We start from the raw sequence: 71,315 nt of genomic DNA on the forward strand, positions 1-71,315 counted from the left end.
GCTGTGCCAGGGACTGGGTAAATGACGTAAATGCATGAGAAACGCGACTACAGTACTACTGTATTGGTACATTTTGCTCTTGATCATGCGCATGCAGATGCATTCATGCACTGATGCAGTACTACCGAGATGAGTAAAATAATTAGGGCTCAAACGGTTACGGTTTTACCCCTGACGGTTAACTGCTAAGCTAACGGTCGGTTAAAGGGAAACTGAACGCCAAAAATAAGTATGGCTTATCCGAAGGAGAATTGGGCACTGATTCCGATGAGCTATGTCTCGAGCCGATCAGAGAAGAGGAACCGTGTCAAATTTCATAAATAACACCTTCCATATTTGGAAATTGGGCTTGATGACGTGCGTACTGCTTAGCTGTCACCATGCTGTGCATGCTCAGCAGTGTAATTGAATGGAAGAAAACAATTACTTTGGTGTTTTGCAGCTCTATTTCGTTCCCTGACGGTAACCAAATCTAGATGTAGGAATCTGTTGAGCAGGAGAGTGACACATGTCTTCCCTAAGGCTGTTCAGCCTGCAGTGGTGTTGAAGAAAACACGAATATCACCCCAAGATCGATTGTAGCGAATTGGAAAAATCATGGTGAATTTGCTTCCACTCCAAGGCAATATCGAGGTATGAAGGGTGCTTGTACTGCCTTCCAAAGTGCAGCGGAGATGAACATGGCTTTGCATAGCTGTTGCTCTACGACAACTTACCTACTCTTGCTGGTTCCGTAGTGGCATATTGCAAATTTCGTGGACGAACAACTCGAGTCACTAGTGGCTAGTGAGCAACACTAACAGGTGAGCTTTTCAATTTGACAAAAATTGTTTTTGTTTGAGAACTGACGGTGGCAGTCATTTGACTCAGTAGGTGTCTCTGCTGCTTCTTTCCCTTCATTGGTAGGGTTGTGCTTGATAGTACAAGTGCTTGAAGTAAAATAAAATAAATAGAACATGTGGAACATAAATCTAATCAAGCATCAGTACATGTATTGCGAATTTCAACTTGAAAGCGCATGAAATTACAATGATCACAAAGTTTATGGAATCAGGAGGACTCCCTGTGTTCAACGAACACAATACTCACATTCTATTTTGCGCGCACACATGTACACATGTGCGTGCACCTCCACCCCATCCCACAGACACACGCATGCAGCGCGCACATCCATACACATGTGCGTGACCCCCCCCCCCCCCCCACACACACACACACACACTCCTACCCATGCACATATGCGTCTACCCCCCCCCCCCCACACACACACACGTGTGCACAGACGGATACACAAACACACACACACACAAACACACACACACACACACACACACAAGATACTTGTAAGTGTACATGGTCTTCCTGGTGGAGATGCTGGGCCAGCACAATGGAAAATACCTCCATCAAGATGCTTGATCAAGTGTTGTGATAATGGCACTGTTTGTTTGTTTTTACAAAGACGTGTGGGAAGGATTACAATGCGTTATAATTCATAATTGTTCTTTGCCTTGTACTGTGCAGACCAGAATGCTTCGCCATCAACTCCTGGCTTTCCATCGGCATGGTGTTCAGCTGCAGCGGCATCTGGTCCGGGGAGTACAAGTTGCTGGATGGCTGGACTGACACAGGATGGGTTTGCGTTGGCAATGCAATACGGCAGTCATCCGACATTGTGAGCTACAAGTTTATGTAATTTATATTGTCGCTCCTCCAGCAACGTCAAGGCTCTGCATGTAAACACAGGAGATTACCATAATAATTATACTACTCAGGGGATAATAATTATAATTTTGGATTATCAATTTCTTGACATTTATGAGTTCCTGTCTAAACCATGTCGTGATATTGATTGCTATCTGCTCACAAAGTACCTCGTATTGTAACAATACTCTGCTTAATCACTACCGTCTGCCAATTATTAGATTCGCACAATATTCACAACATATGCAACACGATGCTGTCTATTGACACTACTTCGAACTGAAATGCTCACTACTCGTCTCCCGTTTTCAACTCCCTCTACCTTATGAATACTCTACTTTACTGGTTTCGTTTCTACCCTTTCCATTGCTGCCAGCTCCCAGTCTTTTTCAGTGCACAGCACCATATTGAAATTTTTGTGATTTGATGTACACATATGTACTTTGAAATTGAAATTCGAATTACGTGATCCGATTTTTGTTCCACATGTTCTATTTATTTCGACTTCAAGCACAACCCTATCGATGAAGGGAAAGAAGCCGCAGAGAGACACCTACTGAGTCTAATGACTGCCACCGTCTGTTCTCAAACAAGAACAATTTTTGTCAAATTGAAAAATCTCACCTGTTAGTGTTGCTCACTAGCCACTAGTGACTCGAATTGTTCGTCCACGAAATTTGCAATATACCACTACGGTACCAGCAAGAGTAGGTAAGTTGGCGTAGAACAACAGCTATGCAAAGCCATGTTCATCTCCGCTGCACTTTGGAAGGCAGTACAAGCACCCTTCATACCTCGACATTGCCTTGGAGTGGAAGCAAATTCACCATGAGATTTTCAATTCGCTACAATCGATCTTGGGGTGATATTCGTGTCTTCTTCATCACCACTGCAGGCTGGACAGCCTTCGGGAAGACATGTGTCACTCTCCTGCTCAACAGATTCCTACATCTAGATTTGATTACCGTCAGGGAACGAAATAGAACTGCAAAACACCAAAGTAATTGCTTTCTTCCATTCAATTACACTGCTGAGCATGCACAGCATGGTGACAGCTAAGCAGTACGCACGTCATCAAGCCCAATTTCCAAATATGGAAGGTGTTATTTATGAAATTTGACACGATTCCTCTTCTCTGATCGGCTCGAGACATAGCTCATCGGAATCAGTGCCCAATTCTCCTTCGGATAAGCCATACTTATTTTTGGCGTTCAGTTTCCCTTTAACCGGTTATAACCTACAAGCCACGGCAATACTGCGGACTCTTTTTTAACCCTATATTTGACTACACTCATTCAAAAAATGTACCCTATTCAGTACAACGCACACTTGTACATTCTCTTGCATGCTCATTCATACATACTCTCACACCAAGAGACCAGATATGACCGAGTTGACAGTACGCGTGCGACAGCCCGCGAAAGTGCACACTTTGCAACGACCTGATACTTGAAAAATTGACTGAAAAGTTACTGCGTAACCGTTATCTTTATCGGTTAAGGAGGTTCGCGACGGTTAGCGCCATGTTGGATTTCCGAATTTTTTTCTGAAAAATAATGCCTTTCGGAGTGGAAAAATGGGACGCGATCATGCACAGAAAATAGTTTGACCATGACTTCGCAGCGCGTGCTCGAGTCGAGACAAGATTTGAGGAAGAAGCTCAGCCACTGCTACTAGTGGACTTGCGGATTTGTTTTGACATTGGCGGTTTTTGGATAGCTCGGTTCTCCTGCCGACGTGTCGTGGAGATGAAGACGCGGGAGAGTAATCCGTCACCCACGACGCGGCCCGGATTCTGCGTACTGGACGGTGCAAGAAGCCGAGGAGGGCCTAGGGGGACGCTTCGCAAACTCAAACGATCGATCGAGTTCCTGAAAAACGGAAAGTGCGATCTCCATCACTAACGCCACTGGATTCGACTCCCGCGAAGAGGTCGTTCAGTGCCCCTCTTCACGGTCGACGAATCGTTCATCTCAGGTATCTGGCTGTGGGATTGTCTGCGTGCCAGAATCCTGGATGTGGCAAACCTCTGGCGCTCATTGATTGCGTTGAAGAGAAGAGGTACGACCTGGGCAGCGTACTTGTCATTCCGTGTCAGCAGTGTGGGATGGAGAATTATTTTATAGATACAGATAGCCCTGTAACTGCTCAACACCCTGGCCCCCGTGCTTCCACACGCAACACCAAAGCTGCTTTGGGTAAGTGCGTTTTTCAATCTCATAAGATTTATTCATGATATCATTTTTGCGAGTCATTGCCATCCTATGGCTATGGAAATGTATGAGCACACTGTATGCGCGGCGGCCGCGAGCGTCTGTGTGTTTGCATAGACCTGCATGTTTGTGCATGTGTGCACCATACGCATGTATGAACATGCACATGCATATGCGCTCATGTGGACGTGCCCTCGCACACGTACTATACACACGTGCATGACCGCTCCCAGGGCATGTTGGTGTGACATGTGTATGCGGGCATCTCCACTCATGCACATGAGTGTGCACATCCATGTGGGTGGGTACGCACACGTGCGTGAATGTATGTGTGTGTACGCGCGCGTGTGTTCTATTGCGTGTGAGAGCATGCATGTGTGTGTGTTTGTGTGTGTGTGTGTGTGTGTGTGTGTGTGTGTGTGTGTGTGTGTGTGTGTGTATGTGTGCACGGATGTGTGTGTCGATGGTGTGCATTTTGTGATTGGTGAACACTCTGATCCCTAAACCGCGATACCGGAGCTCCCAAGCTACAGCCTCAGATTGATTTATAGTTCATCGTTGGGAATGAGTTCGCTGCTCATGATGCTGTTGCGGATGTTGCGGCCCTACCTGAAATTGTCGAAGCTCGCCCTGATGCCAGTATCCTGTAGCACTCTGTCACTTTTGCATCAGCATGTTCGGCGATGGAGTTTGCAGAACATCAGCAAAAGCGGCTGGCCACCCTTCAACCGTTGGTCCAAGCAACGTGCTTCTCTAAATCAGTTGCAGTGCGGGCAGCTGCCAGTGGGTTGGTGATGAAGCACTTTGTCTTGTCCTACAAACGAAGTGGTGAGCCAGCCATTTCCAGACTGATGAAGGAGCAAGTCGGAGGTAAGAAGCGGGTGACAGTCTCAAGGAAGATTATATTAGTGGTGGCTGAACACCTAGCGAAGAACCAGCAGCAACCCAACTGTAAGGAACGCCCTGTGGCACAGTGCTTCACTTGTTTGTGCGCACCGTAAAATACCATCATTTTTGCCAGTGTGGGGACACGTTCTAGCTCGCATAGTTGAAGAACAAGAGGACTCAATGTTGTCTGATTCGTTCCAACATGTCAGCTTTCATTGTAGTTTGATATGGGGCAGTGCTAAGCGCTATCATAGCTACATGTACATGTATCACAACCAAGTGCCAACAGGAGAGTAATCATGGAGAAAAGTACCTATCGATAATGCATGCACCCAGGGTTTTCCGGCAAATTTACTAGTTCAGCTATTCCATCCTTGTATTGTTCTGAACATCAAGGGCTCTAGTGAGTTTATGCAACACCTAACAGCCAAAAATCCAATAAGTTATGACCAAAGCAGCAGCAGAGAAGTACAAGCAATATAGATACGTGAATTTACCAATTTTAGGCAAATTTTGACAGTTTTTTGGATTTTTCTCAAGAATATGCACGGTGACCCCTATTTTCGCCACGGTAAACCTGTTCCAACCCACTTATAGAACGTGTTTGAAGTATCCACATATGGGGCAAACTCAAAAATAAGCTGCAAAAAATATTCAAAGTTTCATTTTTTGCGTCTTTTTGTTCTTCTCCAGGAAATGACGACCTGGATCCCATCGTCAACCAAAGTGTACATTTTTCGGTGTTCATATCATCTTAGTCAATACCTCGAACAGTCTGTAAAATTTTATGTCATATTTTCTGTCCTAACTGATGTTATGGACGATTTCTCATCAATTTTGGGATTTTGTGTCATTTTGTGTCATCAAGGAAAATTGTGTTTTTGGCAAGACCTATTCGGGCAATTGAAAAACTGATGTTACTAAGCGAAAATATAAGGCTGTACCTATTCAAACCTGATGTCAGATTGGGCTGATGTTGAAATTAAATTTTTGGGCCTAACTGTCCCGAACCCCCTTAACCGTTAATTCTTCGTAACCGGTCTGCAACCGGTTAATCGGACTAATCGTTTGAGCCCAAAAATAATACCGGTAGTTATGGATATGAATGAATGTTTGGCCTGTGCCAGGCTGTGGGGAATGGACTGCATGCATGTGGGGGAAAGAGGTGTGCTGTAGTACAATGTAAATGCGGGTCTACATGCTAACATTGTCTTGGTTTTTTTTACTCTTGTCTTGAGCATGCTGTTGAATTTTGCTGTAAGGTCTCATCAGCGCCAATAGCCGGGGGGTGGGGGGGGGGGGGGAGTATGCAGTAGACCACTGTTATCTGTAGAGTCTAGACAGCATGCATGGCATACAATCATGGGTAGTACTAGTATCTGTGGAGTGCAGAGTACGTGACTGCAGCCCTCCTCTTCACTTCAGTCTTCCCCCTTGAGTTTTTTTCTGAATACCGACGAGTGATGTACTGGCAATGGCAATGGCACTCACATTGTGACAAGTAATAGTCTCCACGAATGTCGTTTTATAGTTGAATGGAAGCTTGCAGTGCTACTGCCTACTGGACCCTGTTTATGTACCTGTCCTGTGTAGGGCCGGCTCCTCGGTGTTTACCCAACTGTCACATGCACACGTGTGGCCGGGCACCGTATTCTTATCCCCCCCCCCCCCCCTTTTATTTATTTTATCAATCTACATGCATATCAGTGTAGATGATCGATGAGTGCCATTGTCAGCCTCTCTCAGTTCGAGTGGCAACCGATGGGACATCAGACTTCAGAGAAAGAACGCTTATCACAACTGCACTGGCAAGGAGGTGCTTTGGGGCTCAACCGTTCCTATCTCCATGCACAGTCAGAAAACTGCCACTTTGCCATTGAAACATTCCTGACCAAATCTGGTCATACGGTTATTATGTATTTATGATGACTGTCATCATGACATGGGTGTGCAGTACAACGCTATCTTTCCTTATTGATACATACGGTAAGCAGTTTAAAATATTCATCTATCCCATTGCTTTTGTTTTCGCTCACCGCTGAGCTCGTTACATGATACTTGCTTGTCCGGAACACCCCTTGACATAGGCACTCCATCCAGCCTTCGGGTTATCCGTAATTATCAATAAAATAAAAAGATGATTACTTTCTTCTCTCTCTCATACACACACGCGCGCACGCGTGCCCTGTCTCTCTCTCTCACTCTCTCTCTCTCTCTCCAATCATGGCCGGGATATTATCTTGAGTTTGTCGTTGCTTAGACCACGTGACCAGCATGTCTAAGCCGGTAAAGCAACTAACCAGTTGGCGTTCTATGCATGGGCTTCTAAGTAAAGACTTATTAAGTTCTATCCCAACCGAAGACTGCAGACTGCATGGCCACGGGACTGTAGAACTGTGGTCGCTTGGAGCATGTGTGCGAGAGCTTGGGCAAGTAACAAGTTAGTTGCCAGTGCGCTACACTGTATTTGGATGCAGTGGTCCGGGCAGCAGTTGGCACACCGGCAGTGCACTGACGGAAAACTCACCACTGTCCGATACAATACATAATTTACTGCACGGTGATGATGTTCCAAGCAGCAAACGGGGCTTTGAATAACAAGAAACAATTAAAAACGATCGCCTCCACACTACAACACGTGTTTACAGTCCTGCGATGGAGGGCCTACGCACCTGTCAGCTCCCGCAACAACAGGAATGACTGGACACTGGTTTCAAAGGCTGTTTCGCTGAACAGCAGCCCAACTGAAGATTGTGAGAGGATGCATGCGCCAGACACTACAATACGTCATGTAGACTACTGTCTAGTAGTAGTAGTACTACAATACAAGTCACGCAGTTGTGATGATAGGCCGTCATCGATAGACTCGCGTCATGCGCTATGTCGCTCTCTTTTAGCTTTACGGCCACAGGTACTTCCAAGAGTGCATGAACTCTTGGTACTTCATTGAAATCTTTTTGAAATACACACTGTACTTGTAGGAACAACAAAGAGCCTGCTGCCGCTGTATGCTGTAGCAGTGATGTGTTTATCAATGTGTGCATGACTTGTGTACTTCAAGTCTTGTGAAGTACACCATGACTAGGCAGGAGTCGGTGCCAAGGGGGTTACAGCTCCCACGTCCACCCAATAAGCTGGGATGTTCTTTGTTTACCACATAAGGCCCGGCCCTTGCGTCTTTGAGCTCTCACCTATTTCAGCCTCTAGTTGTTTTGCAACGCTGAATATATTTTACACGCGAGCAAGCACGTAGATTCGCCATTGCAGCTGCACCGGAAAATGGGTGCGATTGTTCCATGTTTCATGACACGGGTAGGGCCTAGGGGTAGGCACTACAGTGTAGTTTTTGCTGGGCTTGCAATACCGTATTTTGCACAAGCACATAATCATGACAGCTGCCATTGCCTGGTGTTGCTAGATTTACAGCAACCCTCTACTTCTAGATCTGAGCTCTTTTGCGCTCAACGGTCATGTGTGTCGATAGCACCACTCTAAACTTGGCATAATGTATCGCGCTGGGCGAGGTCCCTCAGCTGACACTTTGCTTTGCCTGAAACAACCGTGCCGCGAGTTCTTGTCGCCAAGCAAAAACTCAAACACTGAGTGCCATTGAATCCGCGACTCTACGGAGGCTTTGTAAGACCATACACGGCTGCAGAATGCAGACTACGAGCAGAAATATAGGGAAGGCTTTTCTTGATACAGCTAGACTCTCTGCCATGCACTCAGTGACAATGATTCTACACTACAGTAGCTCAGTACTAGTACTAGTACTAGTAGGTGCTAGGTGCTGAGAGGCAGCACACCACCATGACAACTAACTTGTCGCATACCCTGCCGCCTGTCAAGCTCTCCATTCAAGGCCTGATCACTATTGGGACTAATATGGTGTGGCTGACATTGGCCAGGATTTCACATAAATCTGTGAAGGTGGCCGTACGTGCCAGTGCGTCCCGCAGGCGTAGGGAATGGCAAAAACGGTAATGGCTTCTAGTGCCGTAGTCTAAGTAACGGCATGCGTGTGTCAGGCGACTTGTGTGCGTGTGTGTGCGTGTGTGTGTGTGTGTGTGTGTGAATGTGTGCGTGTGTCTGCATGCATGCTGCGCGATTCTCTACGTGAAGTACTGACACCATACTCAGACACTCTGTTATCGTTCAGCCTTATCTATCGCACCATGTATGGCAAAGCGTGCATACATGTATGTGGAGATAGAGGCATTCCGGAGCATCTTACCATGCAAAAGTATGAGTGGGACACGGGGAGGCGAACGTTGAACACAAACAGCAACCACTGCTTAGCGCTGCTCTAGTCTAGAGGCATCGTGTTGGCAACTGAACGCCGCATCCAGGAGTGCTATAAAAGCGCTTGACTTTCTCATACGGCAGCACAACATTTCCTGTCTGTAACGACAACATTATTCTTTCGCTCTACTTAGTTTTAAAAAGTACCTGTGTGAACTAATACAGTTATTACTTTGCTGGGAGTATTGTGCATTGACCAAGCAAGATGGCAGGGTGTCGGCCTAAGTTGCGTGTCCTACTCTTCCTTACCTGCGTTGTAGTACTCACAGTGACCATGTCCACATCGCCAGCACAGGCAGAGGATGCCACTCTGATTATCCCAGGCGATCCGAGCGCCGCCGCCCCCTACTGTGACCTCGTGGAGGCTGTTCTGGCAAAGTTCTCTCTCGCTAATATCTTTCCGGATGATAATGGCTTTTTGCGACGCGTGGCATATGCAGAATCGGCTGGAACAATTTCCCCCACGGTCGGTCAAGGAGGTCACGGACCATGGGCTGCCAAGAGGTTTATGCTGAACATCACCCAGACAACGGATAACACATCGAGTGATTTCCAAGCAGTCGACCCTCTTCGTCAAGCCATTCTGAGCAGCACCGCGTTTCGAAATGGAGTTGGTGGCTTTCTCGACTGGCAGCAGGTTCCGTTCGAGCTTTTGCAGATTCCTCTTCTGTCAGCACTGGCAGTACGCCTGTATCTACACATCCTCATCTCGCGAGACGCCAGCCTTTCCGCCGTGCCTCTTCGCTTGGATTCACAGGCAACTCTATGGGCGAAGAACTTCGCGGAGCAAACAGACAAGGACCTGTCCAGTGCAGACGAAGACAGGCGTGCTCAACTGTTCGTTAATCGCACACGCCAATTTGATGACGAATGTGGTAAGTCTTTTTCTGAAGATGGTCGGTGTGGTGAATATGACGGATTGTGACCCATACCAGGACCAAAGAGCTACAAGTTACGCTATGTTATCCACTAACACCACCAGTTACTTTAATACAATCAGCTCACGCGATAACATTGCATGACACAGACCAACGGTACTGATGTTCTACACCTAACTGGCAATCAGCTCTAGCACATCTTAGATGCGCACTCCAACAGCCTTCCAGCTTGGAAGGTTCGAAGTTATAGAAATAACATAAGGAGGGGAAGGAGGGGAAGGTGCATAACTAAGTCTTGTTGCTCTTTGGTCCTCTTTTCTTCTTATAAATTAATCCTTGCCTCTCCACCCGCTGAGTCTAACCATACCTGGAGCTAATTGTTTTGTAGACTGTACTTGACAATCCATCTGCAGGTCTCCCTGGTCACGCTACACTGCGTGCACTGTGTGCGGCCCATGATCAGATCTTTATCCTGAATACATTATCCAGCATGTAGAATACCTATCCTACAATCCTAGTTCACACGGATGCAATGTTGCTGTAGTTTGTTGGGACTATTTGTACGTTCTATGTTTGCTTCTTCTTCTTAAAATTTTCCCCTCTCTTGTCGTTTCGTGCAGCTTGCAACGCAAATGTTGATATGTCCTTCGTCCTGGATATGTCTGGCAGCGTTCGCCGAACTGGATTTGCGCAATCTACAGCGTTTGCAGCAGCCATTGCTTCCAGTTTCAACGTAGGCCCCAATGCCACTCGCATTGGTCTGGTGACATTCTCCACAAACCCAGTACTGAACTTTCCCCTGGATCATTACAATACGACTGACAGTGTGGCAGACGCTATCAGGAACGCAAGATACCTTGGCGGCCGCACCAGGACTGCACGCGCAATCTCCGCCATGATCAAGTACGTGTTTATGCTGAACAATACTGTGACAAGCACCAGCCCAGCGGTGGCTGTAACCACTGCAACGCCCACCACTACACCAGCCGAAACAACGACAGCACCAGCGACAACTGTGCCACCATTTTTCGACCAACTGCCCGACTTCCCTGGCGGTGGAGGTGTTCCATCGATGCCCGGACTACCCACCAGCAGTGAGCCTCCCGTCACCAGCACGGATGCTGTGCCAACGGTGGCACCGATTTACGTCCAGCCTCGCGTTGGTATTGTCATCACGGACGGGAAATCTATGGATAACGTCCTGCCTGTTTCGCAACTCGCGCACAACCTTGGCATCACCATGTTTGCCATTGGTGTAGGCAATATCAATCAGCAGGAGTTGGAGGAGATCGCATCAGACCCAGACGAAGCACACGTGTACAAGGTGAACGATTTCTCCGTCATTGAGAACATCAGGACAAGCATTCGCGAGAGGACTTGCAGATGTAAGGAGAAGACTTGAGAACTGGTTTTGAGACAATCTGATAGTGTCAGTGCGTGTGTGTATGAGTGGTGGTGGTGTATGTGCGTGTGTGCGCGTGTGCGTATGTGTCTGAGTGTCTGCGTAGACCTGTGCGAGTGATGGAAATGTCACACTTTTAAGAGAAATGTTCGTAGCCCCGCAAAGTCAATGATAGGACTAGGAATTGACGGGTACCTAGTAGCTCCTCCATTGCAAAACCTTACCATTGTTTTCTCTGCATGTTTGTTGTTGATGTCACAGCTCCTGCTCCCGTTGACCTGGAACAGCCTGTCGGTGGAAGTCTGACGGAAAACGAAACCCAGTTTGTCACTGTCCCCATCCCGCCAGAGGACCCTGCAGTTACTACGGTGACCATCACCTCGCAAACAGGTGATCTCGGCTTCTTCGCTTCATTCAGCTTTCCCAATCCGAATGCAGCGCTGAATGATGCCAGCGGGGAGGTGCTTAGTGGCCAGACAGCTCACTTCCTGGTGACAGACGAGCAAGCGATTGAGAATTCAGCTGCCAGTGCAGGGCGAAGGCGGCGCCGCCGAGACACGGCGTCATCGGATAAAGCAAGGCAGCTGTACATATCCATTGTGGCCAGGTCGGACACTGCTCAGTTCTTGATGCAGGCTCAGTCAGGTAATGTGATCCCGACCACAGCTACGGAACCTGCACCCACAGTCATGCACCGGGATACCGAGCAATCATTCGGCTCTACTGGCGCCCATTTGCCCACGTTGAGCATCTTCACCTTGATCATGTGTGCAGTTGCTGTGCACTTAGCCGGTAACTAAGATTCGACTGACCATAGCCATTGCACATACTCACCGAGTGACAGCTTGGTAACAATATTACAATGATTGAATTTTCTCAACTAAGTTACATACTGTACTTGTATATATGACTGTACAGCTACGTACCCTTAGTCTAGACTCCTTGTACTGGCGCTGGCCACCAATGTACCATACTAGGCATCCACTCACATTCTGTGGTGCAAACCTAGTGACGTTAGTATATTGATTATTGTAGCGCATACTGTTCACCTGCCCATCTCCTAGCATCACACAGTACAACCTTATTGCACAGGAGTATCTATCCTTTTGCTCAATGGCACCAACCAGACTGTACATAATATGCACAATCAGAGTATCATATCAATTGCCTTTGGAGAATTCATATTCCTTGATCGCCCAGACATAACACGAGCTATCATCATGATCAATTTTCATCATGAACACAATCTCATCACTGCTTGCAGCATGCAATAATAAGAACTATCAATTTATGTTGAGGAGAATTGTGACACCTGAACGGCACCAACCAGACTGTACATAATATGCACAATCAGAGTATCATATCAATTGCCTTTGGAGAATTCATATTCCTTGATCGCCCAGACATAACACGAGCTATCATCATGATCAATTTTCATCATGAACACAATCTCATCACTGCTTGCAGCATGCAATAATAAGAACTATCAATTTATGTTGAGGAGAATTGTGACACCTGAACGGCACCAACCAGACTGTACATAATATGCACAATCAGAGTATCATATCAATTGCCTTTGGAGAATTCATATTCCTTGATCGCCCAGACATAACACGAGCTATCATCATGATCAATTTTCATCATGAACACAATCTCATCACTGCTTGCAGCATGCAATAATAAGAACTATCAATTTATGTTGAGGAGAATTGTGACACCTGAACGGCACCAACCAGACTGTACATAATATGCACAATCAGAGTATCATAATTATCAATTGCCTTTGGAGAATTCATATTCCTTGATCGCCCAGACATAACACGAGCTATCATCATGATCAATTTTCATCATGAACACAATCTCATCACTGCTTGCAGCATGCAATAATAAGAACTATCAATTTATGTTGAGGAGAATTGTGACACCTGAACGGCACCAACCAGACTGTACATAATATGCACAATCAGAGTATCATATCAATTGCCTTTGGAGAATTCATATTCCTTGATCGCCCAGACATAACACGAGCTATCATCATGATCAATTTTCATCATGAACACAATCTCATCACTGCTTGCAGCATGCAATAATAAGAACTATCAATTTATGTTGAGGAGAATTGTGACACCTGAACGGCACCAACCAGACTGTACATAATATGCACAATCAGAGTATCATATCAATTGCCTTTGGAGAATTCATATTCCTTGATCGCCCAGACATAACACGAGCTATCATCATGATCAATTTTCATCATGAACACAATCTCATCACTGCTTGCAGCATGCAATAATAAGAACTATCAATTTATGTTGAGGAGAATTGTGACACCTGAACGGCACCAACCAGACTGTACATAATATGCACAATCAGAGTATCATATCAATTGCCTTTGGAGAATTCATATTCCTTGATCGCCCAGACATAACACGAGCTATCATCATGATCAATTTTCATCATGAACACAATCTCATCACTGCTTGCAGCATGCAATAATAAGAACTATCAATTTATGTTGAGGAGAATTGTTCGACGGTTCACTCCCCCCCCCCCCCCCCCCCCCCCCCGACTGATCCTTTGAGACATGTATGTGGCTCCTCGTTGACCTGATGTGCGCAGTACATGTGGGGATTTCCATGCTACAGTACCAGAGATGCATACATTAGTAGCAGCGAGCGTGCACGACGCAACACTGTAGTAGAGTTTCTTGTGAAGTAACTACTTTTACTTTAGTAGGCTATACATGTACATGACTGGTTGTGTTTCTCAACGCATAGCCGGTGGTAACCTTGGTAACGCGGACGTGCAAACTAATACTTTACTTTACTTAATCAGGGCTCACAGCAACCATGCCAAAACCTCGATTACGTGGGAGGACATCTTGGATCTGATCACCGTAGAAACGAACTCGCGTGACCGCGTAGAACGCAGCCGCGCAAGGAGATTTTGACTTGCTTGGGCTTAGTTGCTGTGACAAGGACTGAGTCGTGAATGGTGAAGGAGATAGCCGGAGACTGTCTCACTATCTCTATTTCATTTCGGTAGTTCTTGTTTCCTTCCAAGTGGATTATTTCGCGAGCAGTGTTGGCCGTGTCGGCCGAAGGCTTCATTCAGACTGTCCGCACACGGAGTCCTGCGAAAAGTAGCCCCGAGCAGAATCCTGCAGTCGTTGACGAAAGAGTTCAACATCTACAGCCGGGCAGCTACGCCACTGATGCACAGGCGCGGGTGACGGGAGGGGGAAAGGACTAGCATTCCTTGACGGCATGGAGCAATGACTCACGTCGTGTTCTAGTTTTAGTTTCTCCGCCGTGAAGTCCTGTTGTGTAAACGTAAATATACGGCTGGTCTGCGAAGAGCCGTGTAGCGCAGTGGTGACGATGTGGAGTTGTGAATTATTTGATTCGCCACTCCGTTTCGTTGCAAGAGAACAAGTCCAATAGCTTCGCCGTTGTGCTGGCCATGTATTTCTTCGGTCTGCCATAGCCTTGATAACTCCTGGAGGACACAGCGATGAAGCGCCAGGCGAGTAGCAAAAACATTTCAAAAAATTGCTTTGCTGCTAGTGTTGTTTCCGCATTCATAACAAGTGCAGCGCGCGCGGTTCTTCCTCGCGGCTGCACTGCAGATAGGGTTGCCTTTGAAATGTTCGTTTGTACCCGTCTCTGGCCCGATTTTGATGGCCAATAGCTTAAAATTTTCAGTAGGAAAATTAGAAGAACTTCTCCGAGCGACTTTTCAATTTTAGTACAATAATCCAAATCAGAATTACGCCTGCACCAACTGATACTTTGGCTCCATATATATGCCAAACCGTATCGATTAAAACAAAAAACTCTCGGACAAATCCTTACCATGGGTATTGAGAGTTATGTTCCTAGAGTTTCAGAGGCCTAGGAAAAAGCATTGGTACAAATGAACATTTTGAATGCACCCCACTTTCAAGTTTTCAGAGATATCTGCCTGATCGCATGTACACGATTCTGGCATGCTGGCTGGCTCGTGTGACAGCGGCCTGTCCAAAATGGCGCCCACGCTTTTGTGTGATGCTGTGAGCCCTGACTTTACATGTACATGACTACTACTGTACTAGCTAGTACTACTACTAAGTACTAGTGTCCTGACAAGTAAAAAAGCGAACCCTACCCCGGCTTGAAGCTTCCGTGTCACGGTGTGTGTGTTCGCTGTTCAGGTGTCACTGACACTGACTGTCAGTGACAAGCTAGCTGTGCATGCTGCAGCGTCTGCAGGAACCAGCTACCAGTCTTGCATCTTACTCCATACCGAAAAAGGACTGGATGTCAACCATGGTCAACTGATCAAGTCATCTCTGTGCATCCGAATTCACCTCACGTCATGTCTAGTGTGTTGCACGGATCGTGCAGCTCCTTCCTCAGCCGCTCAGATTCCCCCACCATGTAGTCCACACCATCGTGCCCCAACCAAAAGAAATGACTCACGATTGGGGCGGGTGCTTCGATCCCGTCACTTGTGACGCGTGCTCCAAGAAATCTTCCCAGCATTGTGGCATGAAAGACTAAGTAATAGGAGCATCAGAAGCTAAAATCTTTCCTCCTCGGAAAGCAGCAACCAGTGTGTTGTGGTGTCTAGTCCAGGTCACAACATTCACTCCACTAGAGTGCCAAAGGAGGACTAACCAGCGCTCAGCGTCTTGAACAGGAACAGCAGCGGGATCTGATCATGTCTTCCAAACATCGCGACTCTCGCTTGGCGCCATTGATCATACCAGTAGTTCTTCTGGCCGCAGCCTGCATGCCGTCACAAGCAGAAGATGCTACCCTGATCATCCCGGGGCCTGGCGATGAGACCCAGGTTCCGTACTGTGACATTGTGGAGGCTGTTCTGGCTAAGTTCTCTCTGTCCAACATCTTTCCCAATGACAATGGCTTCATGCGACGTGTGGCGTATACGGAATCGGCTGGAACAATTTCCGCCACGGTCGGTCAAGGAGGTCATGGGCCATGGGCTGCCAAGAAATTTATGCTGGAAATCACTCAAACAACGAATACCACGTTGAGCGATTTCAAAGCAGTCGACCCTCTTCGTCGAGCCATTTTGAACAGCACTGTGTTCCGAAATGAAGTTGGTGGTTATCTCGACTGGCAGCAGATTCCGTTTGAACTTCTAAAGATTCCTCTTCTGTCAGCGGTGGCTGTTCGCCTGTACCTCCACGTTCTGGTTAGCAGAGACCCAACCCTGCTCGCTGTGCCACTACGTCTGGACACGCAGGCGGCGCTATGGGCCAAGGACTTCACGGATACGATGCCTTCGAGCACTGGCCTGGACGAGCGTGCAAGCATGTACATCAACAACACGAGGAAGTTCGATGACCAATGCGGTAAGGACTGCTATTACTACAAGTACATGTAATAATAAATGAATTAAAAAAATTAATATTCGCTGATAACGAGATAGAGGTTATGCGAATGACTTCATCGGGGTGAGTCAGCGGAACCGATTATGGACGCTGTATACAGCAGAACCGTTAATGGACGCTGTATACAGCGGAACCGTTAATGGCCGCTATGTATACAGGGTAACTGTTAATGGGTGCTATGTATGCAGCGTGAGTCGCTACTGCAGCGCTGTGTCGCGACTTCACCAAAGGGGAACGCATCTCAACTGATGATGTATTCTCATCACCTCCATATGAAGGGCTCCAATCCAAAAACTTCGATAAAGACCAAACCGGAGCTTTTGCGTTTTTCAAACTTTTTTTGTCACGAAAGAATTCGTTTTCACCCCACGGACGTCTGTGTGTCGGTTTTACGGGTCAAAGCGCGATACATCCCAGTCAAAATGATGCGTGAAGTTTGCCGTCTTCTTCAAAACCTGATAAAAGTCACGCAGTGCAGACCGAAAAAGAACAAATGAAAAATGCGCTTGCTGAAATTTCCACAAAATGGATTTATCTCGTTTTGAATTGGAGCCCGGCCTTCATGTGGAGCACCATCCTACTGCCACAACATACAGTATACACGTGGACGCGTTCATCCCGTGGTCTTTGTGGGCCATACCATGTGCATGCACCTGCTCCTGCTATCTCACGTGACAATACATGTATGCTTGTACAGCTTACACTGAGAGGCAATGGGAGAAGTTGTCCAGCCCTGGAGTATTATGCTGTGGTAGTGTACATATTCAATAGAGGCTACGCTGGCTACATCATCATCAGTTGAGATGCTTTGGCAAAGTCAAGGCACAGCGATGTGCACTAGCTCAAGCGAAACCACCGGCTCACACCGTATCCATAGCTCCCATAAGCGGTTCCACTGACTCCCCAGCATGCTACCATTCGCATAACCTCTATAATCCAAGACGAACGAATCACACTGAGCAGACGTACAAAGACACAGACCTACCATGACACTATGACAGTCCTCTGCTGCCGCTATAGTAGAGGAAGCAAGAACAGAGAGGATAAACAGTGTGCTTGATGCTAACGAAAACTACATCATGTGTGGTTGCTAGGTGTTGGGCGTTAGCCCTTTGCCATATACAATGGAGATAAGCCAGCACTATACGCTATAGCTGCAATTGCATTCTAGTGAGACAGAATGCCAGCTATAATTCACTACAACCAGCCAGCAATTAATAATTATTATTTTCCTCTTGGCAAGGCAAATGGGATTTATGCCTTTGGCCTATGGTTGGTAGATCTGATCTATCCTCCCCCACCGTTTAGGAGCCGCATTTGACGCCTGATCACGGGGTGGTGGCGTCCCACGGAAGCGGAAAGGTGGTTCTTGACCAGGGAGTTGCATGACTCCTTGTTCTTGACCTGCCCGGTACGCGAACCCGTCGGGGTTTTTTTTTGGCAAGGCAGAGTGAAATAATAGGGGGGATCTGCAGCAAAGCTCTAGCCTCTTGGCACCTTGTACACAATAATTATCATGGACTACTTCAGAAGGGTACTAGACCAAGCCGCTGGCATGCAAATTCATAGTTGGATCAGGAGTCTGGAAGTCTAGCAGCTCCAGCATGAAGCAATAGCGACAACACGCTCTCGTGACCAGCTTCACTAAATCAGCTAGCGTGATCATTAGCTGGCTATCAGTGTTTTACACCACATACGAGCATGTACTACACAGACACGGCTTTCACAAATATTCGTTATACGTTATGAGACGCGGTTGAACCGTCAACACAGGAAAATACTTGAAAGTGCAGAAGTGTAGCCTGCCCTTTATGTCCGATAGCGCATGCTATCACACCTGTCAATTTCGTGCTAAAGAAATTAGTTAAAATCGTAGTTGTTGACGTGCGTGTGTGTGTGTGTGTGTGTGTGTGTGTGTATGTGTGTGTATGTGTGTTGTGTTTATGCAATCATCATGTTGAATATGCAGCTTGCCATTCTGATGTTGACATGGCATTCGTCATCGACATGTCGGGAAGCGTACGGGCAGCTAACTTCAAATTAGCGACGGGGTTTGCAGCAGATATTGCAGCCAGTTTTGATATCAACCCCAATGGCAGCCGTGTAGCACTGATTACATACTCTACCTCGTATACTATCAACTTTGACTTTGACAAGTATGGCACTGCACAGAGTGCTGCTGCTGCTCTCCGAGCTGCTCCTTACACAGGCGGCTATACACGCACGGGAAAAGCAATAACAGCCATGACCAAACAGCTGTTTATGCTGAACATCACAAAGCCTACCACTGCAGCACCGACAACAATGGCCGCCACGACATCAACCACTGAACAGGCCAGCGACCCAGGTAGTCCGGGGGCTGGAGAGGGAGGCGGTGGTGCATTTATACCAACACCTCCACCAGAGCTCTCAACGCAGAATCCAACTGTGGCCACCACACCTGTTAGAATACAGCCCCGCGTGGGCATCGTGCTTACAGACGGAAAATCGCACGATGATGTTGGGCCACCAGCAACGCTTGCGCACGGCTTTGGTATCACACTCTTCGCTATTGGCATAGGAAATTACGACCAAACGGAACTGGAACAAATCGCGTCTGATCCAGATGAGGCTCACGTCTTCACCATCAGCGACTACCGCATCATTGACAACATTCGAACAAGCATCCGTGAACGCACATGCAGAAGTAAGTAGCTTTGCAGTAGCTCTGGGTAGGGTATAGTGAGACAGGGGTTTTGTGGAAAGAATATGGTAACATGTATGGACCATTATGCACAATTTCTATTTCCCATGGTTCCGAATCATGATTCGGTACAATGAAAAATACGGTACACGTATCGCGGAAAGGGACACGCGTGGCCCGGTTCCCTTCTTTCCAATGTTTCCGAGACCAGAAATTGTCAAGGCGTGCTGGTGCAAGTTTCAGTGACTGCAGAGCCGGGGCATGGGGCAGATTTCACTGCTTCCAGTGTCGGCCTGCACGAGTGCCGCAATCTGGCGCTGTGGTGCACCTTTGTGTGCTTGCATCTTGTTCACCGAGCTTGGGGATTATACAGGACCGGCCGGCGGGGGAAGCAGTTTTTGATTGGTCCGGACATACCCTAGCCGTTCATACAGTTTGTTTATGATATGGAGGGTAGTCACATGACCTCCTCAGTAGTAAACACAAGCTGGTAGCCGAAAAGCTGGTCGAGGCATGGCCTGACCAGCCGGACCGGTTCCGCCGGGTCTGGGATAATAATATGATTGCAATGGATTCCTATCAGTTTTGGCTCAATCGTGACTCCGTCCGGTCTTCGTCTTGTGCTCGCAACTGAATTTTACTGCCTGTACATGCGAACATACAGGTGATGCCGTATAGATACTGTACAGTCGACCTACCCTTATAACGATATTTGCGTCAGACCAAGAAATATTGTTATAAGGGTAATATTGTTATAGGGGTAACTGGTTCATTTCATACACATACGTCACAATGCATGGATTTTGTTCATTTTTTACACTCCTCATAGCATAAAAAACTGACATACATCATTTTACATGTACATTATGTACACAGCAAGGTGCCCACTGGTGTTTTTGTTGCATTTCGTCATGTCCCAGCGACTTATCAAGTGAAGCTTGCCCTACCTGGATAGTGGGCTCTACATATTCCCTGCTAGATATTGTTATAAAATGGAAAATGTCGATTGGTCAGCCCATTTTATATTGTTATAGGGGTAATATCGTTATAGCAATATTGTTATAGAGGTAAGGCATTGTATACACAAGTCAATGGAGTGATTTGGTTTGGCAGAAAAATATCGTTATAAGGGTAATATCGTTATAGAGGTTATCGTTATAAGGGTAGGTCGACTGTATTTGTATTCGAGGAGAAGTGCATGGTAAGCCGGGCCAAGAATGCAGTGCCGAAATGACACGGACTCCTGCCCAGCCGAGGTGAACTGCTCAATTTTTCGAAAAGGAACAAAGAAGCAGTGTGATAATGCTGCGTTTCTGTGTGTGTGTGTGTGTGTGTGTGTGTGTGTGTGTGTGCGTATGTGCGTGTGCATGTGTATGTGCACGCATGTGCGCATGTGTGTTCGTGCGTCATGTTTGTGCTTCTTCACTTACCCAGCCCCCGCGCCAGCGACATTCGAAGAGCCTATTGGCGGCACGCTGAAGGAGAATGAAACACAGTTCATTGTAACGCCACTACCCGAGGGAGAGCCTCCAGTCGTCACGGTTACACTCACATCACAAGAAGGTGACCTGGGTTTCTTCGCATCCTTCAGCTTCCCAAACCCTAATGCAGCCCTGAACGATGCCAGTGGCATCGTTCCAAGTGGGGAGACAGGTTACTTTCTAGCTAAGGATGACAGTGGCATCAATGTCAGGGAGAGCCGCCGGCGGCGACGTCGTAGCTCTGCTGGTGACACGGTCATAGGCGGCCAGGTGCTGTACATGTCGGTGGTAGCCAAGTCGGACAACGCACGCTTTGTTCTGAGAACGCAGTCGGGAGATCTCGTTCCCACGCAAAAGCCACAGTTTTCCGGTGCCGTCCCACTGCGCAGCACGTTGTTCGGTGGCCTGCTGCCTATGCTCATCACCGCAGTCTGGCTGCTAGTCTAACATGACACCGACATTGTTCACACACCGACGACGTTAGTCTTTACAGTTTTCTTTGTTAGACAATCCTCCGAAAGCAAATGGATGCGTATCTAGAGTTGTCATTGCGAAAAATATATATATTCTCCTGGTGGTCACTACTAAATGTACTACTACTACTACTACTACTACTACTACTACCGGTACTACTTATCATGTGCGTTCAAGGGAACTCACGACGGCTGCCAGTAAACCCATTGCCTCTGTATCTTGAACGATATTTTTATCATATTATTTTCTCTCTGCAAGGTGTTGTATCTCCCATTACCTGTCAAGCTGTACATGTATGGTTTAGACGGTACCTGTGCTAGCGGCTTGTCACGTTCAGCCTCCGGGTAGTACTAGTAGTGCAGCCTGGTCACATGATGGCGGCTGTTGGTGCCGTGCTGCGCACTCATGCTCGTAGCCACGACAACCGCTGTTGTAACCGGCCACATGGTGCAGTGGTACAAGAATAGATAGTGTTTATTATTATTATTATTTTTTACAGTAGTACAGCCTCTTTAAAGCAACGCAATGATGAGAAACCAGGGGATGATAGGAAGATAATAAGTATTAATAATAGTACACAGGTGTGGAAAATAAGTGGATTTCACTGAGCAGCACTCGTAGTCGAGCCACCATGTATAGACAGGAATTCTGTGCCTGGTCAAATTCTAGCCTGTTCAGTGTTCACTCATCTGCACATCGTTCTTCAGCGCCGGGCAGTACCGTACCACTACATGTAGACCAGTAGGATTACATTCTTTGAGCATTGCGCAGTACGGCCGTTGCTTGTTGTTGGAATAAGAAAGCAGCACACACCTGCAACCAAGTGTCTGCCACAGCACAAACACGACGAGCACCACAACATGAGCGCGAGCACACCTCCACGCATGAAACACAGATCTGGAGCACCTAATATAAAACAGATAAAAAGAATACGAATGAGAGGACATGTAGTCGCTTCAAGAACAGAGACCGCCAGTACGGAAGCAAAGAGCAAACCCTACAGTCTAAATCAGCAACTCGCCAAATACATGTCACTGGCTGCAGCACACAACACTGAAAACACTGAACACAGAATACACCATGTCACCAAGATACACAGGAGGATAGTGTGAATCCTGCACAAGTACAGCTAGGAGCAGTGAAGCGGTTTGGCCAAGAATACACCGGTATTATTCGGTGGAGACCACGCGAAACACAAGTAAGTGTGCAGATATACATGGACATGTGCACCAGTCCATGCAGTTCTACTAACGAGTAAAGACACACAGACATAGCAGAACGCCAGCAGAGGCATACGCTACACTACAATGCAAGTTGGGACGTTGCGCAATGCAGTTCCATTCAACACACTCAGAAGTGTGGTCCTTGCAGACTTGGCCAGTTGGACGACCTCACCTACATCACACACTGAATACGCTGCATAGATGGTACGGTTATAGGCGCAGGGAATACATGTATCGACGATACTCAAAACATTCATCATGGGCAGTTCACCATGAGCGGCATCAGCACACCGACGTTTGACAGAACACACCAAACCATAGGCACAGAGGTATGTGCATGTGGTATGCAACACCCTAGTTGGAGCACAAAACCACTGATGCTTCATCGAGGTTTTGCAATCCGCCCACGCAGGACCTGCAAACACGCATGCCAAAACAGGTTGTCAGCTGATAGGCGAGCTGGCACAGGGCATGCACTAGAGGACTTTGTTGCTGCAATGAACACTATGCTTGTCATGTGACTATCACCATGGTCATGGTTGCAGTCAGGACAGCATCACCCACATCGTAAATGTGTGCATGTGTGTGTTACAGTGTATGTGAGTGTAGGTGTGTGATGTATCAACATCATAGTCAGAGGGCAGAGTCCGGGATGCTGTGTATCCTGATTGGCGTTGATATGGAGACAGGAACACATCTTGTCTGATCACTTGCATGACTGTACAAGTAGCTTACAAGCGATCACCTTATTGTAGGCACTATTCATCCTGTTCAGCGTCAGTGTCACTCAATTGGACAATGTAATCAAACTCGGCTTTCGTCACTGGCTGTACGCTAAGCCGGGCACTGCAGAAGAGTGCGAGCTTGCAAAGGGGACCACCGGATGAAGAATGCTTCTGAAAGGTTGCCTTCAGCTCGCTGAGCGGCACGAACCGCTTCAGCTTGCGCACCAGCTGCACGTCAACCATGAACCATTTCGGTGCGTCTTTCTTGCTCTTGGGATCGTAGTGAATGTCCTTGCGATCGAACTGTGTATGGTCTGTATAGCCCTCCTTCACAACTCGCACTATACCTGCTATTCCAGGCACCTTGCAGTTACTGTGATAGAAGAACCCCAGCTCTCCCACTCTCATGCGATCACGCATGAAATTCCTGGCTTGGTAGTTACGAACTCCATCCCAGCAAGCCGTCTGATCTGCTTCTTCGGCTAAATCGTCTATGCCAAACTTCACGTCCACACCATTCTCCACTCTGCTTTCCGGCTCAGATTTGAAAAGCCAGCACTGCTCGCCATTGCTGCCACTTGCTACTGCGGACACTGCAGCGCTGCTTTGTGGATTCTTGTCCTTTGCAAGTGCTACAGCGTCGTCATCTTTTTCTTCGGATTTCTTTCCTCGCTTCGGCGGAGGATCTGATTCTTGGGAGGCTTTCCTTTTCGTAGCTTGGGTTTTCGCCCTTGTTTTCGGCATACTAGATGAAGCAATAACACGGTGAGCTTGACCTATTGCTATTTGAGAACTGACAATAGAAAAATAGTTGCGAGAAATCAGTCTCATCTTTTCAAACTGATTCTTTCTTCGAGGCTGGTTCTGTTATTTCAATATTTTGCACTAGTCACGTGTACAAGCACAAGTGTACTGTTTCCATGGTGTTTGGCGCGATTCTTCGATTTTGATAAAGTATAGAACCCGGGAAATGCCTTGCTTGTGCATGTGGAACCTGCTTGCTCGTAGATCTACCCACCAAACCTAACCTGCTTTGTACAAGATTTGTTCGTCGAGTTCTGTGTTTGTTTCGAATTTCTCTTGACAATTTGGGTGAGCTTGGACCTGGATAAAATTAATGATAATCCACTAAGCGGAGTATATCCTCACCTGTTCGTGACTTCTTCAACGGGACTGGTCACTAGGCCGGTAAGGAAGTACTTTGTATGTAACCTGGTGAAAAGTTTTGTTTTAGTGATGTTACTACAGTCATGTATTGCTATGCATTCACTGTGTTGATTTTGAAGTCCTTCACTGGTTGTAGTGTGCCTGAATTGTGATTCGTGACCTTCTTGCACAATTTGTATGTTCTTGACGATTTCAGAGTCTTCAGCATTCCCCGTTTGTTCAGAGCCACGTAGAACAATGTCCGGAGAACTCGAAACAACCGATTTGGATTTGAGTGAATTTCATGCTGACAACTCTGGGAAGTTGCGTTTGGATTGGCCAATTCCTGAAGTTACGAAGAATGAGCCATGCTGCCTTGGTATCGATGAAGCTGGTAGAGGACCAGTGTTGGGTAAGGAACTTTGGAATTATTGCATGACTGCTGTTCAAATTCACTGCTGTTTATTTGTTTGATTTAAATTGGTAAAAATTAATGATAGACGTCTTTTCTACCATTTTTATATCGTCATACAAATGGAATTACCTGTACATGTATAATTTTAGTCCAGATCGCAACATGTCGTTACAAACTTGTCTGTCCAAAAAGGTATTGTTCGTAGAGGCAACACGAAATAAGGGAAACTTGTACATGTACTTGAACTTTCTGTTTATATATACATGTACCGCACATTTTGTTTTTGTCAATTATCCTGCATACGCTGCTAACATTACACGTTAGACCTACCAGAAATTTAAACTGGAACCATGCATGCATACGTAGGTGTGGGGCAAAGATCAAAAGTTCAGGGGGTCAGGTGGGATGCAATGTGCCCACACCCTAGAAGAAACCTACTCCCTAACTTCCCAAGGATCTTCAGAGAGTTGGCCTGTCCCGATATTGAACCAACATGTGAAGTGGCCCCCATTCCGATTGCACATCTAGGTACGAGTCTTGGCCAGCATATCTGACGGATCCTGAATCACTGTTGTCCTCGGACTAGTACACATGTGTGTGCTAGGGTTCTATGGGTGTGTGTCGGTGCACCTGCACGTGATGATGTTTTGATGGCGTTGCACTGTTTATTTGTGCGTATACAGGACCTATGGTATACGGTACGGCCTTCTGTCCAGTGTCTATGAACGAGCGACTGGCCGAAATGGGATTTGCCGGTAAGAGACGGTAGTTGTACAGTTCATTTGAATGTCCTTCAGCAATGCACCATGACTCCTAAGATGATGACATCATCATACATCATCATGCAGTCATACATCATCATCATACATCATCATGCATCATCATGCAGTCATACATCATCATACATCATCATACATCATCATACATCATCATGCAGTCATACATCATCATGCAGTCATACATCATCATACATCATCATGCAGTCATACATCATCATCATGCAGTCATACATCATCATGACATATGTTATGTATTACAGGGTGCTGCTGCTGCACATGCATATCAGGCAGTCATAGCATCTAGGGAGACCTTGTTTGGGCCCAGTCACACAGACACCTGACAGTGGCTGAATCGCTGATGCAACTGGCAACTTTGGAATGTGGAAATATGACCTCGGCAGCGGAAATTCCAGTCCGCTGCCTCCACTGTTTTTGGAGCAGAGCCTACACTTCTCGGGTTCAGCTCCAGTAGAAGGCACCTCGCTACAACCAATTTGTTTGCGTACGATTCAAGAGGCCATGCAATAATAATAAGATGTGCTATATGCGTCCCAAGTTGCCGCACTCCCATACTTTCAACTTGCTCTCTCTATCTATAATGTGTGTGGGGGCCCTTATGAAAGTGTGACTATTTTCAAGAGACTACGACTTGGTTCTTGGTACGGTGGGTTTATAGGCTACTTGCACATTTGCAAGTCTGCCGATTTCATTTGTACATTTATCCTATTATGGGAGGTTTTTGGTTTTGCCTTCCCTTGATACTGGAAACACCTTTGTGTGGTCTGTGTTTGTGTGTACATGTGTGTGTGTGTGTGTGTGTGTGTGTGTGTGTGTGTGTGTGTGTGTGTGTGTGTGTGCCAGCTAGTTTGGTTGGTGGCTACACTTATGCCTGATTGTGTCAGGCGCGTACGCAGGGTCACCTCAAGGGGGGTTTCCAACCGAATTACGAACAATGTGTTTTTTTTTAAATTTCAAAATTATGCATTGTTCGCGTTCCTTGGATCATAACTTCAGTTCTACTCACTCAATCTTCATAATCGTGGGCTTCCTAAAAGTGGAATGGTATCCGCGAGAGGAAGAGAATGAGGTCGCACATGACACGGCTGCTCGCGTGCTGTCAGATTACAATATGGCGGCGTTCAACGTGGTTTTCCCGGAATATTTTGTAAAACAAACGATATTATATATTTTGGTCAAATTATGTAAAACCCCTGTGGTGTCCCTAGATAAACCGGCTTCGGGGTCGATTTGGAACAAAAAAAAAACTCTCAACTCTGAGACTGTGTCGACTTTCGACATATCGAGTCGACGATCAAGGAAGGAGAATGATAAAAAATAACAGCAAGTAGTTGACGAATATTCTACACTGCCTTACCGAAGTGAGTCTAGCTTCCTGGTGGTGTTTCCTCCTCTGCCTTTCTCTTCCTAGCCGTCGGGAGAAGCGTGCTGGCTTCCTTCGTAGTCGTCAGAAGGTGTTGCTGGGCCACCGTTTTCAATCGTGAAAGTGGGCGATCTCCTCAATCTCCTCCCTGCATGCCGTCATGAAATCGGTGTTCTTCTGGAGCCTCGCAATGTCGTCGTTGCTGATTTGATTGCAGTGCGAAAAATCAGCTCAACAAGAGGCGTATCCCGTCATCAGGCCTTCATACCGTTTCGAGATGTCTTGAGCGTTCTGCAGCAGTTCAGGACAGCGAGTCTGGACAACAGGAACATGGGCACTTGTTATTGCAGTGACAACAGTGGGCTGCAATGCTCGATGCACATGATTTCCAACGAAGGAACCACTGTGGTATACTTGGCGTTTGATGAGGTGGTCTTGAAGGACGGGTTCGACTGAGGAATAGCATGGCCCTTCAAAACCCTTACTGCCAGTGACCTTCTGGATGTCATTCAGCAGCCTGGTGTGCTTGGTGCTGTGCAGGTCGTGTGTTTGTACAGCTGTCTGGTGGAGCTGCTGCAATTCTGCAACTACTCCCACGACATCCTGGTCCACGTGTTGCTGCGCATGAAGTGCAACGAATTGCAACTGCTGCTGAATTGTGTGTTTCTGCACAGCGGCATCGTTCATGGCCAACTCTACAGACCGCACTTCAGCATGGAGCTGGCAAAGTTTCGAAAATGCGGCCGGGTCACTATCAATGGCAGCACACTTAGCAGCAATCTGGGTGTCGAGCTCACGGATCTCTTTCAACATGGCATCGAACATCCACTTGAAAATTCCAAGATCCAAGTGCAGAATCGGTATGATCGCATTGCTGATCGGTACTGGCAGAATGCAGTGGCGGATGACGTTGTTGAAATGCTTTGCATGTGAAAGCCTCGAGCCAGCTTCAACATACTTGGCATGGTCATGCGCGAGGGTCTGGAGTGAGCGCGGCCGCTTGTCCTCGCTACATCTCTCCTCTTGGCAACGAGCCATGTCCGTCTTCAGACAATGGCAGTGGAGACATGGACGCAGACCGCCTGCTCCAGAGAGACCATAGTTGACCGTTTGGAATTCATAGTCTCCAAACAAGAAGACGCGTATCTGTTTCCCCTCCCAGTGGGTCAGCTGCAGCTGCTCCAGTTGGGGGCGGTACTGCCCAAGCGCTGTCTCCAGGTTTGCTGCACTGTCCTTCTCGTTGAAGATGTGCACTGGGATCGTGTTCCTCGTGGCATTCGGGTTGTCAGTATTTGCAATCTGCATACTCAATTTGAAACTTCCGCCACCGTGGTCGCCACCGACTTTTAACCATATCTCAGATGCGGGGATAGCTCCAGAATGCCATGATAGCCGATCACTCTCCTTCAGGACATCCAGAAAGTGAAGAACAACGCTGATCAAGTCAGGGAAGAATACAGCTGCTGCCATTGACATCTCTCCATCCTTTTGGGCGAAGGGTAGGTCAAGCGCTGTATACTTTGGCAGTGTCCTAGCTACGAACTCGCGCACGTGCTGTTCCGATTCTAGGGTGATACCCATCACCTTCAGCCACTGCCTCAGTTTTCGCAGCTTTGCCCAGGGGAGCTGCAGATCAGCTTTAATAGCCAAAGCCGTTCCAGGAGCTGGCGTGCTGCTGCATAGTCCAGCATCTTGGAGGAGCTGCTCCTGTGCAGATAGCGAAAGGCGCTTCAGTCCAGCAATCATCTGAACACGTGCGCCGTCAGAGCCACCGCATACCGATTCTGCAATGCGGGTGAGTTCAGCCTCTCGCCGACGGAGTGTCGAGGCCGATGCCTCAGTGGAGGGTACGCTACCTTCTGGTGTCAACTGGTACACTTGGGGTTTGCCTCTTCCTCCATCTCCTGTCTTCACTTCTAATCTCCCTTCCTCAACGCGTGCCGTGACTAGACGAGCAGTCAGATTAGTGGCAATGTTTCCTTTCAGTTTTGAAGGTGATGCCGTCAAGACGTCGGCTACGGCGGATGATGGACGAACTGACCGGACAGGTTTCATGCGTGTGTTCTGCGGATTGAATGCACACTCTTGAACATGCTCCTGCAAGAACAATATGGACAGACCCCATTGCTTTGTTGGTGTAAGTTTCTACTTTGTGTAACCGTGTGATGCTAGTACTTCATGTGGTACATGGCATAGCTTTTCACTGCAATCAGCGACTTGAATAGAGGAACAAACTGTTTATTATGCAGCTCACTCAGCTAGATTAATGCAACTCATTGCCATACACAATAACTTAGCATAGTAATTAGTGTAACTGCTGCCTACCTGTAGTCTGTGAAGAGACACAACGTCAGGGCAGCCCTTGAGAGATGGCTCATAGTGATCACATCGAATGGATATATTGTTGGCTGATTTGCTTAGCGCTTTGCCCGGGTGGCGTAGCCGTGATGCCATCAGCTGCTCATGGCACGATTTGCAGACACTGTTGCGTTCCAGCCACTCGCACATGCAGTCCACGCAGAACAAATCCCCACAGCATGGCGTTTCTATTGCACCATCGACAGCATGCTTGCATATTTCACAGATGTGCACTGCATTCTTGTCAATGAATCGATCTGGAGTGAGTGCTGTACTTGCACGGTGGTGTGGGCATGCTCGTTTCTTTATTTCATCTCTCTACTTCCCTGCTAGTATCTTCTTTACTGTGGGTGGTTGTGGATATTGCGGCTGCACCACGCAGGCACACAGACGGCTTCTTGATAGTATCTTGAATCCCTCGTTTCTTTGCGGTGTGTTTATTGCAAAACGTGCAGTCCACACGCTTGTGGGTTTCCCATTGCACTGGTGGGCCACAACCACCACCACAGTGCTCTGCTTTCTGTGCTGCTCTTTCCAAAGCACGTGCGCAAGTCGCACAAATGTAGCGTGGGTGGATATCTGGCTTATCCAAGGTGATGTCGATGTTATGAATTTTTTTCAGTGTGGCACCATATTTGTCTACACTGTAGCGTGTTTTTTGCTTGAAGGAGGAAAATCTTCTGCCTCCAATACGGCAGACCTCCTGAAGAAACGCCACATGCTCCTCCATTTCCAACGACCACTGTACAGTAGCACAGAACGAGTACGACTCAGCAGTGATAGTGGGAAATTACTAGGTATGTGAAATTCAAAAATTCAAAAAACGTGAATACGTTCGTCGCACGTATTTCGTATTCCACGCACGTATTGGCACGAAATTTCTTCTGTGGGTCCTATAAACACTTACCTATACGACACCAAATCGAACGAAGCGGTACCCAAATCGAACAAGGGTATACAAGGGGGTTTAATCAAGGCAGTTTTCAAAGTCGGCAAGCTACGAAGGAGAAAAACTCTGGGCCATCAACGCAAGGAAGACGAAGAAACATCCGTTGTGTGTGGTATCCTTTTGAAGCTGAACTCGAGTGGAATCTGAAAATCGTTAGGTCAAGGCGATCCTGGCCATAACAAAGCGATAACAGGCCGAATTCAACCACGGTGTCGTACGTTCGTACGGAAATACAACTATAAATTGTTGAATTTTATGCCCTTTGGCGACGCCATATTAGATGGTTCAAATTCGCGTAAAAAAACAGCCGTGATGATAGCGACCATGATAGCCAGGACATTGCAGGCGGGTAGCACCGCTGGTGGAGGTGGTCCGGGTGCATGGGGGTCGGGAGTGTCCCCGGGAATTTTTTTAACTAGGGTGCAAAATCCTGCATTCTGGGCACTTTTGGCATTGATCCGGCCACAGCCGGACCAGCTGCTATGCTGCTGCACTATACCTGTATCCAGCGCTAGCTATAGTAGACATGGTTAGCATTTTACCGTTCACGCTATTTCGACGGTCGGCCTGCACCGTTTTTTTGTGTGTGTAGACATGGCATTTTACAGATCCAACGGTACTCGAACCCCAAACCCAAAATACCGTCTGTTTGGTGCCGTTTCGACGATAGAAAGCTCTTTTTAGTGGGAGAACGAAACGGTAAGATTCTAACTAGGGTTACCTCACACGTCTATCGTTGCGTCAGGAGTCAGAAGCCGAACTGCTAACCGTGTCTCGAAAACACATCAAAAACAGTAGACTCGCCCTCTACACGCCGACCGTCGAAATAGCGTGAACGATAAAATGCTAACCATGTCTAGTATAGAGTGCAGCAACGGTGCAAAAATGCCGCAAAGGCCCAAACGCATCCTGCTCCAGCGATTTCGTTTTTCTCGATCGCAGAGTTTCGAGTTTTGAGAATATCACAAGTGAAGCCCCTGCAAATTTGAGCAAGTCAATGTGACGAATAGTCTCAAATTCTTGATACTCAAGTCGCACTGCGCGCTTTGGAAATTGCCGGGATCGCGGCTCAACTTACGAATGCTATATCTCAAGAACTATTGCTCGCAGCGCTTCGCGAACTGTTTCTACCGACAGCTGAGAGTTTTCTATTCGACCTGGATATTTGGATCGTTGGAAATGAGCCAGATTTGACTGAGTTACGATCTGTTGAAGTTTGCATTCTTGTCAGATCAATCGCACGCCCTACCAAAATGTGCCCAAAAATGTTGCTCGTTTGGAACATTTGGGGGGGGGGGGGGTTCCGGGCAACGGGAACCCCTCCCCCCCCCCCCCCCCCCCCTGCGTACGCGCCTGTGTGTTGGGTCTGTTGCCAACGGGCTCGGCTACTTGAAGGTGTAATGTTGTACCTGCCACCTTTGTTGGTTCCAGGGTTCATATACTTTCTATTTGAAGTATACATACCTGTTAACCATGGACTGCTTCCGGCTAGATTAACTCTTGTGTAATCAATTGTGCTAGTGAAGCTTATATCAGATCCACTCTGATTTAGCCACCCACACTAGTAGCAAGTATTACCGTCACTGGGGGCAGGGGTAACTGCAGTTGGATCCCTGGACGGATACCCTGATGCCGTCAATCCTTTTTCTGCACCTTGTCCTCACCCACTTACTGAGGTGTGGTGAGCCCATAAGTGGGATCATTTTCAAGTCCACCCAGAGTTTTTGGGATTTCAGGGGGTGTCGGCTGTTGGGCGGTTCAATAGCCAATTGAGTCATCTTTCCAAGATTCCTTTTGAGTCTCTCTCCCCTCTCCCGGGGAGACCCACGTGACCAGTTTTGGCAGTGAGCAACACGTACAAGTGTGTGTGTGTGTGCATGTGCGTGTGTGTGCGTGCGCGCGTGTGTGTGTACGTACATATGTGTGTGTGTGTGTGTGTACGTACATGTGCTTATCACGCTTCTCAGACTCCAAGACGCTGAAGGAAGAGGAACGAGAGACTTTGCTGACATCTATCTGTGAAGCAACGGACATGCTGAGCTGGGCTACGGAGATCATCTCACCAAACTACATCAGTACACAGATGCTCAAACGGTGAGATGTGTACATTGATAGATCTTCTCTCCTATGGCTAGTGTGCTGTCCTGGCATGCCTGTCTCACTTTGGTGTGCAGGAATCCCCAACTCTATTCCACTTGAGGAAATAGGGAGGTTTAGTTCCCACGTAACGGAAACGCGTACGTGGGTGATCCACGTAAAGTGGATGAAGGGCACCCACGTTGCAATGTTGTGTTTAGTCACACGGAACAAACAAAAGCATGAAGCGAAAGGCCCAAACCTGGTCAAAGACGAAGCTACCCGGGCCTAAGAAGCTCATCGAATATTTTGATTTCGTGCTTCGGAAACTTCTTCAGCTGAGCACCCTCACAGCTTGCACAATGCGCTCCATTCTGATTTTCACCCACGTTCTGGCGGAACGTGGGTGAACCTCCATACACGGTATGTCGTGAATCAGAAAACGTCTGTACGTGGGTCACTGAGTATCACGTGGTACACACACGTAAAGTACCCACGGATTACGTGGGACTAAACCTCCCTATTGTGTGTTGCTCCCTACCTGGGAGCTCGCGCTTTTCTGCCGACTTGACTGACTCACGACTTTCCATCCAGAGTACACGAGAAGTCCACCGAACCTTCCACTCGGCAAACCTGCAAGAAAGCACCACTCCCTGCTCAATACACAGCGTTTCGGGGAATGTACCCCTCAGCAGTTGAGCTTGAGTAGACCAATGACATTAGCGCTCTTTTCTTCGACTTCTACGAAGTCATTGTGTTAGGCTGTAACTTAGATTTGTGGCATTGGTACGATAATGGGGCGGTGGTGCATGGAGCTGTCGTGTTTGAGATTTGAGTGAGGCTTTCCTTTATCCAACACTACCTTTGTTGCACAGTGTACAGTCTACTGCCAGTAAGTCAGACAGCACTCTCACAATAAAGTCACAGCAACACACTCGCGATAAATTGAGCACCTTTGCAGACGGAACAGCATGTCTTGTGTTCAGTGTGCAAACCATATCTCTACTTGGTCCGACTTATTAAAATGTGCGTTTCGCTTCGAACGTCAACCAAACAAATTCAAATAATCTCAGGACGGAATAAACTTTATAGCTACCTAACACTATCCTTCAGTTGTCAATTTGTGATGTTGAAGAAGAAATGGCTCCAACTCCAACGGAGGCAGCGGCTCGGGATCCAAGTCGACTCGAGCATTTTGCGTCCAAATTTTGCCGTCAGAGGACTCCTGTTGCTTCTCGCGCAACACAGAGAAGGCCTGGTGCTGAAATCAACACCCCGCTGCGATGGGGGATTGTCACGGAGTACCAGAACCTCCAGGGCGATCGTTCTCGAGTGCCTCCTGGCGGATTGAAATCGCTGCAATCGCTGTTTCCTTGACAGAATTTCAGCAAACGCGTCATCCAGAAACTCGTGCAGAAAGCACCAGCATCGCTCCGTCCAGTTTGCTGATCTCTCTCGCAGTCGTTCACGTTGTGGCGGCAGACGAATCAAGATCACAGAAGTGATCGTCGACCGCGTCGAGAAGTTGATCGAAATAAATAACCGGCCTTGAGGTCGACTTTCAGGCGACAACCTGGCTGGAAAACTGAAGCGCAGAAAGGGTGAATTATCCGGCGGATACGGTGCGGAGTCCTCGGAGCCGCGATCGCGATGCGACACAAGATCGCCAGTCTCCGGGGCCAGTGGATTCGTGAAACAGGCAGGGAAGAGCACGCATGGTCTGACTGCATGACATGTCGACACAGATCAGACTCAGTAGACCTACGCGCGCGGTACACGGTGGTCAGAAGTGATTTTTTATGCGCGGTGGTTTACTTGTTAGCCTCATTTGAAGGTGTCGTGGGAGCTTCAGGCGAAAACACCTACAGCCACCACTCTGGTAGTCGTACTGCACGAGGAGGAGGCGAAGTCGATCGTGTAAATCGTGCCTATGGAGTGAAAAAATCAAAGAAGCGCAGTGTAGCTTGGAGGAGATGAAAAAAATGTCGACGTTTTACAGGTTGACGCACTTGCAGATGCGCCCTGAGACACCAGCAGCGATGAAAACTAGAAGGTCAGGCCAAGAAACGACACAGTAGTTATCTATCTACCGTCTCTTGGTTGATTTTTTAGTACAGGTGCTCCTTTGTACAAATGCTTGAGTTTTGAAGTGAAGCGCACATTTTAAAAAGTCGGACCAAGTACATCACGCACTCGCGGTAACTCTGACAACACCTACCCCATGGGCGGGAAAGTGTTCTTAGTATCCAAGGTACAGTCAGTATCGCCTATAGCGTTGGTGTTTGATTTTGAGCATTTTATCACTATAAGCGATATATTACTATGCTCGATACTGCATGCAATGTATGCGAGTGTGGTGTCAAACGACTCAGGGCGCTGTGCACATACGCACTGCATAGCTGGCTACAGCTCCTGACACATGACATGAGCATTTCCTCGCGATGGAGGCATATTTGGCAGCTTGTACAAGCAGAACTCACCAAACAACACTGGACAAGTAAGTTCTTCACGAAGAAGTAACACGTACCCTGTTCTCCTCTGACACCACTTGATTTTACATCAATCACTATAACCGATGCAAAAATAATGTTATAAAGGTCTTTTGAAATATGAATTTTGATCACTATAGGCGATATATTACTATAGACGATTACCCTGGAATAATACCATTATTACTATACGCAATAACTGTGTATACTTAGTGATGGCAAATGAAAATGAATTTGAGAAATTGATCACTATAGCCGGTATAGGCGATACTGACTGTACTTCTTGTCCAAACATACTTCTGTATGGATCACTAGATAGTAGATTCAGTACACCTGTGCCCTGGACAATGACCGTACTAAACAAGAGTATGTGGCTTATCGGTGTACGTACCAAGTGAGTTCCACTGTACAAGCCACTAGAACTGAAGTATCCGTGATCATCAACATGACAATCAGCTCGCACATAACCTACATGTACACCACTTGCAAACGTTGAAGCCGCTCACATGTGATATGGTCGTGCGAGAGATGCAAACAAAGCAAAGAAAGGCGCGCGCATACGTACTAAAGGCTGCTGAGCTATGCCTCTGCCAGACGTACTGCGGCGTTATGTGACATGAACAGCATGTTGCAAATCTCAGGAGTGTACTGCACACTGTAGGCATCTGTGCAGTGGTGCTATCCGCGTGATGTGTATGTGTGTGTGTGTGTGTGTGTGTGTGTGTGTGTGTGTGTGTGTGTGTGTGTGTGTGTGTGTGTGTGTGTGTGTGTGTGTGTGTGTGTGTGTGTGTGTGTGTGTGTGTGTGTGTGTGTGTGTAAACACTGTAGCCTGTTTTGAGAGCGTTCGAAGCAATTGAACATGTGCAATGGATCAAATGAGATACGTGAGCTCTAGATCAAGTACACTATCCTCATCCTCCTCTTCCTCATCCACCTCATCCTCTTTCTCTCCCTCTTCCACACAATTCAAAATGAAGTCACAAGGTACGCCAAGGCAGCTGCTGGATTGCAGTACATCCAGTCGCACCCCATTCTTTGCCCCTTGAAGTTAAGTGTAAAAGGGCGCCACTTTTATTCAGGGAGACACGGTATTCTCACAAGCTGAACTTCCCGGATGAAATTGATTATCGCACCACAGCTCAAAATGAGTCAGTCAAGGAGCGTCCGTCAGTCAGCGAGCAATCACAAAATAGTGTGACCTCCAATGTAGGGAGCAACTTCTTTAACTATTACCGCCCTAATCCAAACATCCTAGGTCGGAAGGATTGCAATGCAAGAGAAGGTGAGATCACAAGGGATTCAATATCTAAAAGGATCCTCATGCAATGGAAAGAGTTCAGAACGTGTGCTGGTCCCAAAGCAGGATACAACGACGCTGACATTATGCTAGTCCCAAAGCAGGATGCACCGACGCTGACATTATGCATAAGAGAGCAGATCACAGGTACATTACTGTCATAACAGTCTTTGTGCTATACATGCTGAAAAAGCAGAATGCAATTGAAGTAGTACAGTCATGTACTTGTAGTGACATCATCAGAACACAGTCAGCAGAACAGTGCAGTAGAACTGAACATAACACAGTCATCAGAACAGTGCAGTAGAACTGAACAGAACACAGTCAGCAGAACAGTGAAGTAGAACTGAACATATCACGAGGCTGCAGAACAGTGCTGTAGAATCGAACATAACACGAGGCTGCAGAACAGTGCAGTAGAACTGAACATAACACGAGGCTGCAGAACAGTGCAGTAGAGCTGAACATAACACGGGGCTGCAGAACAGTGCAGTAGAACTGAACATAACACGAGGCTGCAGAACAGTGCAGTAGAACTGAACATAACACGAGGCTGCAGAACAGTGCAGTAGAGCTGAACATAACACGAGGCTGCAGAACAGTGCAGTAGAACTGAACATAACACGAGGCTGCAGAACAATGAAGTAGAACTGAACATAACACGAGGCTGTAGAACAGTGCAGTAGAACTGAACATAACACGAGGCTGCAGAACAGTGCAGTAGAACTGAACATAACACGAGGCTGCAGAACAGTCCAGTAGAACTGAACATAACACGAGGCTGCAGAACAGTGCAGTAGAACTGAACATAACACGAGGCTGCAGAACAGTGCAGTAGAACTGAACATAACACGAGGCTGCAGAACAGTGAAGTAGAACTGAACATAACACGAGGCTGTAGAACAGTGCTGTAGAACTGAACATAACACGAGGCTGCAGAACGGTGCAGCAGAACTGAACATAACACGAGGCTGCAGTAGTAAACAAGGCAAAAGCTAAAACAACACACTGTCGCCTATTACATGCGCACAATGGGTTTCATGAGCACACAACACAATGCTAGGTGACCGCTGAAAACCTCCAGTGTACAATATCCAAATCTTGGGCAAAACAGTGCAAGTACATATGGCAGGAGTGCAAACACATGTGACAGCAGTGCACGTGGTAAAAAGTCGATAAAAGAACAAAAACCTGTTTGTCATGGTCCAGGCACCAGAGTACATACAAGAGTAGACAAAGAGCAAGGACTGGGAGTACCAGTTCCACTACCTGAGACTGTGAGAGAGAAGGGAAAATTACGCCATAATAATTCTATAGGTTATAAGTTTATCAAAATTAAGTACATGTACATGTAGGCCTGGTTAAGAGTCACTTTGGATACAAAATGTAATACAAACAAAAGAGTTGGAATTTGTGAGAACCTCTCAAACTAATTCTACACTCTAGGATCGTGCACGATGATTCCAAGTTCACAAAATAGTAACTTCGTCTCCACTGCAAAGCAGGCTGATGTAGAGGTAGAGTTCACCTGTCACGTTGGTCAGTGTCTCGGTTGCTCCGGTACGCTCATGATGACCGACTAACGTGTGATTGTCACAATCCAATGCCATGCGAATGATATCACCGGCTCTCCATGGTTGACCCAGTGCACTGCCTGTCCAGTTACCAGAATCACTTGTGGTGTGGCTGTACCATCCAAACGATGTGGTAATTCCTCTTTGATATGTGTCTAGTCGTGGACTCTGGGCATTACACAAGAATAACATGTGCTTAACGTTACCAGCAGTGATGCGATCAAGACGGAGGGATATCTCGTGTTTGCCGCTACCCCATTTCCTCACGCCACATACTGACCTCCAGTTCCCGGTAGAAGTCGCTCCACGAGTAACCGTACGGTTGTTGTTTGACAGTGCAAGATCAGCATGGCATTGGTTGGGATCAAACTGTGGTCGCGGATCCACGATGGTAACCATTGCAGGACTTCCAGCTACATGGTGATCTCCAATCATGGCTGATACCTGCACTGAACCCTTCTTTCCGGTCGTCTTGTACGTTGCAATCATGTTAGTGCCTTCATTAGGACTACTGTCGGGCATCAGCATAGGCTGAATGGTGTCGGTGGTGTTGTCCGCAGATGTTACTTCAACGTGAACACCAGACAAATGTGCCTCCGTCACAGCCAGACTATCACCGTGGGCGTTCCTCGGCTCAATGATCACGGTAAGGTCGTCTCCCTCCTCAACACTGGCTGCAGTAGTCATGCTACTCTTCTCCGATGACAGCATACCAATGTCACTCACCACACCAGTTCTGGCAATGGCTGCAGTCAGCTCCTCAACGTGGTATGGTGAAAACGATAGAGTTCCCGGAGCAAACACAGTCACATCTCTCTCGGACGCACTCACAGCATTCTTCGCTGCGTCCTCCAGCCATCTACTCATCTTCAAGAAATTCACATCCTCATTGCAGTTCTCTGCCAGATGTTGAACTTTCTTGCTATACGAGGCACCAGCAAGTACCTGCCGCTTCTGCTCTTCAAGGGGAAGAAGATGTGACAACTGCAGTCGATCCACCTCATCCAGAAGCTCCTGTTGACGTTTTTCAATCGATTTCTTCAGCCCACCAAGAACATCGTTGATACGAGAGGACACAGTTTCTGTTTCATCCCGGAGTCCACTCAGTGCCGCTTCAGACTTCTTGATCGACTCGTCAAAAACACTGCCACTTCCACATGATGTGTTAGTCAGCTTGGATTTCAAGGACTGGCGAATGCTAGAAGATGCATCAGTGACAGTCTGCACATTGTGAGCAGCATGATCACCACTGCTTACACATTGCTTACACACTAGCTGCTCACAACTCAAGCAATACGAACACTGTACAAACGAGGGGTGGAATGAGCATTTGTGCTGGCTGGCTAATGTTCTATCACCTGTATGTTCCACGGCCTCACTGAGTGGCACAACCTTGTGCTTGTAAGTCCGGCGAGATGCAGGATGTGCTTCGGCATGCATGGCACAGAGACTGTCACCGCAGTCCATACAAACAGCCACTGCTCTAGTATCCTCAGCACATTCATCACACAACTTTCTGGACTGTGTGCTAGCAGTAGCCTCATTTCCATCACTGGAAACATCACTATTTGGCAGGTACTGCAGCAAGGGAACACCTCTCTGTGGTGCTGGAGTGGTTGTTCCACATTCAGGACAACCCACAGAGCCCTTGCCACTGATGTATTTTTCCAAACACTCCACACACAATGCGTGCAAACACTTCAACAGTTTGCCATGCTTACTACTACTTCTACAGGATCCACACTCTGGTCTGGACATGGCTGATGAAACAGTTAGGCTACCCCCAAGACAAAGTTCCCAAATCTAAAACACCGACTGTGCACCAGAAAGACTTTCTAAAAGAAACAAAAAATCCGAACAGGAAAACCAGGCACAAAATGCATGCAGTGTGTGTCAGAGACATGCCTTGCTTGTCCCACAGACAGCTCAACACCCCGATTTCTGCTGCACACGGAGCTTTGCCCACAAACTTCTGTCATCAGATTCGAGCTTGTCATGTGATGTGACAGGTTAGTTACCCATACTTGTGAGCATGGGGCATGGCACACCACACACTCTACACACATTGTACTTGTGAGCATGGGGCATGGCACACCACACACTCTACACACATTGTACTTGTGAGCATGGGGCATGGCACACCACACACTCTACACACATTATACTTGTGAGCATGGGGCATGGCACACCACACACTCTACACACATTGTACTTGTGAGCATGGGGCATGGCACACCACACACTCTACACACACTGTAGGATGGGTGGATGAGGTTGATCAAATATTTCTAGTATACCAGTGTTGTCTCCTTCAATTGTGGTATAGTCTGATGTCATGCATGCATGCATGTGTTGTTGTTGTTGTTGTTGTTGTTGTTGTTAGCATGGGTGTCAACTGTCAACACATGCACAGTACCATGCCACACCAATAGCATTAGTCACCACGTCGCACACTCAACTTTCACAAGGACAATTTGTCAGGGAACACTGGGGCAACGGGGAAAAACTATCAAGCGTGATATCGAGTACTCGATAATAATTTATTTATTTTCAAGACGAAGTACAGTTGCCATACTGACTGAAATTAAAAAGAAAGAACACCAACAAAAGTCATTATTTTTGGTGAAGGTAGTTTTCTCAACTTTTCTGACCGCTACTTTGGTCTTCATTCACTTGGTGTTTTCATCAACATGACAATATCAAGACATTGGCAATGGACTATCTTTGGTGCTTACTGACTTGCCAGTTTGAGCACTCTGGCAAGGTACATTCGGGCCTGGTTTAAATCTGGCTTTGGAAAATTGGTATCAGGTTCGGCCTCATTTTCTCTGTGCTGCGCTGATGAGTCCACAAAGGACGAAACAGTTCTGTCCGCAGATTTAGTGCCTGCCATATACAGTGGACGTGTAACTGTGGCTGCTGAATGTCAGCTTGAATGCTGTGTAGTGAAGTTAGCAATGCTCACGAGTCTCTCTGCCACTATAATGGCTGGTGGATTTCTACAGTCCATTCATAAAAAAAGATGTTATCCTAGCTGTTGGCCGTAAACGGGTCAAATTTGAGTTTTTCACAATTTTCTTTGGCAATCCCCCGTGGAATGCTCTTCCAATTATATTTCTGAAGTCTATTTCTCCAAAAAGCAAGCCATAACAAGAATAGGATTTCGACCGGGTTTTGCCCCGAAGCACTTATTTTGGGAAAAACCATGAAATTCCAGGCCGTTCACTCTACTTGCAGAACAGTACATTGTGCGGTTCGAACCCCAGTTGAGGTACCTTTTTGGACCCTGTTTCAAATTTCAAATCTCGCAGCACTGCACCGTCGTGTATGACAAAATCACAAAAAAGTCACCCAATACGGGAGCTAGCCAGAGATAGTGCTCATCCTTTTCTGAATGGACTGTAAATCATCACTCTGCTATTGCTGAGTGCTGTAGTACATGGCATGTAGTTGTCACTGTTGTACTGTGTGTTTTTCTCGCCATGATGCCATGAGCGCGGACAATTCCTGCCCTCTCGCTTGGCAGACTGCCTTAGCTCCTGTAGAGTGATGAAGATGGTGTCAATTCTCATCACCAGCCAGCCATTCAAAGTGATGATGGATGTGGGTATGGCTAGTCTGATATAGCTGTTACCAGTTACCACTCAATGTCTTTTTCTCTGTACATGCTTTTGTGCATTGTTGTCAGGTCCAAGTGCAGTTTGAATGTTATTTCGCATACGTCAGCAATTGGCCTGATCCAGTATGCTATTGATCAAGGTGTTCATGTGTCAGAGGTAAGCTTCCCTTTCTAGGGAGAGTGGTGCTTGTCAGTCAGTTCATTTGCTCTCCATTTGCAGCACCAGTGTTTGCTGGAAGGGAGAAGGTGGGGGTGGGGTGTGTGCATTGTACATGTACATGTATGTCCAATGTGCATTTCTACATTGACTGATGTAAAGTATGGGCCCGCGTGTGATTGGGAGTCAGTTTTAACGTTTCTTGGACCAGCACCATTCGGTTCAACGTCCAGAAGTCCGTGCTTGCGTAGGAACAACGTGATCTTTCCTGTGAAATTTCCTGCAAATCCCGATCAGAATCTAGTAGAGTGCAGTTGTCCAATGTGGGTGGAAGCGCGTGACATTGTTTGGGAATGTAGCACGAGCGGAACATTGTAGCTTTCTTGGACCAAATACCATTCGACTCGGCACCCAGACCACTACAAGCGGTAAATTTTGTTTATGCTGTACTTCCCCTTTCAATTCGCTGAACAAGATTTCTTGTTTATATCTGAACGTCTGAAATTGTCCAGCAGCTGAAAATACCGTTTAACACGTCATATACATGTACAGGCCATCGAGAGACAGACAGACAGACAGACAGACAGACAGACAGACAGACAGACAGACAGAGGGAGAGAGGGAGGGAGGGAGAGGGGGAGGGAGAGAGAAGCTTCTGTGTAAAAGTGCCCTGGGTAGAGCATTCTTTTCTCTTTGCATAGGATGGCATAATCACTGCAAAAAGGATATGTAGGGTCGTCAAAAAACTTAATATAAGTATTTGTTGAGGACCCTACATCTTCTCCAATCATGTGACCTTTGGAATAGAGCACGTCGACTATGTAGTACAGATCTTTTTGTCCCCTGGAGGTACGTATTACTGAAGTTTCACTGTAACGGAATTCTACTGTGTCGTCAACATGAATAGATCATACACCGTGTATGCGTGTTTTGACTTTGTACTTTGCAGGTGTATGTGGATACTGTTGGACCACCTGCCAAGTACCAGGATATGCTGAGTGCCAAGTTTCCGGGTGTCAACATCACCGTGTCCGCCAAGGCTGATGCCAAGTTTCCCATCGTCTCTGCTGCCAGTATTTGTGCAAAGGTCGTGCGTGATCGCGTTCTCAAGTCGTGGAAGTTTAACGAAATGCCAACGTTCTCAACGGCTAACTATGGCTCTGGGTACCCTGCAGGTTGGTTGGCTCTAAGCTTGTGTTGTTGTTGCTGTTGTGGCGGTGGTGGTGCTGCTGCTGCTGCTGCTGTTGATATGGTGGTGGTGGTGGTGTGTGTGTGCGTGTGTGTTCATGAATAGCCATTGCATACATGTATATACAATACTGTTAGTGTAATGCAGTGTAACCGGTGCTATTATTGTTGCCGTCGTGCAACTGAGTGGCTGCATGGCTCCGCACATCGGTCCTCTCCTGTACTGTCACTGGACTGTGCGAGAGTACTACATGGTGATCCTCTCTCTCTCTCTCTCTCTCTCTCTCTCTCTCTCTCTCTCTCTCTCTCTCTCTCTCTCTCTCTCTCTCTCTCTCTCTCTCTCTCTCTCTCTCTCTCTCTCTCTCTCTCTCTCTCTCTCTCTCTCTCTCTCTCTCTCTCTCTCTCTCTCTCTCTCTCTCTCTCTCTCTCTCTCTCTCTCTCTCTTGCCCTTGTTTCTGAAGCCTGTAGTAGACAGGCAGGGTGTGCTAATTTCAGAAATTTTCGGTGCTCAATATTTTCGGTATGAGGGCAAAAGGCCAGGTTAGGCGAACGGAAGTTTTAGGTACCTAGAAGCAGTTCCCTATTGGATTATGTGTATTACTGGTTGTTGGGTGTTTTGAAATTAATTTTAGGTATGAAACAGCTGCACCGAAAGTATCGAAAATGTGTGAAATTACAGTAAGCTGTAACTTAGCTTTTCTATTGCTATGTGGAAAGAGATATCTGCTGTCGCCACCCCGCTACTACTGTGTATGTAGTACCGGGTGCGGCTTTCTGTGCATTACAGTTAGCAGTTAGCCTGATGGTGATAGTGTGCCAAGATGCACACACCAAGTCTAATTAACCGCGGTGTTGATGTTGCCGGTGTGTTCCAGATCCAAACACTAAGGACTGGCTGGTGAAGTGCATTGAGCCGACGTTTGGCTTCACTCAGTTTATACGCTTCAGCTGGTCCACCTGCGATAATCTGCTGGACGCCAGGGCGGCCGCCGTCACATGGTTAGCGAGCTCTCGTGTTCGTTTTCGTGCCATGATATTCCTTTCTGCTAGCTAGGTATCTGTTGGTGTTGATATTGCTGCCTGTTGTATTTAGTATACAGTTCACATACAGTGAAACCTGTCAAGGTGACCACCTGGATAAGGTGACCACCTGGATAAGGTGACCACCTGGATAAGGTGACCACCTGTCAAGGTGACCACCTGTCCTAGAAGACCACTGAAACCAGGAGCAAGAGATGCTATTTCCAGTCAAATGACCCTGGATAAAGAGACCACCTGGTAACAGAGACCACGTTTTGAAGGTCCCTTGAGCGGTCGTCTTCGACAGGTTCCACTGTACTTACGTACACACATTCCTTGCTACTGCTGTCTGCAATAATCTATGTGGCTGCAAAGTGCTTGAACCAGGAGTTCGTGAAACCCGGATTGTGCAGCTTGTGGCTTTATGGATGCGCGTAAGCAGCGGGAAGTGGCGTAGTGCGTACAGCTGAGCTGCAGTTGTGCAGCAGGAGATCTGCTTGAATCCTGCTGGTATGCACTATATCGCTAAAACAATGTAACCCAGGATTCTCAACGTGACAGCAACCCATCTGAGCTGCGCACTCTGGGTTTCGTGTACTCTTCAAACTGCATGTAGACAGCAGTGTGGCCAGTTGTTCTCACACAGAATGCAGGACGTTGTAGAGTTAGGGACCATGTTCAAGTTTTGGTGACCGTTGTTTCTGTCTGCCTGTGCGTCTTGTTTCAGGGAGGATGATGATGATGATGAGCAGGATGAGAGCAAGGCCAGAGCGGCCAAGAAGACCAAAAAGCTGACGCAGTTTTTCGCTCCGCAAGCTGGTGCCGCCAAGAAGCCGAAACCTCATCGGTTCTTTGACGAGCGTCACCTGCAGCCAGTGTCTTCATTCTAACCAGCGAGAGGTGCTAGTCCCCTGTGCATTCAGTCTCTGGAGTAAGACTTGTTCATGATATGCTGGACGCTCTGCGGGATGATGCAGTGTTGGTCTTTCTTGTTATTGGTAAGAGCTGATATGCATTGAGTTCTGTTGCTCCATCTTTACCTGTAATTACTGGGAGTGGTCGCACATCGCACACTCCTACTTGTGCAACACGATGCGAGCAACGGCTACATCTGTACTCATATTGTTAGCTGCTTGCTGCTGCTGCAGTGTACACATGCACTGAGCTGTGCTGAGTGTGTGTGTGTGGACTGGAAGGCTTCGGAACTGCTCACGGTCACCATTGACATGCAATGAGTGCATGCTCAGCAGCTGCTCAAGTGTGCCCTGCTCTGTGTGCAGTGTACATACTACATACTCCATGCTCATGAGCTGCTACTCGCTTCCTGTTGCTACTCGTATTGTTAATTTGTTATTGTTGTTTTATTGGCCTGCTGGCTAGTCTGCAGCTGGCTGCATGTTTAGGTTTCTTATAATTATCACATTGGACCGATTGCATTCCTTGAGATTTGTTCGCATTCGTAATGTGTGGGGATAGCTAGTTAGTACGTGTAGTATCAAGAGTAGAATGATGAGCTCCTGTACTCTTGCTAGTGTCAAGAGTGCATGGCCAGGAGTGTGCAACTCCTACCTTGAGCTGCGATGGGCTCACCTGTGGGGAAATATTTTGTGTCATTTTTGGCAGGGGTACAGTCAACTTCGCTATTAACGACTGCGGATATATTGAGAACTCGCGAATAACGACAGACTTTCCATGCCCAGAGCAAAGTCCCATCCAACTGTAATACTGCTGAAGTACATGTAATGAGACTTCGGGTATAACGACACTTCGCGAATAAGGACCCTTTTTTGATGCCCCGCTGAGTACCGAGTGTCGTTAAAAGCGAAGTTGACTGTGTACTATAGAATATGGCCTTCCGCACTTGTCTTGTAGATGCTGTGTCAGTTCAGGCTGCATGGATCTACTGTGCGTTGTTGTTCTGCTTCGGCTACCGCAGCTCCCATATACTTTGCACTTTGATCTCTGGCTACGCACGTTGGCATCAGTGAGCCCAATGGGGCCCCACAACTCACACACACACACAAGACCGAGGTCATAAAAACCTTTACGGCATTCTGAGTGCACGGGATGCCATGCTGTGTTGTGGACGTGGACACTACCGTATGTTGCCTTGTATTATGATTGTTGAGCCCAGGAAGGATTTCATGTGCACATGCTGTGCCTACTATTCTATGTGGGCATTTTGTTGTAAGTAATTCGTATCCCTCCCTTCCATATGTTGTTTGCATGGTTGTTTTGCTGTTTGCATGGTTGTGTTGTTTGCATGGTTGTGCTGTTTGCATGGTTGTGTTGTTTGCATGGTTGTTTTGCTGTTTGCATGGTTGTGGTGTTGTTCAGATGTGTACCTCGCCCTGCATGCATCTCTTCATCCAGACGTTGGCTGTGACACTGCAGCATTGCACAGTGACGTGTGTTCTAGAGTTGTGCCATGCCGAAGCAGTGGCAACACTGGTGTGCGCCTGTAGAGTGTGAGTACAACTTATGCTGTCGTGTAATCAGCCCTTGCTAGTCCTGCACTTGATCAGCCAGGCCTAGCAATGCCCATGCCCATGCCCCCCCCCCCCATACCCCAATTCATTGGATTAGTGTGGATTTTCGAGCGACGGTCCACACTATGCAAATGCCCATGCAGTTGACGCTACACACATGTACCATACAGTGGACTAACACAGCCACCACACAGCCGCCGGTAGGTCTTCCTCAGTCCATATGGATTCCATGCAGAACTCTGTCATGAAAGAAATATGCAAGCAGAATTCTATCGTAAAATCTGGCGACAATAGCGGGACAATGGCGGGACAAGAACTCAGCCCGAAATTCTGCGCAAAATACAAAGATATACAGCGAGTATTCAAAAAGTTGGAGGGGGATGAAATGGGAAAGTCAGCTTGCGCCACAAATTAAATGAATTAATATTAGACAAAAACGTACCAAATAATGATATTAGTACGGCTAGCAGTAGCACACAATATAAGGATGTACCTCCTTGTAAGAAATACGGTGGGGTGAAGCAGAGCAATGGTGGTCAGTAGCCAGCTTGAAAACACACATGCTCGTGGTGCTAACAGCAACGACGGCAAACACTGCATTCGGTATGCGGCTTGCCGCCACCACATCCAGTCTAAAGCATGTGGTGGCAAGACGAGATTTGCGCCACGCGATTGTTTCAGCAGCAGGAGCAGCGAGCCAGGGTTCAAACATTCAGAATGCCATTGGAGATGTTGAATATTTATATCAAGAAAACCTGACAGGACGGCAATATGATAGGGTAGGGGTTGGGGGGAGGGGGCTAAACCAGATATTTGGTTAGGAGAATATGGGAGTTGTCAAACATGCACGTGAACTATTGGAGCTGGGGAGGGCTAGAGGAGGACTGTGCCTGCCACTACCGGAACGTGGTTTTCTAGATGCAATTCAAATACACACAGACGAGTTCATCGTACACCATCTCACTCACACGTCTGTACATGTATGTAGCGTGTCGGAAACACCGCTGTTGTAACGTGCTTTATCCTCGTTGGGATCTAGCTTGACTTGCGGCACATCCTGCGGTGACCTGGTTGCCACCGAGCGGCCCACTCTGGCAAAGCCATCGTCGCCATCGTCACCAGCCAATCGGTTTCCAATGGCCATGGAGTCTGGTGCGTCGCTGACAAAGGCCGCAGTGGTGCGCGGTGCCTGCGGGCCCTTACCGACTTTCTTCCTGTCTCCGTTCTTCACGTCAAAGTTCTTCAGGTCCCTACGTCGCCTGTACACGACCGCGACAAGCACAGCGATCAGGGCCAGCCCCAGCAGTGTGCACACAACTGCAATGGCAATGGTAGCACCGTTGCCTGAGCCGCCGTCAGTACTGGTCGGCGGAACAGTGGGCGCTACCCGTCGCTCTGCAATCTGTGCATTGTCTGCACAGTAGAAGTGAAAACACAAACACACACAAAAAAACAGTGAGCAGCGCACGAGTATAATTTTATTGTGGATAGGACACGGTATGTATTCTGCATGCACGATGCAGTTCAGTCAAACTCAGTGTTGCAATGAATAGTGTTACTGTGTAGTAGTGACTACACTGAACATCATAATATCTCCTAGTTACTCTTACTATCGTAGATACCGGCTGAATGCAATACTAGTACGCTGTGTGTGTGTATGTGTGTGTGTGTGTGCGTGTGTCTGTGTGTTTGCAAATAAATTCCGGCGACTGCTCAGTGACACTGGAAAGGAAAGCACTAGCCAAAGTCAACGCATCAAGAGCTACCCAAGTGGATTTGAGCGCGTATGAGCAGCCGTTGAACACGCACGTAAAGCCAGCTCAGTTGAAGAGCACGATAGAGAGCAGTGCGCCGGTCTTATCGCGTTAGCCCAAAGCTAGCCCACCAGTAAAATGGCTGGTGTGCACAACGCTTAAACAGTGGAAGCCGAGTTAGCTGGTATCGATGTCGAGATAACTGGCACCGATGTCTAGAGTTAACTAGTACAGATGTCGAGTTAACTGGCACCGATATCATACAAGTTTTAGTGTGTGGCTGGGTGCTTGCCAGAAAGGGGCACTTGCCAGTCAGAGATTCCCGGTACTATAACGGAAGGGTACTTGTCCCTGTTAGAGATGCCCGTACTATAACGGCAGGGTACTTCCTGTCAGAGATGCCCGGTACTATAACGGCAGGGTACTTGTCTGTGTGTCACTAACCTAGATAGTCGGATCCCAGGTTGTTGGAGACCGTTACAGTGTAGTTGCCATAGTCGGCGGGCCGCACACCGCAGATCATCAGGGAGTAGTTTGACAGCTGCTTAGCGTGTGCGTCATTCACGACCACGCCGTTTCTTCTCCACACCACCGACACCGGCGTTGAACTAGATGCATACACAAGCGCAAACACCGCAAACACACAGTGGTCAGATGAGACTGTGGCCTATACTGGGCGGCAATCCGTTTTAACCCCCCTATCTCTGATAAGTTGGTGCTGATAAACACAGTGGCATTGAGTACGATTAAAAAAAAAAGAAGAAGAAGAAGAATTTACACAACCACACCAGTGAGATGCATGTTTACAGGGTTCGCAGCGAAGTTTGGAAGTCTGGAAAAAGTTTGGATTTTATAATTCAATTTTCCAGGTCTGGAAAAAGTTTTGAAAAGGCGCTCCTTTTGAAAAAGTTTGGAAAAAGTTTTGAATTTCGATTTTTTGGCCGCAGATGTGCTGCACTGCTGGCAGTACTGCATGCAAGTGGCGGTTTTGAGTGCCGCGATAGAAGACGCGCTGGCGATGCGTGGTGTTCACTGCATGTACGAGTCTCGTACAGTCATTTCAGTGCAGCTCAAGCGCGGTCGGTGATGACTTTTATTTGGCCGTTTTTTTGTTACTGGCGCTCGCGCTCCACTTTGATTCTTTGAAGTCGGGACAGCAGGATGGCGAGGTCCTTTCGCACTCAGATGAGTTTGCTGGCGAGGATGAAGCCGTCTTTTGCGCTGAGATGGACACCAGCTATGTAAATGTTTCATTGGAACCCCCTCTGGAGGCGGATTTGAACTTACGGAGGGGAACTCTCGTCGTATGAATTCCCCTGCTATTTTCAGGGGCTCTAGCTGCTGAAGGCGATATCATCGCAATGCACCTTGGTGAATTTGTTGATGGTAGTACCAGGGAGGATTTTACTACTCCCTGGTTGTACTAGTAGTGGAGAAGACAGTCGTGCAGAAGAGATTTATAATTTATTTTTCCTGCACGAGTGGGTTTGGAAATTCTTGAAATTGGTTTGGAAAAAGTTTGGAATTTTGTGTGCTTGGTTGGCTGCGAACCCTGTGTTTAGACTTTGATCGTTAGCACGTGCGCACTTAGCACAAGCAAAGTTTTGAAGTTAGAGTCAACGACCCTGTATGAAGAGGTCAACTTAGAGTCAACGACCCTGTACGCAGAGGCGGGCAGACCGGTTGTACACAAGAAGGAACATAGACGCGAGCAGGGCAAAGAACATCAGTGGTGCCTAATGCTACAAGATGCGTCACACATGGCTGCTTACCTTTGAATGATAACGTCCAAGACAATAGTTTTCGATGCATTGGCAGCCGTGATTGTGAAGTTAGGGCTGGCCGGCGCTGGTGTCAACACAGGCGGACCTGGACCCGCAAAGCACACGCACGCACACACTGTTTATGAGCAATTGTGCGTGAAGAGAGCAACTCGAAACTCCTCCAGTACATGCACAGTGCAATAATACGGCATGCAGTTGAACTGTACGTACACCATTCTTCGTTGTCATCTTCAATAGGTCTGTCAATTCATGGTACTAGTAGTAGTAGTTTTTTCATCAAGGGTCAAATGAGAACCTACCACAGTACTACAGTGCTACTCTATGTACACAGCCTAGCAAAGAAGATATTGCAGTAGAACATCTGCAACCACGGCAAACATTTGCAAGCCTTTGCTGCCAGAATACAGTCATGACTTGGCAAATAGCAGTACGCATCCAGTGTAGTTTGTGACCTTACCAAGCACGACCAAAGTGGTTTCGCGACGCGACAGTTCTGTATCGTACACATCCACCAACAGACACTCGTACTGTCCACCGTCTCCCACTTGCAAGCCAGTGATAGTCAGGTGAGAGCCGTTCTGAACGTAGCGTTCGTTGAAGGCAACGTTTGTGCGTCTATCGGCTCTGAGAACGCTCCAGAGCACTCTGCGATCCGCTGAGACATAGTAATCAGCACACTCCAGTGACACTGTCTGATTGACCATGACCATAGTAGCTGTACACCAACAACAATAACAACAACAGCAGCAGCAGCAGCAGCAACAGCAGCATTGAATAACACAGAACAGTTTTAGCACATGGTGGGTGTGAAATACAAAACATAGCGAGCGGTAAATACAGACGGCAGGGCAGTGTGAAATACATTACCTACCGTGATGGCTAATGCATCTTGTGACACTTACATGTAGTCTGGGAAGATAACTAGCAAGCAACAATACAGATGATTGGCAACCTCAGTGAAATAGAATGCTGGGCAACACATGTAATGGGCGAATGGGCGAATGGTGAGCAATGAGACAGCACTGTACCTGTGCTCTGTGTGCATTCCAGCAGATAATGTGGCTGCACCGGCCGGGTACACCCTGTACTCGCCGCCAGTCAACTGGGAACTTGTGGCCAGACACATGCACGGGCTATACATGGATATGGCTAATGGGGCTTTCGGCGCTTGTGCCAGTGGTTGTGATACGACTCGGTCATATCCCCTCCTCATCTCCACTGTTAGGGTATTCTGTTTCGAATTGCCGGGCTCCTGGGTCTCCTGTAGGCCTGAATGTGTTGTTCTAAGGCGAAGGGAGACTGTGCTCGCAGGAAACTGTTCCTTACTGGTCTAAAGTGATCTACAGCACTAGATGCATACACCAGGAAGCTATTTTCACTACTTACATCTGACAGTGACGGGAATTTGATAGTCCACTTGTCCTGCGCTGTTCTTTGCACTGCATGTGTACAGGCCGCTGTCACCGCTAACAGCTCCGCGAATTGTAAGAGTTGATGTCGGACCTGGGGTGCACAGCAAAAATGACATTGTCGAATTGCAACCATCCATCATTGCACACCGGCTTTGAGAATTACAACCGTGTATTACAGCCTACACCTGCACTGAAAACATACACGTACGCGTACTGTAATGTACTAATGTTGGCAAAGTGGAAAGGAGTGGATCAGACAACTTCAGCGTAATATGTAATACTACGAGTATTGCCATCTAATCAGGGGTTTGGTCAGGCACAGGAGAGAGAGAGAGATAGATAGAGAGAGAGAGAGAGAGAGAGAGAGAGAGAGAGAGCAGGGAACATAACACGAATAAGTTGCTGAAATGAACTAACCGTTTGCATTCTCGGCGACAAAGACACGGCTTTCAGGCTGATAGACAGATCGTGGATACAGCCAGTAGATGACTGTATCCGTAAAGTTCTCCATGCCACAGGTAAGTACGATAGCCTCGTTCTCATCCAGGACAATGCCCTCTAGTGGAGGTGTGCGGGAGAAAAGTGGTGCACCTGCATGCAAACATGAGATAACACCAGCCATGACAGCCATGACAGCTCAGGTATAACAGTCATGAGAACGATCACAATCACAGATTGTTGTGTCCCTCAGTCGAGTCATATTATTATGACTTCTCACGAGCATGCGCACTAGAGATGCAAGCTCGTGTGAAGTTGGTTTTGGGATGTTCGGAGGCAGTCTTCACTTGCTGCAGCTGAGTCTGGTTGAAGATAATTACATTCCGAGTTCAGAGCCGTTCAGAGTGAGCCAGTTACGTGTGTGTATAAACTGCATGATTAGATCATTGTATGGTCTAGGCAGGGACCATACACAGAGAGAATGGTAGAACAATACCAACAGGGCTATTGATAGCTAGTAGTATTACCAGTGACAGCAGCAGCAGAAACAGCAGCAGCAGAAACAGCAGCAGACGCAGAAGCAGCTGCACCCACACACCCACACACACAAATCACCCACAAGCAACAGGAGTGGTGAACTTTTAACATCAGCAGTGCAGTAGACACACACCCAGTGCAGTAGACACACACACACACACACACAGAGTGACCAGACACACACACAGTGACCGGACCCCGGCACCAGTGTACCTTTCAGGCATCAGAGCAATTGCATGTCTAAAATCAACTGAATACTCTACAGCACCAGTGACAATACAGGTATTTCACAACATAATGGCATGGTATAGTCCAACAGGTGTAGAACATTCTCTCACCTTTCACACGGACAACTGTGGATGCAGATGCTGTAGAGAAATTGTTACTGGCACTGCAAGTGTATGTGTCCGTGTCAGCGAGCGTCGGATTGAGCAGGATCAAGCTGTCATTCGTCACTGTATACTTGACGCCGTTGTTTTCTACAGCTCCCCCATTGCTACGTGACCATGTTATCGTTGGAGTGGGAACACCAGTAGCCTGCAAGACAACACACACAACAAAGAACACAACAATGATATGTCAGTAGCCTGCAAGGCAGCAAACACAAAGACCACAGCAGGACCAGCGGAAGCAGTTTTCGGTTGGTCTTGCCGTCAACTAGCCTTTATACTTTCTGTACGATATGCAGGGTATACGCACGATTTCCTCAGCAGTAAACACACATTGCTGGCCAAAACACTGGTCCGGCCATGGCCTGACTAACCGGACCGGTTCCACAGGGCCTGCACAACACCGATGCTACAGCAGTGCGTTAGGAATGTGATGTTCACCAACGGACTGACGAATATACAACCAAAATCACTCTTCACCCTGCCCCGCCCCCCCCCCCCCCCCACACACACACACTGGTCGACATACCTGGCATCTCAGTGTAAACTCAGCAGCTTCAGCAACCACAGTCGTTTGATTAAACGGGCGAATAGCAATGGGAACTGAAGAAGGCACACACACACACAATATGAAGAAGCAGTCATTTTCAACTACCGTAAACTGCCTAGCGTTTGCGGCGTATTCATGTTTGCCAATTTAGCGAGAAGAGAATAACGCGAATATCAACCACCGTGAAATCAAACTTAAACAGTCGGTGCATATGTGTGGCCCCAGTGCTCCGCGAACATTTGCCATCGCAAACTCGCTGGTTCTGAGAGATCGCGAAAAATTGGCGACACGAATATTGGGCGGTTTCCAGCATTAGCAAATGTTGCAAAAATAACCGAGCCAACCAAAATGATGCAACACCTGTGACGGGGATAGCACACATCACTTGCTACCCACACCTACAGCTCTGCTGATGTATATACCCATAGTGGTACTGTCACAGCAGCACTAATCTACATTGTATGTGGACATGCAATGGTCTGCAGTGCACCATAAACACACACTTGCTAGTTTGCAGTCAAGGCCTGAGAGCATTGTCAAGTGACACACTTGCACACACACAAACTCACAAATGCGTGCGCACACATGCACACACACACACACACACACACACACACACACACGCGCGCGCACGCGAGAGCAAGCACTACTTGTCTCTAGGTGCAAGTCACACCTCCAGTGTTTGTGACTGAGTACATCCCACATGATGCTATGATCACCCGCTCACTGATGCAGTTTAGTTCCCGATGTTCTAGTGAGTGATCACCAATGCCTACACTAGCCAGACATAAAGGAATATGAAAGGTACATACTTGGACTGAGCACATTCACATAGGCGCTTGCTGATAGTTTTAGCTGTGTGGTCTTGGAGAAACATTGATATTTTCCCTGCATGGACAGCTGTATACGTCCCAGTAACAGAGATCCAGTAGCGCTCAGCTTGTAGGTGAACCGAGGACGGATGTAATCCAAGGTGGTAGTCTGCACCGGCAGTAGGTTTAGTCTGCGTGTTTCATGGAACCTGGCAGCAAGAAGACAATGAACACAGCAACAGCAAGAAGACAATGAACACAGCAACAGCAAGAAGACAATGAACACAGCAACAGCAAGAAGACAATGAACACAGCAACAGCAAGCAGACAATGACAGGTGCAGTAGTAACAATAGCCGTGGTCTTAAGTCGTGAATAAAACCTGTATTTCAGTCCGTTGCCGAAGAACTAGTATGGCATTCTGGCAAGAATTTAGCTACACAGCATAAATTGCAACAAGGACATGTCAGATGGGTTTTTTGCGCATACAACCAGCTCCCTCACACACCTTTTCCACTCGTGTGTGTACGTCTGTGCGGGCGCACGCGCGCGCGCGCGTGTGTGTATGTGGGCGCCCACACATGCGAGTCTCTCCCGCTACTCCCCCCCCCCCCCTCCCCTACACACACACACTCCATACAGGTGGCTAGAAAACAAAACTCACCAGTTGATTATACTGCTTGCATTTGCACCACAGGACAGTACAACCGCTGCTGTCTGGTTCACCACAGCTGATCGGTTGCGTGGTGTCAACACCAGTTTGTGTGGCTCAAGGGCATAAGCTGCAAGTCAAAAATACAAAAACATTCCCTAAATTTACCACGTGTTCTCAAGTAGAAAAAATGAAAATATGTACTGGGTGGACTCACTGACGCCAACATATTTATTCTATAAACCCAGTGATGAATACGGTTCTTAGCAAGCGCGGCTGGTCACCCAATGGTCGATAGCATGCACGCCAGGTTGGGCAGTGAAGCTGTACACAGTCCAGTCTACTCTCGATGAGTCGCGCACCCGATCTTGAAGACAAAAATCCGTGACTTATCGCGAGCGCGTGACTTACGCTTTTGCATACATATACAAAAGTATATGCCGTCTAAATAGGAAAAAAGTGCGGGAATTATTGCGAGTGAGCGACTTAAAAGTGCGTGCTTTACTTATCGCGAGTGCACGACTTGAAAGTGTGTGACTTATCGCGAGTAGACTGTACACCATAGCAGCACAGATAGTGACCACAGGCAAAGGAATCTCACAATCACCAAGGTGCAGTTGCCTCGGACCAATGGCTGTGTTGCAAGTGAAGATTGTGGCAGGTCTGGCCAGCATAATACAATGCCATACGTCCCTCACCCCTCCCCCCCCCTCCCCCCAGCCATACGCTATGATCTAAGTCCCTTGCCCCCGCCCCCAACCTCACCCCCTTCACCCTCTAAGGCATACGCTATGATCTCATCCTTACTTCTACAGTCTTGTCCATCTCCCACATAGTTTTTCGGGCACTCCCAGCACGCTGATTTATAGCCGGCGATCTTAGTAGTGTTGAAGCATCCAGCTGCTGCTTCGCATAATCCATTCGAGCATGGTTTATCGTTAACAGTTGTGCACACTTCCTCATCGTATGCCTCAAGAGATGCGTTGCACTGTACAGATGCCTGATAGCAACTGTAGACAGAGGCTTTGGTTTGCATCTGGCATTCAAATATGTTGGCTTCTGTACCGAGACAGCGCAGAAAGTTCACATGAAGCTGGTTGAATGCGCGAACAAGAGACGTGGAGTATCGTGTTGGTAAACCCATGCCGAGCTGCCTGCACACAACGCTGGCTGCGTAGCGATCCCACTCTCCTCTGCTAGAGCAGAACGGAATCCATTTAGAGTTGATGTAGAGTTGTAGCACTTGCTGAGTGCCTTGTAGGCGGATGTTTGTTAAATTCTTCTGGTAGGTTTCGCGCACTGGTCGTTTTCCGGCTGGACAAGCTGATACACATTGTGTGCCATCCAGGACCAAGTCCAGTGTGGTATTACAGCGAATACAGATATCATCACGTGCTCCATTGAAACAGCCATCACATTTCTCATTACATGGCTGGCATGTACCGTCAGTTGTGTCACCATGGAAACCATCTTCACATTTGATTTCACACTGCCCACTTTCAGACGCACTCAGGAATCTTCCCTCGATGCATTCTTCGCATACGGTGGCACTTCCCGTGCTGCAGCGTTTACATGTCGCTGCACACTTTTCACATGTACGTGCTACCGCATCTTTCACACGGTATCCCTGCGAAGTGTCACAAGTAGGCAGACAGATAGGCGCAGACACTAGCGGTGGTGAGCAGATAACACCAGCATCCTCTCTATGATGGCAGTTATGACTGTTCACTCCAGCATGATTGCAGTCGAACAAGGTTGGTTCTGAGCCCTTACAGTGAAGGTCATCCAGCACGATAGGAATGGAGAGGTTTGTGATCTGGTTGTAGTATGTTGTAGTGCGTGATCTGTTGTGTTGGTTGATTGTAGCAACGGGTGGACCAAGGCCCAGTTGACGACAAACAACAGTAGCATCATGAAGTGTCCACTGGTCATCGCAAACTGTACCCCATTGCCCGGTGTTGGAGTTGTAGACTTCAACACGACCAGATCGAGCCGTGCCATTGGCCAGTCGAATACCCTGCGACATCTCCTTATGCAGTGTATAGCCAGTGCAAGCGTCTTGACAGCGACCTCCCGACAAATACTTGGCTGAAGAAGATGAATACGAAGAACACACACACACACACACACACAAGCAAACTGTCAATGCACAAGTCCAGAACAGATATTGCATACTGGCCAACCGCTAAAATCTCAATCCCTTGACAAGACAAGCAGAATCCCTTGATTTCTTTTTTTATAAAAAAATCCCTGGATGGCACAAAAACCAGTGAAAAGAGCTTTTCCCGCCAAAAAAAGTTTGGCAGCACATACTCTGCATACAGCACAGTTCAACCACGCAGTGCACTTCGATCAGTCGCATGCCTAGCACGCCTGTTGGTGCAGATCATGCCGGCTACAATTTGTAGGCTGGTCAGGTCTTGAAAATGCCCTGCACAGTTCGCAGTGCGAGTGCGCACTGTACATATTTTTGAAAAAAGAACCGGGACATTGAAGGCAAGTCCCTGGAGTTTTCAGGAACAAACTGGATCAAGCAAAAATGTGATTTTCCCGGGAGTCCGCTTGAAATCACCGGGACCCCAGGAGTATTGTCGATTTCCCGGGAAACCAGGAGGGTTGACCTGTATGATATTGCCAGAGAGACCATGGTAGTAGCCATGACAACACATTCCACACATTGAAATGTCATGCAACAGACTAATGCCCCTATGTTGCAACACAAACATACATGTATGTATGTCCAGTGGACACGTACAAACATGCAGACAATTAAGTGGCACTGCAAATGGATTCCCACAAAGCATTCTGGATTAGAATCGCAGTCTACCAAATGGCAGACTTCACTCTGAATAGAAGCATGTCATCTTCACTTACGTTTCGGACAATCAGTGCAGTCTGTTGCAGCTGGACCACTACACTTGCTGCATGATGAATGGCATTGATTGCACACAGCACTGACATTGTAGAAGTTGGAGCTGCATGCTGCCTTGCACTTGCCTCCCTGAAGTAGAAAACAACGAGAGAGAGAGAGAGAGAGAGAGAGAGAGAGAGAGAGAGAGAGAGAGAGAGAGAGAGAGAGAGAGAGAGAGAGAGAGAGAGAGAGAGAGAGAGAGAGAGAGAGAGAGAGAGAGAGAGAGAGAGAAAGAGAGAGAAAGAGAAAGAGAGAGAAGAGAGAGAGAGAGAGAGAGAGAGAGAGAGAGAGAGAGAGAGAGAGTGATGCCGAGAGAGAGAGAGTGTGAGAGAGAGTGAGAGAGAGAGAGAGTGAGAGAGTGAGAGAGACACACAGGGAAAGAGACAGAGACACAGAAAGACAGAGAAAAGTAGAATACGGAAGACAAATTCAGAGAAGAGCAAGCATCTTGAAGTACAAGCCTGATATAGCGTATAGGGTGTGCACAACCACACAACACCGACCATTCACCAACAACGGCCATGCACAAACACTACCCCAGCCACCACCGACAATACAAAATGCAGTGAATACAGCCCCAAAAACAGCAGCCTCAGCAGCAATAGCATTAACAACACACTACAGACCCTGACCTCTAGAAAGAATCCATCGTAGCATTGTGTACATGTGGTAGGAGCGTTGCTGACACAGTCCGCACAAGAGAAGTCACATCGCTGGCAAACCCCACCGGGCACACCACGGTAGTTAGTGGGACACTGGTCAACACATCGACGTGCTGAATTGGGTCCAGCGCATTGTACACCGGCAACTTCTGAGAGGTAGCAGTTATGAGTTCCGGGTGTGCGGCTAGCACAGTCCTCTAGACGAGTCTCATTTCCCGTACATCGTACGTCATCCAGTACAATTGACTGCGTATCGTTGCTACCAAAGTAGCTGCGAAAGAATACAGCGATAACTGGGCCATAGTTCAGCTGCCGGCACAGCACCTCACCATCGGCTAGCGACCAGTAGTCATCACAAACGAATCCCCACTTGCCCATATGAAACATTTCCACACGGCCTTCCAGTGGAGTTTTGCCATTGACCAGTCGTACAGATGCTTTGTAGTCGAGTGCAAAGCGTTGGGGACCACATTGTGCTGTGCAGGTGTTGTTTTCAAGATAGTATCCCGGGTGGCAACTGGTGCAGGAACTGGCGCTGGAAGCACATGATAAGCAGCTGCCATCACACGATGAGCATTTTTGGAGCCTGTAGTCCTTGAAAAATCCCCGTGGACATTGTGTGATGCACTCGGAATTGTACAGGAATGTCTCTGTATTACAACCAGTGCATGTTGATGCCGTATTTATGCAGGTTCTACAGTTACCAGAGCATCGCTTACATGTGCTCAATGGAGTTCCGTACAGTCCGTCGGAGCAGACGCTCACACAGCGCTTAGCTGAACTGCCGCCGCACTGAATGGCTACATCTTCCGAGTGCGAGCAATCTGTCCTTCCCCAGCCGTGGTGAGAGCAGTTGAATAGAGAAGCATCACTGTCTTGACATTGAACATTGTCCATCCATATCGGGTCATCGTTGTGTGCTGGTTGAATGTTATTAGCGGATAACGAAATGCGTGATCTGACGACCCTGTTGAAACCTAGCTGTCTGCACACCACTCTCGCATTGGTTATACTCCAGTAGTCATCGCATACGGTTCCCCAGCGAGAACCAAAATAGACTTCCACTCTACCTTGGTCGGAGGTACCGCCGGCAAGTCGAACAAGAGAATTCGTGGGAACAACGTCTTCGGCTCCTCTGCCTGGCGAGCATTGCAGTACGCATTGACCGTTTTGTTCCGCATATGGCAGTGCACATCTTGTACATTGTGCTTGGCTAGTACACAGCGTGCAGTTGGAGGTACATTTTAGGCAGGTCTGCTCCTGGATATCTGGATAGTAGCCATCTTGACACTTTGTTACACAGCGACCGTTCAGTGCCAGAGTTGGTGGCGGACAAGCTTGTACACACGATGTGCCACTCAGCAGCTTGGAATCTTTACAGCTTGTGCACGTGTTGTTCCGTTGTCCATCTCCACATGTTTCACAATTCAACGAGCACCGTGTACACATTCCCGTCAGTGTATTGGCAAACATGTGACTGGGGCAGTCCGTGACACACGACGTACCAATTAGGTATTTCCCTCGTCTGCAGCTCGTGCACACACTAGCATGATCTCGGCAACCGAGGCAATCAGCTGAACAAGCAATGCAGAGTTTGTCTAGCCGTTCCTGAAATGTTCCATCTGGGCATTGCTTGACACACTGAATAAGCTCACTGGGAGGTACATACGGTCCAGAACATTGGATTACGACATCTTCCGAGGGAAGGCAGTTATGCGTCCGAAATCCGTCGTGAGAGCATGATCGGACATCCGTCTCATTGCCGATACATGCCACTTCGTCCAGCATGGTATCGCCAGACCGAGCAGGGATATTGCTTCCAGCATACGATGAGCTGCGGTACGTACTTCGTAGAGAACGTCCCAGGCCCAAAGAGCGACATACAACGTTGGCATCCACCGTTGTAAATTTGTCACGACAAATGGGTCCCCATACACCCTGGTAATAGACTTCGATGAGACCCTTTAGCCGTGTCGCTGTGGAGTTCAGTAGTCGAGTAGTGGGTCGAATCTCCCAATCAGGACATGATGCCACACAACTACCATCCTTCAAGAATTGTTGACTTGCACAGCTGGTGCACACATTGCTGTTTCCACCGTTAGCACAAGTCTTACAAGACTGAGCACAGGGTAGACAACGCTTGCTGACAGTATTCCCATAGAAGCCGTTTCCGCAGGTGGCTACGCAGATTGAGCCGTTTGTCCCCGTTGGCTTGCGAAACCGCCCAAATGGACACTCCAAACAGTTAGTAGATGTAGCAGTGCAACTTGCACAGCCAGTATCACATGCTTGGCAAATAGTCATGTCACTATTCTTGTCTTGAGCTAGGTAGAATCCACGTGGACAGTTCGGTACAACACATGATCTGCTAGTGTCTGGACCAGCACATTGAATTTCGACATCTTCATAGTGAGTGCACAGCGTGTCTTGACGACGCTTAAGTGGACATTCAAATATGGAACTCTCCTGACCAGTGCATTTAACATAGCCCAGATTTATGGGCGCGTCACGTTTTGCTATTGCGTACCGTCCACTTGTGAGCGCTGAAGCCATGCCGAGACCTAGCTGTTGGCACACCACATTAGCAGATGTCAAAGTAAAGCTCTTGTTGCAAACAGTTCCCCAATTTCCATTCTCATCTCGAACTTCCAGTCGTCCTTGCTGAGCTGACAGTGTAGCCATGTTGAACGTAGCACTGTCGACAAGTCGAACACTCACACTGGAACCTACGTTGCGCTGTAGCAGAACGTATCCATTAGAGCACTTGTCCTGGCATGCATTACCTTGTAGGAGCCGATTGCTTTTACACGATGTACACGCTGTACGATCTGAGCAGGTAGCACACTCCTCCGAGCAGCCACGGCACTCACCGTATGCTGCCGTGCCATAACTACCAACAGGGTGTTAGTATCGCGGTAGACAACCTTCGAGCATTGGTTATTCTGAGCAGTCGTGGCTACTGTGTCAGCAGTACCGCTAAGAGCTTGGCGTCTCTGCCGGGAATGTGCACTGTCTCTCCATTCCTCCCAATCTGCAGAGGTAGTACATACAAGCAATGCCAGAGACACAGATAAGCCAGAACGGCAAGAGTGAGCACATGATATGGAGTTCATAATTATGCGGAGCCTTGGTCAACCCCCGCACGCCACTCCCTCTAAGTTTCTACAGTACTGCTGGTCGCCGAAGAACTGGGGGTCAGCCTCTTAACCTAAACCAAAGAACTGAGGGTCAGCCTCCTAACCTAAACCAAAGAACTGAGGGGTCAGCCTCCTAGCCTAAACCAAAGAACTGAGGGGTCAGCCTCCTAACCTAAACCAAAGAACTGGGGGTCAGCCTCCTAACCTAAACCAAAGAACTGGGGGTCAGCCTCCTACCCTAAACCAAAGAACTGGGGGTCAGCCTCCTAACCTAAACCAAAGAACTGGGGGTCAGCCTCCTAGCCTAAACCAAAGAACTGGGGGTCAGCCTCCTAGCCTAAACCAAAGAACTGGGGGTCAGCCTCCTAGCCTAAACCAAAGAACTGGGGGTCAGCCTCCTAGCCTAAACCAAAGAACTGAGGGGTCAGCCTCCTAGCCTAAACCAAAGAACTGGGGGTCAGCCTCCTAACCTAAACCAAAGAACTGAGGGGTCAGCCTCCTAGCCTAAACCAAAGAACTGGGGGTCAGCCTCCTAACCTAAACCAAAGAACTGAGGGGTCAGCCTCCTAACCTAAACCAAAGAACTGGGGGGTCAGCCTCCTAGCCTAAACCAAAGAACTGGGGGGTCAGCCTCCTAGCCTAAACCAAAGAACTGGGGGGTCAGCCTCCTAGCCTAAACCAAAGAACTGGGGGGTCAGCCTCCTAGCCTAAACCAAAGAACTGGGGGGTCAGCCTCCTAGCCTAAACCAAAGAACTTGGGGGTCAGCCTCCTAGCCTAAACCAAAGAACTGGGGGGTCAGCCTCCTAGCCTAAACCAAAGAACTGGGGGGTCAGCCTCCTAGCCTAGACCGTTCTTATTTTCATGTATTACAGTCAATGCGCAGTTGAGTCTTCGTGTGTACATTGATATGCGGTGCTTGGTAAAATTCTAGCCTGGCCGTTCTTCGGCGCTCCGTTCTTCGGCGCCCGACAGATCTGTATTAGTACAACCAAGAGTAGAGAAGCAACAACGAGTGTGCAGCTCTGGGTACTCTGTCTATGGGGTATGCCGACAGTGAAAACTCATGTCACATGCTGTAGTGTTCTCATTGTACGTTCCCAGCCATTTTCTAGCGGCCAGACGAGTAGTAAAAATAGCACTCCCTGACAGAAAATCACTCGGCTTCTGCGAGTCATTGGCATGATCATTGCAGATTTTCGGACTGTGCGGCGCACACTACTAGGCTTGCTTTCGTTGTACGTACAGTAGTTCACACCGCACTTGGAACACATGATGTGAGTTTTCGCCGATGAAGGCCCTGTATGCGGAGCTACACACTTTAGTCTTGGCAGCTTATTTACCTTTGCTACTAGTACGTTGAGTTTTCTTACTCTTGGCAATCTTAGTATGATAGTATTACAGCCAAAGCAAGTGCATTTTTTTGCCAAGATGTGCTCCTCTGGACAATGGGGATCTGATGCCAAACCTATACAGCATGTGATTACAAGCGACAGAGAAGTACAGTGCTTGGTGCGAAAGACCCAGGAGCGAAGACACGCAGTCATATCTTCAGCCTGTATCTCATTCAATCCTGTGTTTGTCTGCAGGGACAGTGAATATGTAAAGTAAATCATTGTGTCCATTCCCGAAGGGAACTCCGGTAAGATCTGTCCGGCCTTAGCGTCCGCTATAAACATGACTGAACACAGCCAGTAACTGTCTTCGGTCTACAAAAACATTCAGCTCTCGCATCCAACCACTGCTAGACATCCATTTTCGTGAATGATGGTTTCTGCAAAAATATCGTTTAAAAACTAAGAAGCGACTGTAGTAAGTCTATGAGGTGTGTGTTGTGCCTGGTATTTGCTGCTGGTGTGTGTTAGTATCACGATGTTCTGACCATGTTCCTTTGACCATGTTCCTTTGTGCATGCAACATACAGGGGTAGTATACAGGGGTAAATACGGAGGTGGCATGCAGGAGTAGCATGTAGAGGTAGTACACAGGAGTACAATACAGGGTAGCATGCAGGGGTAACACACAGGGGTAAATACGGAGGTGGCATGCAGGGGTAGCATGTAGAGGTAGTACACAGGAGTACAATGCAGGGGTAGCATGTAGAGATAGTACACGGGGGTAAAATACAGGGCAGCATGCAGGGGTAGCATACAGGGGAACACTGTGCTATACATAAATACATGTAGCCCGACATATATGCCACTATCTCTCACAGCACGTTGTGCCATTAATTCCTCGCAACACCGGGCACACCAATGCCAATGGCAGAAGATCAGGCGCAACATAGCCAGCATGTATTGAAGTTCTCGCTGGTAAAAAGCACGCTTGTCAAGGCCAGTGCATGTTGGTTGGTCAAACTACTGACTCTGTAATATCAACAGTTACGAGGAAAGTCAGTGTCTAGTTGCGATGCCACTGTTCCAGCGATCGCCCACGCCTGCTGCGGGGCCGCACAGATGAGCGGACATCACTGACTTCCACGTCAGCTTAAGCCAGTACCACCCACTGGGACAGACAGAGAGAGGGGAGAGTGACACATTCTCACTGAAGCCCTGGAGCGCATGTTGACGGCCCATTTCTGCCGAAGCATCACCGCCTGACACCACCTCCCTTGAGCAACAACTCCCTTGCTTGTCTCCTACTCTAGTCTCAACAGTCCACAGCACAGGATGGACTGGACTGGTGGTGGACAACGAGTTCACCGGCCTCGTTAGCAAATTGTCGCTCTGATTGTGCCTGCATGAGCTAACACACATGCTAGGAAAACTGACAGATGGTTCACAAGCGATAGAGATGTTGGTACATGGTCGGCACAGCAGACATGTGATCATCAGTAGCTACTCTTACAAACACATTGCACAAGTAGCTGTAGCTGTACCTACATCTATCAGCGTGGTGCCAGTTGAGGGGTCGCTCATGTGCTGCTGCTGCTGCTACTGCTGGTTCTGCATGATACAGTGGCAGCAGCGGCAAACTAATCACAAGACGTGACCGTCATTCAGTGACCTCAGGTACAGTGCATAGTGGAGACATCACGAGCTAGTGCTAGAGTAGAGCACTAGCACTAGCACTAGCTCAGTCTGTACAGTCTTTATCAGCAGTGCCCTGAGCTACACTTTGGGTATGCCGGATAGAGCTACAACACATCTCAATCTGTACGCCTTGTGTCAACCTGTCACTCACCAACCATAAAGCTGTCAACAGGTTGGAGAATACGTCTAGTGCTGTTTACACAACTGTGCGACTACTATGCTAGTCATTCAAAGCACTTGGCACCAATCCTTCCCGCCACCAGAGAGCTGACGTCCGCTTCGCAAAGCATGCCAGAAAACTGCGGCTGTTCACGCTCCAGGCAGTGATGTCCGCTCACACCCCAGCTGCTCAGTTTGTACTGATACAGTCGCAGTCGCAACAGCAGCGCCTCTAAAAGGCATCATGCTTTCTGGAGAATTCCGGATTACCAAGATACACGTGTCAGACAGCCTTGAGAGCCAGTCATGGATTGCCCAAGAAAACCCTGTACCTGACTGTGTATGGACCTGAAGCTTCTCTAGCATCTCTAGCCTACCAGGACTGCTTTAGTATGAGTGGTATCAACAGGGACGCTAGCTCCCAAAGGACTGAGCCGTTTGAGCAATGAATAACTGTACATGCATGTGACAGATTGGCTGTCGGCCCTTGGACAGCTAAACCTGAACCGCTGATACTGACCCCTTCATCAACCAACCAGACACAGTCTTTGTAGATCTACCCACATATGCCCATATAGATCCAGACAGAGGGTGCAGCGAATGCTAGAGGTCAACATCAGACATACACTGCTCTGGTTTGCACTATTGCGGGGTACTACAGTCAGACCTCGCTTATCCGGTCCTCTTTTATCCGGATACCTCGCCATCCGGAAGAAAATCACTGGTTACGGATTTACAGCATATGCCATGCATACATACAATGTGTGTGTTCGATTATCCGGTTCCCTCGCCTATCCGGATATTTTTGTGGAAAACGGATGTGTGCGGTTAAGCGAGGTCTGACTGTACCCCTGCAAGCAACCATGCTAAGGTGAATAGAGGGAGGGAGGGGGGGGGGGGGCACTGGTCGAGTTCAAGCACCAGTGCATCGTTTTACAAGATAGCACGGTAGAGAAAACTAACTCAGTTGTTCACTCTCCCACAATGACATTATATCAATTAGGTTGTATCACAACGAGCCGCTCTGCCTCTTCACCCTAGTATCATCCGTGCAGCACATGTTACCTGGATGCTTGCAACATGGCATTCCATTAGTTCTACTCTTTTAATAACCAGCTGCATGCCACGTTTGGCGGGTCCAGCATTCACCAGAAACACCCACACCATCGCCATTCTGCCCAGTGGACATTTATCCTGGCCTACAGTGGCCATAGCATGCACCTCCGTATTGTTACACCCACTACAGATAACTACTGACCGTCAGCCGCTTTGGCAGTTGCAACACAGCCACATGGGCCGCAATCCTGACTTCACTAGTCGAGAGAGGGGCCTTGTTGGTATCAGAATAGCACAAGCTACTTACAAAGGTGCAAACAGAGCAATACCCGCAATGAGACTGTGGTCTGTGGAGCAATACCCACAATGAGACTGTGGTCTCTGTGGAACATCTAGGTCCTAACTGCTGGGCTGGGCATACGGCTATCTAACCCCACAGATTCCTCCTCAGTGCCCCACCAGCTGAAGTACATAGCTGGCTGGCCCAGTTTTCAGCACACTCAACCCGGTGAGACATGGTCAAGACTGGATGAACATACTGTACCAGTAGTCACGTACACCCCTGGTAGCATTGTCATACACCCCTGGTAACATTGTCATACATCCCTGGTAGCATTGCCATACACCCCTGGTAGCATTGCCATACACCCCTGGTAGCATTGTCATACACCCCTGGTAGCATTGTCATACACCCCTGGTAGCATTGTTGTACACCCCTGGTAGGATAGTGACGCGAGTCACACGACAAACATGCTGACGGGTCACCCCGTGAACAGTTGGTTACAGTTCAACATCACAACGGACATCCCATTATTGCACAGTCCAACATCACAACGGACATCCCATTATCGCACAGTCCGACATCCCATTATCACACAGTCCAACATCACAACGGACATCCCATTATCACATCCTGTTGGGACTTTGTGGTGGTGACACACCACACGAGGCAACCCAAACTCTTTGTAGCTTGTTGGCTATCACAGCCCCCAGTGGCTGGCCACGTCGACTGACTGTCTTGAACAGCAATAGTGCGTTAGATCACACAAGTCTTGAGTTGCTCAGAGTCACCATGCCTGGTAAAGCTGCGACAACCCTTCAGTAAGTGTTTAAAGTGGTGTGGATCAAAGGTGCATGGTGTGCACATTCAACCCATTACACAGATGGTTGCTAGCAATGGACAGACACCAGCTTTGTAGTCTTCAGACTTATTTGACATACTAAATGATTTTCCAGTTTCCAGTGTCAATTATGTGAAGATTGATCAGTTCATTAGCTCTCTCTCTCCCCCCCCCCCCCCCCCCCAATTTCTGCTAAGTCATAAGCCTATGCCGTAGCCCTCTTTAGGTGTGTTCGGTCATATTGATACTGGTCTTAGACAGTCAAGTCACTTCCAGTGCACTCAATAGTAGACACTGTGGATGACATGGGGAGTGCTGTAGCCAGCATTGATGCAGGTTGGCACCATCTATGAAGTGCAATCATGAATGCTGATACTGCCTGAGATATCTCCACAGTGCTCCAGAACTTTGCCAAGACTGCTGCCTGGCATATAACATGCACACATGACAAGCTAATCCTTGTGCCAGCTACCTCTCAATGACAATAACACACAAACACACCAGTAACTAATGGGAGCTGTGATGCTCAAAACCCACTGATGCATGTCCTGTTTGGAGATATTCTGTCAAGCGTTGGCTGTGCATGCATGGCTTCAGTACCCCGCAGTCTCACGACAGGGAGGGAGATACCCTGGGGAGACAATTCTGATCATAATCACCCAGCCGCATTCAAGCTCACCAGTCCTTAGTCATCTATTTTCGATTCGAATTTTGAACAGGCTGCATCATCCTTACATGAATGCTATTGGGCTATGGCTGGCTATACTGCGATCTAAACATGAACAGCATACAGACATGTACACTGTAGGTATACAGCTAGACTGGCGCCAAGCACACTGCCCAGTCACAATCCGGGATTTTCACACCTGGCTGCATTTTACTGCTTCCATTTCTACGCCTCATTCGGCCTGCAGGCAGAGTCAGGCTCACAGCTATTCCTACTCTCCACATGCCCGGCTACATGTAGACTGGGTTTTAGCTTGCGCCTATGCATAAATAGCCACGTCTATGCATAGATAGCAACATCAATACATAGTCAGCCACATCTGTGCATAGACAGGTAAGTTCCTGGCAGTCACTATTGACCTCTACTGTAGTTCATATTCTTTGCACTTGCGATGCACAGATACAGTAGGCACAAGGATACCATCACAACTTCCTCTGAAATCCTCAGAGAATTCCCTTGCAAACCACGCATATGTCACAAGAACAACAGTTACTATTCTGGTATCATTGTTTCATTGGATAAGTTCTTCTTAGGCATCACATGCCCATGCATGCAGATGTGCATCCATGGCTGGCTACTGTGCATCCATGGCTGGCTACTGTGCATCCATGGCTGGCCTTCTGGCATCCATCAGCATGCAACTGTCCATCCATGGATGGCTTTTGGCATCCATGAGCGTGGTACTGTGCAGGGCGTACAGTGGCCGTACGGAGAGCACCCAGCCATGTATCAGCACCACCAAGGCCTATCTGAGGCAGCAGAGCACATTTTTTCTGTGAGCAGTGGTTTGTGCATGGCTGCAGTGGAATCTTGACAGTACACAGTTACTCAATATGCCATGGCCTCGGCCTTGTCATACGCAGCATTATGGTGAAGCGACTAAGTGCTCCATACACACTGAACTGATCATGGACACCACTGAACCTATTGGCCTGTTATTCTACCCAGCCACAGGCTACAGCTTGAGCACTGCAATAGCAATAGCCTTTTGGCAATGATGTTGTGCCCTTTGGCAGCGGAGTAACTACCAGAGGCATACTCCTACGGCTTACTCTCCCATGAACCGGAGCCAAGAAATTCCACTAGGCACCGTACCAAGCTCAGGCAGTATAATCGACTATTCAATCGAGCAATTAGTTTTCGTGGCAAATTTCAGGCCAGCAAGTCACGTATTTACTGCCCTAACGGCAATTGGAAGTTATATTGGTATTTTGCAAGGGGCTATCACCTTCATACCTCAACTAAAAGCAATGGACCGACAATTTCAGCCAACGGGAGAGTAGAACATCACGTTGAACGGTTCCTATTTCTGTTGTTCAGAATATACTGGTGTCAGTGATATGGGCACTGATGAAACAAGTTCATGGTCAGCCATCATGGCCAGAAATCAGATCTTGCAATCCGCTCGCATTTACGCCTCAGTCCCAGTGGGATACAGTGACAGCTTGTGGTATGCACGGCACAGTGATCACGGCTTTGGTCTACTTGAAGACACAACATTCAGACATCCACACTCTCTCTTGCATACGCGCTGTATATACATCCACATACAACTCAGTACACTGCCTATACACACACACACACACACACACACACACACACACACACACACACACACACACACACACACACACACACACACACACACACACACACACACACACACACACACACACACACACACACACACACACACACACACACACACACACACACACACACACACACACACACACACACACACACACACACACACACACACACACACACACACACACACACACACACACACACACACACACACACACACACACACACACACACACACACACACACACACACACACACACACACACACACACACACACACACACACACACACACACACACACACACACACACACACACACACACACACACACACACACACACACACACACACACACACACACACACACACACACACACACACACACACACACACACACACACACACACACACACACACACACACACACACACACACACACACACACACACACACACACACACACACACACACACACACACACACACACACACACACACACACACACACACACACACACACACACACACACACACACACACACACACACACACACACACACACACACACACACACACACACACACACACACACACACACACACACACACACACACACACACACACACACACACACACACACACACACACACACACACACACACACACACACACACACACACACACACACACACACTACACTTGTGCAGGCAGTAAATGCACATACCAGTCTGCTAAACATATCACTGGGATGGCTACCTAGTTCTCTCCTAATAACACCACGGGTCACCAGCAGGAATGTACAGAAGTACTAACAAGTAGCAGTGGTAGCATTGTGGTTATGCGCTGGAGTGGCCACGTTGCCAATGTGGTCATGCACCAGTCAACCACACTCTGGATTTTAAAGTATTTCTCCCAATACAAGTAGGTCTAAAACACAAACACAGAATGCATAGCAGTACACTGACTGTACAAGTAACTCACCAGCTCTGCATTACACACCCTGCCTGGCCTTGGTGCTACAATGTAGTAATGGTTGAGTCAGAGCGAGTGATGGATCTACCACAGTTTGCAAACACCTTGCACTTCTCTACTACAACATGTCAACATCTCATCAAGAATGCTACATGCCTGCTTCCTCACTCTGCTGGCTCAATACTGAACATCTTGTACAACAGTCACGGTATCAACTAGCGACGGACATTGGCTGATGTTTTCACTGCACCATGCCCCCCCCCACCCCCACCTCTCCGTTAGCGTTAGCATTCGGAGTTCCATAATGTGCAATGCAGACTCAGTTTAGCATTCTTTCCCTGGAGGTAAAGCCGACAACACTCCCCCAGCAACACATTGTTATCACTTAGTTGTTGAGAGCAGAAGGAACATACCCACGCTACATCACTCTATCTAAATGTGCTACCTACGCCCTTGACCTGCAATGACCTGCAATGTAGATCGCCTGTCAACGTCATTGCACTGTTCAGTGAGTGCGCTGCTTTCGTGTTGAACTCTACTATCTAACAAATTCCACTATGACAGAGTTTTTCATCTACTACTAGTACTAGTAGTATTATACTGCTGGCTACATTCTCTCTTTCTTTCTGCAGTCTTTCCCAAGTTTCGGCCTGACTTCCGAACACTTAGTCTTTGTTCGCTTGAAGGCTATGCAATCTATCACTTGTGTGTAAGTATGAATGGATAAACATGCACCATCGCCCGGATATCTCCCGTCCTACGCAGACAAACGGACACCAGGTACGGTGTGTCAGGATTCCACATTCAATAGCACACACAGCAGTGACAGCTAGCTCCCCGCTGATAACGCAGAAGCAGTGCTTCACGATCGGCGTCCTTCAGCCCAAACATGAATAAAAGTATTAGTGAACCGAAATGTCGGTACAACACGTCTGCACAACTGCGAGTGGTGTCGAGCCGTACACCTGTGACGATCGCTGGGTATTTTTTTTCATTCAGGCCTCTACTCAGCGAAATCCCCGAGCACAACGGCATCGGTTGTTTGTGCGACAAAGTAGGCAACATTTACGACCAAAACATCGCAACAATCCCAAACGGAAAACACGAAGAGGAAAGAAACTCCGCGTCTGATCACGCGCTCCCGGAGCAAATAACTGCGCGCATCGGCACATACCGGAGTTACTCCACCACATGTACACAGTCACAAGTATGACTTGCGAACTCAATGAAATACACGACCAGGCGCAACGGGTTTGTCACTACGAACCGCTAACAAGGTACAGCGTTGCAGAAACACATCATGATTGTACTAGCCGCT

At 47.8% G+C, this 71,315-nt stretch overlaps 6 protein-coding genes across 7 annotated transcripts; 2 read left to right on the forward strand and 4 right to left on the reverse strand.

Moving 5' to 3' along the window:
- Window positions 1-9,238: 9,238 nt before the first annotated feature.
- Window positions 9,239-21,696, forward strand: LOC135820041 (uncharacterized). The gene is made up of 6 exons (XM_065333344.1): window positions 9,239-9,979; window positions 10,603-11,367; window positions 11,646-12,181; window positions 16,023-16,743; window positions 18,752-19,468; window positions 20,900-21,696. The coding sequence occupies exons 1-6, from the start codon at window positions 9,310-9,312 to the stop codon at window positions 21,391-21,393; spliced, it is 3,903 nt and encodes a 1,300-aa protein (XP_065189416.1). The 5' UTR covers window positions 9,239-9,309; the 3' UTR covers window positions 21,394-21,696.
- Window positions 21,697-22,316: 620 nt separating this feature from the next.
- On the reverse strand, window positions 22,317-24,218 carry LOC135819356 (thymocyte nuclear protein 1-like). The gene has a single exon (XM_065332549.1). It carries the CDS (start codon window positions 24,197-24,199, stop codon window positions 23,402-23,404), a length of 798 nt encoding a protein of 265 aa, XP_065188621.1. The 5' UTR covers window positions 24,200-24,218; the 3' UTR covers window positions 22,317-23,401.
- Window positions 24,219-24,353: 135 nt separating this feature from the next.
- LOC135819360 (ribonuclease H2 subunit A-like) lies at window positions 24,354-45,260 on the forward strand. 2 transcript variants are annotated; one of them, XM_065332553.1, is made up of 8 exons: window positions 24,354-24,556; window positions 24,732-24,926; window positions 25,613-25,684; window positions 32,364-32,490; window positions 41,521-41,608; window positions 42,558-42,783; window positions 43,672-43,795; window positions 44,544-45,260. In XM_065332553.1, the coding sequence occupies exons 2-8, from the start codon at window positions 24,773-24,775 to the stop codon at window positions 44,704-44,706; spliced, it is 954 nt and encodes a 317-aa protein (XP_065188625.1). In that variant the 5' UTR covers window positions 24,354-24,556; window positions 24,732-24,772; the 3' UTR covers window positions 44,707-45,260. The 2 variants fall into 2 exon arrangements, with proteins under 2 accessions (XP_065188625.1, XP_065188624.1); XM_065332552.1 differs by having other exon boundaries at window positions 24,355-24,552.
- On the reverse strand, window positions 27,264-29,756 carry LOC135819357 (uncharacterized). Its single transcript, XM_065332550.1, has 2 exons — window positions 29,415-29,756; window positions 27,264-29,186 (listed from the first exon to the last, which is right to left on the reverse strand). The coding sequence occupies exons 1-2, from the start codon at window positions 29,595-29,597 to the stop codon at window positions 27,321-27,323; spliced, it is 2,049 nt and encodes a 682-aa protein (XP_065188622.1). The 5' UTR covers window positions 29,598-29,756; the 3' UTR covers window positions 27,264-27,320.
- Window positions 37,869-39,788, reverse strand: LOC135819359 (E3 ubiquitin-protein ligase TRIM56-like). The gene is made up of 2 exons (XM_065332551.1): window positions 38,113-39,788; window positions 37,869-38,000 (listed from the first exon to the last, which is right to left on the reverse strand). The coding sequence occupies exons 1-2, from the start codon at window positions 39,588-39,590 to the stop codon at window positions 37,988-37,990; spliced, it is 1,491 nt and encodes a 496-aa protein (XP_065188623.1). The 5' UTR covers window positions 39,591-39,788; the 3' UTR covers window positions 37,869-37,987.
- Window positions 45,261-46,956: 1,696 nt separating the features above from the next.
- Window positions 46,957-61,104, reverse strand: LOC135819361 (deleted in malignant brain tumors 1 protein-like). Its single transcript, XM_065332555.1, has 13 exons — window positions 58,176-61,104; window positions 57,507-57,633; window positions 55,440-56,720; window positions 54,645-54,762; window positions 53,982-54,190; window positions 53,149-53,222; window positions 52,569-52,767; window positions 51,673-51,846; window positions 51,230-51,346; window positions 50,301-50,558; window positions 49,832-49,928; window positions 48,504-48,667; window positions 46,957-47,718 (listed from the first exon to the last, which is right to left on the reverse strand). Exons 1-13 carry the CDS (start codon window positions 60,885-60,887, stop codon window positions 47,270-47,272), a joined length of 5,979 nt encoding a protein of 1,992 aa, XP_065188627.1. The 5' UTR covers window positions 60,888-61,104; the 3' UTR covers window positions 46,957-47,269.
- Window positions 61,105-71,315: the final 10,211 nt, after the last annotated feature.

Source organism: Sycon ciliatum, chromosome 6, assembly GCF_964019385.1.
Source record: "Sycon ciliatum chromosome 6, ocSycCili1.1, whole genome shotgun sequence".
Classification (NCBI taxonomy): domain Eukaryota; kingdom Metazoa; phylum Porifera; class Calcarea; order Leucosolenida; family Sycettidae; genus Sycon; species Sycon ciliatum.

Coding starts and splice junctions, on each gene's coding strand:
- LOC135820041 (XM_065333344.1), top strand. CDS start 9,310: ATGGCAGGGTGTCGGCCTAAGTTGCGTGTCCTACTCTTCCTTACCTGC. Junction 11,368..11,645: donor TCGCGAGAGGACTTGCAGAT/GTAAGGAGAAGA, acceptor TTGATGTCACAG/CTCCTGCTCCCGTTGACCTG. Junction 19,469..20,899: donor CCGTGAACGCACATGCAGAA/GTAAGTAGCTTT, acceptor TCACTTACCCAG/CCCCCGCGCCAGCGACATTC.
- LOC135819356 (XM_065332549.1), bottom strand. CDS start 24,199: ATGAGACTGATTTCTCGCAACTATTTTTCTATTGTCAGTTCTCAAATA.
- LOC135819360 (XM_065332553.1), top strand. CDS start 24,773: ATGTCCGGAGAACTCGAAACAACCGATTTGGATTTGAGTGAATTTCAT. Junction 41,609..42,557: donor AAGGTGTTCATGTGTCAGAG/GTAAGCTTCCCT, acceptor TGTACTTTGCAG/GTGTATGTGGATACTGTTGG. Junction 42,784..43,671: donor TGGCTCTGGGTACCCTGCAG/GTTGGTTGGCTC, acceptor GGTGTGTTCCAG/ATCCAAACACTAAGGACTGG.
- LOC135819357 (XM_065332550.1), bottom strand. CDS start 29,597: ATGTGCGAGTGGCTGGAACGCAACAGTGTCTGCAAATCGTGCCATGAG. Junction 29,187..29,414: donor TGTCTCTTCACAGACTACAG/GTAGGCAGCAGT, acceptor TTGTTCTTGCAG/GAGCATGTTCAAGAGTGTGC.
- LOC135819359 (XM_065332551.1), bottom strand. CDS start 39,590: ATGTCCAGACCAGAGTGTGGATCCTGTAGAAGTAGTAGTAAGCATGGC.
- LOC135819361 (XM_065332555.1), bottom strand. CDS start 60,887: ATGGCTACACTGTCAGCTCAGCAAGGACGACTGGAAGTTCGAGATGAG. Junction 52,768..53,148: donor AGTTTACACTGAGATGCCAG/GTATGTCGACCA, acceptor GTTGTCTTGCAG/GCTACTGGTGTTCCCACTCC. Junction 49,929..50,300: donor AACCACTTTGGTCGTGCTTG/GTAAGGTCACAA, acceptor TTGCGGGTCCAG/GTCCGCCTGTGTTGACACCA.